Genomic DNA, 60948 nt, shown 5'->3' on the forward strand with positions numbered 1-60948 from the left:
TCCATAGAGTAGTAGTAATAAGTAATAATAACTATAAATAATAATATGGTGCGCACATGGCACACTGTAGTACAACAAAACCCCGCTCCAATTCTCAGTTAGGTTTACCTCTCACGCTATGAGTTGAAGACAACAAAGTGTTGAAGATAGCACGATTGTAGTCATGAATCTATAAATTTCCAGTAAAGCAGCGGAAATGTACATTATGCTTAACCGGCACACTGTACAGATGCTGTGTTACAGGCACTGGTAGTTCATCCTTGGATTTTCCCCTCACCCTGGTCTTAATCTCAGGTAGGGCTTAGGCCTTTATTTGTTTGTGTTAACCCCACCCCAGGCATTTATTAGAGGCCCAGTTTTTATTTGAGTAACCGTTTATATTTGAGGAAATATGGTAACTAAATATATTAATTACCTAATCTTCTATACCAGCAATTCCCAACCTACGGGGTCAACTGGTGGGTTATAAGGGTATGGCAAGTGGGCCGCGAAATCATGGGCAAAACACATCTATTTTATTGAAAAAATAAATACAAAATTATTAGTTACAAATTTTTATTTAGTCATGGTATTTTTTCTTTAAAACCTTAAAAAATGCATTATCACTGATAGATAGGAACTTATGGTAGGCCGTACTATGTCCAAGCCGGAGCACGATTGACGTGCACCTGTACATTTTTGAACTTGAGGTGATAATAAAAATGGATAGTTGGCTAGCATCAGGCACACTGAAATGGAAAGAGGCCATTGGTACATCATCCAGCGGGACATCCGACAGGCGGGACAGTCCTGCCTGTCAAACTAAAAAGAAAGGTTTGGAGAAAGGATAGCACTGAATATTTATCATTGGGATTTTTTTGGACAGGCACAGAAGAAAAACCATTACTGCTGTGTGGTGTGTTCCAAGATTTTATCAAACGGAGCTCTGAAGCCATGTAAACTGCGGCATCGCCGCGAGACAAAACAAGATACTCAATAATAAACTCAAGGAGTATCAGGGCAAGAAGAAAGTCATCAAAACATCATATATGGGCACTGAGAATGCAAAGGCAGCAGAAGCATCCTATCGAGTCGCCTGATTCATAGCCAAGCATGGTAAGCCGCATACAATCGGGGAGAACTTAATTCGTCCAGCCACAAAAGTGATCGTAGGGGTGATGTTGGGAGAGAAGCCGTGCAAGCCAATCGACCTCATCTCATTGTCTAATAAACGCAGTGACACGCAGGATTGACGAGATGTCAGAACAGCTGAAAACAAGCCTACGAGAGAGTCGTTTTTATGCCCTCCAACTGGATTAATCAATAGACATCACAAATCTGTCAAACCTGCTTTCCTATGTAAGGTATGAAAACAATGGAGAGATAAAAGAAAAAGTGTTCCTGTTTTGCAAATCTTTACCGACAAGTTCAACTGCTGAGGCCATTTTTGACATTCTGAATGTGTTCAAAGTTTAAAACGGGATTGGTCTAAATGTGTGGGAGTGAGCACTGATGGGGCCTGTGCGATGTTGGGCCAGCACAGTGGAATCATCACCCAGGTGAAAGCTGTGGCTCCACTTGTAGCATCCGTCTACTGCAGTATACACAGAGCAGCTCTGGCTATAAAGAAAATGGTGCAGATCTAAAGACTGTTCTAGATGAGGGTTAGAGTCAACTTCATCAAAAGCCGGCCATTGCAATCACCTTTATTTCCCATTTTATGTGACGAGATTGGGCAGTGACCATAAGCAGCTTACACACTGAAGTCCAGTGGCTCTCAAGGGGGAAGCTACTGATGCAACTTTTTGAATTGCCTGATGAGGTGAGGGTGGTTTTTTTTCGACACAAAGTTTGAACTCGCACATCACTTCATTGATTTTGAGTGGCTGGCTTAATTGGGATACCTGGCCGACATTTTCAGCCATTTAAATGCACCCAACCTCATTCTCCAAGGAAAAGCAGTGACCATGCTCAATGTCCAGAATAAAATAGAAGTGACCATAAGAAAAATGTATATGTGGGCCAGGCGAGTTGACCAGTCAAATTTTGACTCGTTTTAGAATCTGTCCGATTTTTTGACAAAGGAAGAAATCCGGCTTCCCGTCACCGTGATCAATCATGTCAAAGAGCACCTGCATGGTTTGAGGACCAAGACCAATACTTCGCCATCCCAGAAGTGCAGTGCAGCTAGAGAACCCCTTCGCCAGCCACATTGACGAGACCCTCGCAGGCCTGAGCGCAAAAGAGAAGGACAATCTTGTGGATCTCTCCTGCGACAGCGCATTGAAACTGGCTTTCTCACAGAAGTACCTAACATTTTTTAGCTTCATGTTGCTTCTGAGTATCCTGATCTGTCCGACAGAGCTGTGCAATTTCTGATGCCTTTCCCGACGACGTATCTCTGTGAAACTGGCTTTTCAGCGCTTGTGCCACTGAAGACGAAATTCAGGAATAAATTGACTGTTGAGCCATAGACTGTTGTCCCTTAAGCCAGACATCAGGCATTTGGTGTCTGCCATGCAACATCAGTCTTCTCATTAGGTGAGTTAATATTAATGTGCTCCTGTTATTAGTTTTATCAGCGCTGGCGTGAGTCGTTAGGCTACATTCAAAACCCTTCAGACAGCACTTACTAGATACCGTTACTAACGTTACATGAAAGTTCCATTGATATATGGTTATTTTTAACCCATCTCTTTTTTTGTTTTACCACGACTGCACTGTATGTATAAGAATGCATATAATTGTTAACATATACGTGCTCTGAGAATGCACTGTTTGGCTCCCGTATTACTTTTGGTCGGATGTGGGCCGCACTTTTGAGATTTTCAAGTGGGCCGTGAGTCCGAAAAGGTTGGAAACCGCTGTTCTAAACCTTACACTGCTATTATGTACATTATTACCTCAATGCTTACAATGCTCTCAAGCTCATTCAATCGTCACAGAGAACACAGAGGAATGTTTTTTGGAAAGTTTTGTGTTTATTTTATTCAAGCACGGTATGGAACCAGATGAGAATGGCACACTATTATTTTATATATATATATATATATATATATATATATATATATATATATATATATATATATATATATATATATATATATAGTGTGTGTGTCTGTGTGTCTGTGTGTCTGTGTGTGTGTGTGTGTGTGTGTGTGTATAGGAGTGGGAATATATATAATCTGGGACCTCACAATACGACACAACGTGTTTTTCGCACATGAGGGGACTCCCTGAGAGGCACTAGGACCCAGGGGAGCTCCCTGAGAACCTGACACTGGCACTGGCGACGCTGATGTGACGTCATCCAACAGGGTTTAGGAACGAGTTCTGTGTTGTATTTACTCCGTAACTTTCACTGATTTCACCTTCTTATCAATCCACAAAAATATGTTTCTGAACAAATTTGAGGCGAGACATAATCAACCCAGTTGCTGAATTTTCACCCATATTAGATCTACAAGATATCATTTAAAAGTTTGTTCCCACTTTCGTAAAGCATGGGCTCGCTCGCTCTGGGATTTTCGGTTTAATTCAATTAATATTGTAAAATTAAAGAAATACATAGACGATAAAAATACTATTTTATTTTATTATTTGTCGTGTTATTCTTTTTTTATTACCACTGAGTGAACGTGGGCTGGTCTCCACCCGGAGCGATGTGACTCGACCGGGCGGACCCAGCCCGAGGGACCGTGGTCTTCCATCGGGTCCAATCACCGGCACTTCAATCACTGATGGTTTAGTCTCTGTCCTGGAGTAGGAGCTAAATAAGTTGCTCTAAACTGAGTTTTAAGAATGATGATCTTTCCTACAGTAGTTCCTGCAGACACACTAAAAGGGACGGTTCCTCCAAAAAGTCCTTAGAATGATGAAAAAGTTCCTGCTGTGCAGAAATGCAAGATCGATCTCGATCATGGGCATCGATCAAGAGGACGTCACGCATCTGCCTATGTGGACGTGCTAAGGAAAGATGCTGGTGCGGAAAGCACAAAGGAGCTGGCCAGATGTATGGAGAACAGGGATGACTGGAGACGCCGTGGAAGGCTCGTCTGAGGACGACGTAGAGAGAGAGAGGGAGATGTATATAAATCCTGATAAAAGGTCCTGAAGACATTATTCATTTATTTTTTGTCTGTCTGTTATCTATCTAGTATAAATTAAAGGTATGATGTTTTTATTTCTTAACTGCTATTTGCTAACATTTTACTAACCTTCTCCTCCTGTACTTAATATTTTTGTTTGTAACAATGTAAATTTGGCTTTCTTTTGTAATATATTGTCCATCTAGTACTTGTACTATGTATTTAACTTATTCCATATTTCTGGGTCTGGTTGATGACTATGTTTCTCAAGCATTTTAATATCCTGATCTAACCCTATGCTATGCCTATGCTCTTAGGACGATATAACCAACTCAACTGGTGCAACCCTAACACTACTAACACAAACACTAACCCTTACACAATGTTACCTATCATACTATCAGTTATTTGGTCTCATGAACGCCAGCGTACCAAAAAAATAATCTGTTATATTAAAAAAACATTCCTTTTTCTGATTGTCCAGATATCAATAAGACCCAGCTTGTCCGACAAAACATCTACCACTGTATTTGTTTTGTTATTGATATTCATAGGCTGAAAGGATTTATCCAGCAGTGTGCCTCTAACTTGGTTAAAGTCCCCCCCAATTATTTATATGTTACTATTCTCTATTTTCCTCATCACATCACAAACTTCATGTGAGGGATGTTATATTTGATGCATAAATATTAGCAATGTTGATTCTAACCCTAACCCTCCATACTACAGCAGCATCTTTGCTCATGATGAGAACATTTTGCATGCACTTGGACGTCTATGTCATAAATATGTCAAGATTTGTTTTCCTTTTAATAACACAATGGCAGCCATCTATATTCAAAGGTTGTATATTAAACAAACCCATTTATGGTTCCTTTATATCTAAATGCTCTACGTACACAAATCAATAGCCAAAGCTTCTCTCCCAATGGGATCCATCCATTATGGTCTTATGTATAGAACCATACACTGTAATTGGTACTGTCTGAATTATGTCAAGTTATAAAAAAAATTCTGTTATACAGTGGGGAGAACAAGTATTTGATACTCTACCGATTTTGCAGGTTTTCCCACTTACAAAGCATGTAGAGGTCTGTCATTTTTATCAGAGGTACACTTCAACTGTGAGTGACTGAATCTAAAAATAAAAAAAAAATCTAGAAAATCACATCGTATGATTTTTAAGTAATTAATTTGCATTTTATTGCATGAAATAAGTATTTGATACATAAGAAAAACAGAACCTAATATTTGGTACAGAAACCTTTGTTTGCAATTACAGAGATCAGACGTTTCCTGTAGTTCTTAACCAGGTTTGCACACACTGCAGAAGGGATTTTGGCCCACTCCTCTATACAGATCTTCTCCAGATCCTTCAGGTTTTGGGGCTGTCGCTGGGCAACACAGACTTTCAGCTCCCTCCAAAGATTTTCTATTGGGTTCAGGTCTGGAGACTGGCTAGGCCACTCCAGGACCTTGAGATGCTTCTTACGGAGCCACTCCTTCGTTGCCCTGGCTGTGTGTTTTGGGTCGTTGTCATGCTGGAAGACCCAGCCACGCCCCATCTTCAATGCTCTTATTGAGGTAAGGAGGTTGTTGACCAAGATCTCGCGATACATTTTTTTTTATTACCACTGAGTGTACGTGGGCTGGTCTCCACCCGGAGCGATCTGACTCGACCGGGCGGACCCAGCCCGAGGGACCGTGGTCTTACATCGGGTCCAATCACCGGCACTTCAATCACTGATGGTTTAGTCTCTGTCCTGGAGTAGGAGCTAAATAAGTTGCTTTCCTACAGTAGTTCCTGCAGACACACTAAAAGGGACGGTTCCTCCAAAAAGTCCTTAGAATGATGAAAAAGTTCCTGCTGTGCAGAAATGCAAGATCGATCTCGATCATGGGCATCGATCAAGAGGACGTCACGCATCTGCCTATGTGGACGTGCTAAGGAAAGATGCTGGTGCGGAAAGCACAAAGGAGCTGGCCAGATGTATGGAGAACAGGGATGACTGGAGACGCCAATGGAAGGCTTGTCTGAGGACGACGTAGAGAGAGAGGGAGATGTATGTAAATCCTGATAAAAGGTCCTGAAGACATTATTCATTTATTTTTTTCTGTCTGTTATCTATCTAGTATAAATTGAAGGTATGATGTTTTTATTTCTTCACTGCTATTTGCTATACATCGCCCCATCCATCCTCCCCTTAATACGGTGCAGTCGTCCTGTTCCCTTTGCAGAAAAGCATCCCCAAAGAATGATGTTTCCACCTCCATGCTTCACGGTTGGGATGGTGTTCTTGGGGTTGTACTCATCTTCTTCTTCCTCCAAACATGGCGAGTGGAGTTTAAACCAAAAAGCTCTATTTTGGTCTCATCAGACCACATGACCTTCTCCCATTCCTCCTCTGGATCATCCAGATGGTCATTGGCAAACTTCAGACTGGCCTGGACATGCGCTGGCTTGAGCAGAGGGACCCTGCGTAGTGTGTTACTTGTGGTTTTCTTTGATACTGTGGTCCCAGCTCTCTTCAGGTCATTGTCCAGGTCCTGCCGTGTAGTTCTGGGCTGATCCCTCACCTTTTTTATGATCATTGAGGCTCCACCAGGTGAGATCTTGCATGGAGCCCCAGACCAGGGGAGATTGACTGTCATCTTGAACTTCTTCCATTTTCTAATAATTGCTTAATAACAGTTGTTGCCTTTTCACCAAGCTGCTTGCCTATTGTCCTGTAGCCCATCTCAGCCTTGTGCAGGTCTACAATTTTGTCCTTGATGTCCTTAGAGAGCTATCTGGTCTTGCCCATTGTGGAAAAGTTGGAGTCTGATTGATTGAGTGTGGACAGGTGTCTTTTATACAGGTAACAAGTTCAAAGAGGTACAGTTAATACAGGTAATGAGTGGAGAATGGGAGGGCTTCTTAGAGAAAAACAAACAGGTCTGTGAGAGCTGGAATTTTTACTGGTTGGTAGGTGATCAAATACTTATTTCATGCAATAAAATGGAAATTAATTATTTATAAATCATAAAATGTGATTTTCTGGATTTCTGTTTTAGATTCCGTCTTTCACAGTTGAAGTGTACCTATGATTAAAATGACAGACCTCTACATGCTTTGTAAGTAGGAAAACCTGCAAAATCGGCAGTGTACAGTGAGATATTTTTTTGTGTTTACAGTTGTCGGGTTTTTTTTTTGGGGGGGGGGGGGGGGTTGAGTCACTCTCCAGCTCCCACTCCCACTTTTCAGTAATTTTTGCACAGCCACACCCGATGACTCGATGTTTGGACATGGTGGCCTTGCCCCTCCCCACCCCCTAACTACTATTGTATTCATCCGACATTAATCAAATATTTTCTGGATCATGTTTGGACACTGGGCAATAATATTGTTGAACATTTATTACAAAACCAGCCCAAAATGTATTTATCTTTAGCTTTGTATCCACCCAAAGCTATTTTTTGGGCGGACGTGGAAAACAACAGCGATCGTTGATGTTAATAAAGGAACACACTCTAGACACTCAAAACTGCACACTAGAAACACACACGTTGACATCTAAGGGAATTTATTTAAACATAGACTTGTATAACAAAGCAGAGCAGAGCACATGGCCAGGGAATCCACAGTATACAAAATGGCTGTCCTACCTGAGCCAGGTGGTTTTATCATGTCCTGTGGACTAATTTGCTCGTGTTCAATTCTATGTCAGGTGGGTGTCAGGTAAAACCTGACCTGTAATATTTTCCCCACACTCAACAAGTAGTCAAAACAATACTCACACTATGGTCGATAAACATGACGTCAAAGATAACTACTTGCCCTTTTTGACTCACTGTTCTATAAGTTACTGAGGCATGTGAGAGCTGCTTGTGCCCAGTCTAAATCGAGCCTCCTCTGCTCTAAGCCAACTTCCCCAAAAGCTTGCTGATGTTACTTTTGTTTCTGCTAGCCTGGTTAACTCCTGGGATAAACTGTTCCTTAGATCCAGCTAGAAAAGATGGCAGCTCTATATATATATATATATATATATATATGTATGTATTTATTATATATTATTATATTTACTATATTTTATTATGAAAAGTCAAATATCTGGTAATAAAATGTCTATGTTTCATGATGCAAGTCTGGCTTGGAGGAATCCAGTTTAATTATCAGCACACCTATTGACCTATTGACCCCCCCCCCATTTCTCCCCATCATCTCTGTTTCCCAACAATTTCCATCCTCTCACTCCAGCTTTGATAACCATGGCAGGTGCTGGTGTTTACATGGCCTACTCCGCCTCTGAGTCTTTGGAGGGTCTGCACGTCCAGTTTGGGTGGTCCCTGGCAGTGACATGGGTCTCTGGAGCTGCTGAGCTGCTGGCATCCCTTGCCTTCCTGGTGGCCTGTCATGTTGTCACATGGCGAGGAGAGGAGCATGTATTTTGAGGGGAAGGCGGGGATATGGGAAGTTTGCTGGCAGAGGGTTGGTAGGTTGGTCAAAATTTGATTTGACCGTTGCGCTAAGTGTGCACACCCGGACAGGCACAGGGGGAATGGGTTCAGGTAGAACGTAGAATTTGAAGAACAAAGAGGGCATTGTGAAGGCTGAAACACCCTTTAAGTAAGTCCGTGAACGCCGTCCTAGGCACTGCAAAAGCAAGGTCCGATTGTTTATGCTATATGTGGGCCCTCATATTGCTGTGGATCTCCACCAGGGGGCAGTAAAGGACAAAACTGATCTGGTTAGTGTCAACCGTTGAGCAATGTGTCGTCTTGTACTTATTGTACTGGAGAAAAAGGAAGGAATAAATAGACTGAAGAAAAAGCACTAAATCGCTAAAAATCACTCTCGGAGAGACTGGGAGTTCCTACATTTTTTTTACGTATAACATGTTACATCCATTAACGCCTCTCGCTATTGACAAATCAAATTCAGCTGTCATGACGAGAGGAAGAGATTTTTTTATCTATCTCTTTCTATCTTATTAATCATTTTAAAAAAATGAAAGAAAATATGAGGGATATAAGATGAGATTTTTTTAAAAATCTTGTCATAGTGCCCCCCTCACTTGCGTACTGTTAATAATTTCCAGACAACACATTTCAGAAAGCAACCGCATGCAAATCTGCCTTGTGTAGCTCCAAACGTCCATGTTCGCCCACTTATGTAGGGTATGTTTCAACCCTAATGGTGTGGGTTTAAAGACTAAAGTTGCAATAGAGTTGGAGTTGTAATGGAGACATTGTAAAGACACAGTCTTCTACAATTTCAGGGGTTTTTCGAGCTATGGTCAGGGTTTTAGTACTCAAGACTGGCCTCGCGCCCATATTTTCAAGATTTATAAAAAGAGTCTTGTCTTGGATTTTTGTGACTCAGAATAGGGCCAATAGGGATTATTTGAGGACCGATCAATCCCAAAACTCAACTTTTAAATGAGTATTGCGTGCAAGACATAAATGGCTAATTTCTAGTTTATTTATTGGCTATGGAGTACGCACAATTACAATATATTTTCACTGGTGCTGTTCTGCTGTCCATTTTTACTAAATTTTGACTTCTGGTGTCCATTTTTGCTTGCCATCTTCTCATCCAGTCCTGGAAATGACTCGTGCTCACTAGAGTTTAAACGCGACTCAGTAAGCTTTAGTTCTCGGGCTCGACTCGGACTCGCTCCCCCAAAGACTTGGTTTTGACTTTGTCAGATGTACAGCGTAAAGAAATTATGGAAAGCATTCTGCTTCATGAGAATGAAGCTCCGCCGCGTTTGAATATTGGTGCTACTGACGTAAATAAATGTAATTGCTACTGTGTGGATGTCCAACATGAACTGTTGAGCGCGGAGTGAAACCAGCGATGCACCAATGGTGCAAAAAAGTAATTGGTAACATTACTCATGAGATGAAAGCGCACTGCCATTCTGGGGTAATTGCTATAGCTTTAGTGTTGAAGGTCTACGTATTAAAAATGAATGTGAATTCACTGTTTCGAGGACATCTCGGTGAATAAGATGCTTTTAAAGGTCAAAGTTGACAGTTTCAAGTGAATGTTCTAATATATATGTATTCCAGTGATAAAGCTCCAATGAAAGTAGTACTGAGGCACTGAAAGAAGTTGAGTTGGTGTGTGTTATTCTTAATGGAGTCAACTCAATATCTGGATTCAACAACATTTTTATAGTGTCAGATCTGTTAGTAAACTATAAGAACAGTAAAAATGTTGAGACTGGCTCGAGAATCAAACTTGGATTGATTCTTCAGTCATGAAATAACTTGCCCAATTATTCAATAATATGTTGATATGATAAAAAAAAAAAGACTTACTGATGGTACGTTTGAATTTTGCCCCAATCTTAATAAGCAATATTTTTGAATAGTAAGGCAAGTAACAGTCTTATTAATTTTATGCAAGAATTCTGCATTTTTTGTGTCAAATTCTGTGAATATATTATTCATTATTAATTTAACCAAACTATAAATCTAGCAATCTCTGTACAGTATAGTATGTATATCTGTCTGTATGTCTATCTGTATGTACAGTATATCCTCTGATTATCTCGACAACCATTCATTCGATCTACTTCACACTTGGCGGGTGTATTGCCAAGGACCCAATGACGTGCAGTGTAAAATTTGGAGCAATTTTGACACATAAAATATGTAATATAAATAAACAACAAGTGGAACAGCGAGCCACTCAGGCGCTCAGCTCTGTGCAGCAGAGAAGCGAAGATACCGGGGGTGGTGGAGTGGGGCACTTTGTGACATCATCATCCATTATGTGAAGCACGAGCTACACGCCTGGCAAGCAACACGCATCGCTAACATGAGGGTGGAGTAGAGGAAGCAATGGGGATGTAAGCCGTGCCGAGCCAAGTGCTGGGTGCATGACCTTCAACATCACACATACATGCGAGAGGAGGCCCCTGCAATATAAGTACATTACATCCGGTTCTAAACTGGCTCATATTAAAAAACATTATACATTATAATGCAGTGATAGCCAAGTCCAACCCAACACTGTGGGGTAGTGTACATATGTGATCAACTGTGTATATATTGAACTGTGATCCAAAATGCTTTGTAAAGCAATATCAAATACCAAATAGCAAGTTTGGCAAGTGTTGCAAAAGTACATATCTAGAGCTGATATATTTCTCTTCAATAAGTCACTACAATATTATTAGGACTGCCAAACTATAAATGCCTTGCGAGTGATGGCAATGTGGAAATTGCAAATTGAAAACATTTTCAACCCACCTTATCATACATTCAAAATCCACCATGAAACAACAAGGATATACAGTGTCCGTGTTGCGGAAGATTGGGTGTCTCTTGTTTGGCGTAGCATGGATGCGTGCTTGGACTTGGCCTTTTAACCGCATCGCAGAGAATTTGGGGTCTCTCAAACCCTGGCCGGGGAACTAATTGAATGTTAAAATTATTAAATAAAACAGGTTACGAAGGTGGCTGTTAAAATTATTAAATAAAACAGGAAACGAAGGCGACTGTTAAAATTGAAATTAATTAAATTTCATATTAAAATTTAACAGGGAACGAAGGTGGCTGTTAAAAATTTGGATTAATTAAATTTTAGATTAACTAAAGGAGATCCCGGGTTTTCTGCGGCGTAGATCGAGGGGTTGGGTTTTGGCCGTGTGTTGGGTGAAACTGTGTGCGTGCGGGTGGAGGACCCCTAGTTTTCAGTGGCGTGGACAGAGGTGAAGTTTAACAATATGGGCGACGGGAGGATATAAACCGATTAGTGTACAATTAGAGTTGTTGTTGACGGCTCTGGAAGGGGAATGGACGGAATGGGGTCCTAGGAAGGACATGAAAGGCGAGTTAAATATTGAATTGAGGCGGCAGGGAGTAAGCCAAATGGACGAATTGCCGTTGGGGCCAATGTTGTGGAAGAGGGAAAGAGAGTATAAGAAAGCGGTAGAAGAAGCGGAAGAGGCAGGCAAGGGCAAGTTGTGGTTGTCACAAAGGAAGTTGCAGGAGGTCAGAGACGAGACACAGATGCAAGTGGTTTTCGTGGGCCATGTTTTGGCAGGAAATGGATCATCAGATGAAGAATAAGAAACAGAGGAAAATGGAGGAAGAGGACTCTTTGCCGCATGAGGCTGAAGCGGCGCCGACCGCACCTCCGTTGCCCAGTAGGATGTATCCGATATTGGAAATAGACTCGGGCAGATTCCAAATTGAGGTAGAGAATGGGCCCGAAAGGGGGTCTGACGGGTGTGGGACAGGGTCTCCGCCGATGAGGGCCAAGGACTGTCCACCGTGCGGGCCAAGGCCAGCAAACGGGCTGGGCCCTGAAATGGAGGCGCCGCCCGGGGAAGTTTTTCCCCAGGGGCCCCTGCCATGCACTGTGACGTGGGAACAAACGATGTTGTATAGACTTAGGAATGAGACACGGGAACGGGAAGTTGCGGACCGCGAGGGGGCGCGTCGCGAATATCAACCGATAGGAGGGATTACAACAGGAGGCCGACCAGCACGGTTCGAGGGGTTTTGACGGGCATTTATGACGACACAAAGGACACTGACGACGGGGAACCGAGAAGGCAAAAAAGGGGAGGGACGTTCGGAGCCCACGAAGGGGCGGTGACAGTGCCCTCCTCCTCGGAGGGCAGTTCCGATGAAGACGCAGAGGAGGAGGAAAATAAGGTGTTAAGGGAAATAGCGGACTTAGAAAAAAAGCTGGTGACGTTGCGCAAGCTAATGCCCCGCGACACAACGATACTGATACTACCCGACGACAGGCCGAACTCACGGCTTGTACCCGACATCGGACTACCCTACGGGCCCGAAGGCCCACAGTCCTGCTTAATGTTGCCCCTAATGCAGGAAAGTAGAGGTCTCCCGGTGTACCGACCGTATGGGCTGAGTGACCTCCAGGCCCTAGCGGACAAATTACCGGCCATATACGAGGGTGTGGTTGGAAAAATTAAGCGGCCTAACGGCAGGCCACACCCTAGCCCTGGGCGATTACTGCGGGGTGGCGTCACGGTGCATGACTCCGGGGGAGGCGCGAGAGATCGAACATGACGCCAAAACCACGCACACGGCCGATCAGGTACCGTTACACATGATTGCCCTACCACTTAATGACGCCATACGCAAACGGTTTCCCCCTACTGTGGCCCCCACCATCCCTAAGTTTCCCTTAGGGGAAGGTAGGATGGTCCCCCCGAGAGCACCTGATGGCATGTAAGGATGAATGGACTCGTTTGACCGGTACTCACCCTGAAAAGGACCTCGCACCTCGATCGAATGGTATCGGAGGGCGGTGCTAGAGGGGGCCCCGGAGACAGTAAGGGACGCCATGATGACCGATGCCGACATCCCGGGATGCCCCTCCACGACCTGGGAAAGACATTTTGTACACCACATGCAGAGAGCGCTCGCCTCCAAGGAGGAGGAGGCCTCTGCGGTCAAGGACCTGCAGCTGCAACTACTAAAATTAGAACTAGACAAGGCCCGACGGGAAGCGACCGATAAAAAGAAGGCGAGGGCCACCAAGCAAATGTCCGCGCAGGCCGGCCCACCAGGTCCAGCCACTCCTGATTTGTACCCGACCCCACTATGGGAGGAACAGGGCCCCTACCCTCGAGGGGGTCGAGTGGCCCCCAACCTACATCGCGCACCTGGCCCTGCAGAAGCCTTCCCGCTCCGGGATTACGGATGGGAAGACCCTGAGAACCAGCAGTGACACACCGCACAGAGAAAGCCGGTGGCAGGGGGCCAGGCAGACCCCATGCTCCCGATGGAAGTACTAGGCGAATCACTGCCTTTTTTGGTAGATACAGGGGCCACCCATTCAACTCTTAATCAGCCTCTGTCGTCTCACTATATGTCGTGCAACACGTGAACGTTGTGGGTTTCTCTGGGGTAGGACAACAACTGCCCGTTACCAAGCCATTAGCGACAAGACTGGGGAATCAAAAACTACTTCATCCGTACGTCATGTCTCCCCAAGTGCCCGTTAACCTCTTGGGCTGTGACCTACTAATACGATTGGGGGCCAGCGTGTTGTGCTCTCCAGATGGATTAATTGTGACTCTCCCTGATGGAACTGAACTGGCCTGCGGCCATGCCCTGACAGAAGGGGGCCAGTGGCTATTGGCCTCCCCCGAACCCCCGATGGCAGATATCTACTGGGGTTTAATTGTTACCCCCGGCAAACCACATCCTGAAGGAATCCTCGCCCAGTTCGCCCGGTGGAAACCCTGGATTTCTCTGCTTGCCCCCTACCTCGTTCCCCCCGACCCACCCCATGTCCCACACCCACATTATTTTACGATTGAGACCAAACCGAAGTATTCGCGGATTTGTTCAGAGAAATTGAGGATACTGGTTGGGAAATTGTCACTCACAATATTTACTTCGGTCCCCTAGGTGTCGCAACCGCGGTGGACCTCACGCCCGAACGGGCGGTCTGGTATCAAATGGCTCCCACCACGGTTCCCCATGTCTCTTTGGCCATACACCCCGACCATGACGCTAAGGACCTAGGGCCCATGACAAAGACCACCATGTCACTGACCGACTGGACTCAAACACAGATCCCCCAGGTGTGTTACTCCCCCTCGATCAAGATATTCCGAATCTCACTAACAGGTCACGATGCTGTCCATCTAGAACACGACCAAGTAGCTCTTGACCACGGCTGTGACCGGCCGGACCGACGGACGTCGGCCTGGCTCCTTGCCCCCCTGTGACCTTTGAGGTGACCCCAGGGGGCCCCATTTGGCTCCCTCAGTACTCCAGGAAACCGGAGGCTGAAGCAGGGATAGCCGAGACGATAAAAGAACTGAAAGCCTCCGGGGTTTTAGAACCCTCCACCTCTCCATGTAATACACCTATTCTCCCGGTGGAGAAAGCTGGAACCGGCAAATACCGCATGGCACATGATCTCCGCGCAATCAATAGCATTCTGAAAACCCCGATCATACCGGTTCCGAACCCATACACCGCACTAAATAGTCTTAGTCCCACGCATAAGTATTTCACCTGCGTCGACTTGGCCAACGCGTTTTTCTGCCTACCACTAGTGCAGGAATGCCGGGATTTTTTCTCGTTCACCTACAAAGGGGAGCAATTACGCGACACCAGGATGCCTCAGGGGTTCGCGGTGTCCCCGGGCCTCTTTAATCAGGCTCTGTGCGAGGTTCTGGACGAGTGCCCCCTCCCGGAGGGCTGCACGCTGATCCAGTAAGTTGATGACCTCCTACTGGCTGCCCCCGACGTCAACTCCTGCTTAACCGCCACGTTCACGGTTCTCCACCGATTGGCAACACGGGGTTCAAAGTGAGCAAAACCAAATTACAAGGTGTCCGCCAAACAACGTCACCTTTCTGGGCCGCGTGGTTTCCAAAACAGGCGCGGACCTCACCACGAGTCATCGAGACTCCATATTACATCATGCGCGCCCTGAGACGGTGAAACAAATGCTATCAATTTTAGGATTGACAGGATATAGTCGTGCTTATGTCCCAGACTACGCAGGCCGCACGCGCCCGCTGCCAACACACAAGGCATGCGCAATTTACACCCAGCCATTTTTCCTCTATGTTTCTGAAACACCAGGCGTTGCTAACGGGGTGTTGTTTCAGAAAAAAAGGGGGAAGGAGGAAAGTGCCAAGGTACGCCAGCAGCATGCTCGACGAAACCGAGAAACGCCATCCACCGTACACAAGACATGCCGCAGGTGTCGCTAAGATATTACAGAAAACCGCTCACCTGGTAATGGGCCACCCGCTAACAGTGTTAACCAGGCACAGCGTTGTGGCCTACGTGAATTCGGTAAAATTCACCCTCACTCCGCTAAGACAACACCGATTGAGCCGTTTTTTGACCGAACCAAACTTACTGTTCACACACGAGGGCATCAATATGGCAGACCACAAGAATGTAGAGGGAGGAAAGCCCCACCATTGTGAGGCGCTGGTACAGACAGAGCTTAAAATAAGACCCGACCTCGAGACCGACCCGATCCCCGACTCCGAACAACTGTTCACAGACGGCTGCTGTTACAAACACGACACCTACGGAGTACAGGCGGGATACGTGGTAGTAGAGACGATACGATCGGTTAAAATGGAAGGGAAGAAATCGGCCCAGAGGGCAGAAGTCATGGGACTCATTGCAGCCCTGGAGTGGGCAGAGGGGAAATCTGTGACCATTTATACCGATTCGGCCTACGCAGTAGGGGCAGCCCGGGTGGAGTTGACATTATGGAAACGGGGAGACTACCGCACAGCAGGTGGAAAACCAATCAAACATGCTTGCGAGATGCAGGACTTAGAAAAGGCGCCTCCCGCGAAAGGTGGCAGTGGTGAAATGCAGAGGGCATGAGGTAGGGAACAGTGAGGTAGCGAGAGGGAACAGACAGGCAGACACCACGGCAAAGGCTGCGGCCGGCTACCACGTGGAGTTTCAGACGGTGTGTGAGGATGGCCTCATGGGAGAAGAGTTAGACGAAGACACGGTCAGTGAGGCCCAAAAGGGGGTGACGGACCAGGAAAAGGCATTGTGGGCCCAAAGGGGAGCGACATTTGGGGGAGAATTGTGGAGAAGCCCGGATGGTGGGGTAGTGTTACCACCAGGACTCCAACAGAGTGTGGTGGGAGAAGCCCACGGGTTGGGACATGTGGGAGTGGCTCAGGTGAAACGGAACCTTTGCCACTGGTGGCACCCCTATTTGGACGACATAATCAAGGAATATGTGCGGTCCTGCCCGGGGTACACCATGTACAACCCCCGGCCGAGGATCCGGCCGGAAATTGGAAAGTTCCCGCTTCCCGAGTGCCCAGGGGGAGAAATCGTAATTGACTACACCGACATGACGGTCCCGGTGAGGGGACAGCGGTACCTCCTTGTGTGTGTGTGGATGCTCTGACCGGCTGGCCAGAAGCATGCCCCACCAAGAGGGAGGACAGCGCCACGGTGGCCAAATTTATCAGTACATCCCCTGGCACGGATTCCCGCGAAAAGTCCAGAGTGACAACGGGACCCATTTTAAGAATAAAGACCTCCAGAAATTTGTTCAAAACAAAGACAATAACAGAATTACAATTTGTTATAAACAAAAGAAACCCCTAGACAACATCCAGACCTGTCCAGACACCGAGAGCGCGCTCATAAAAACAAGGTGGGCACAAACCTTTTTAACAGAACTGTGCATATTGACTATGTCAAATTATCGATGTCTGGATAAGGAACAGATGTTTTAAAAAAAAGACAGAATAAAAAAAATCGGCATAAAATTATGGGACATGCATGCATTTTAGGAATAACACTTGGCATTAAATTTTAGCCATTAAATTTTAGGTAAAGGATTCAATCCAAAATGTAGGTTTTTTTTCTAGGTAAACCGACCCCTAGATGAGCAGGTAGAAAAGGCAAATAGAACGTTTAAGGCCAAATTGGCTGGGATTTGCGCGGACTCAAAGCTAACTTGGGTAGAGGCCTTTCCGATAGCTCTCATGTCAATAAGGGCATCCACTAATTTAACCTCCATTTAACTTATGCACAGGAAGGAGGTTCGAGAGTCTGTCCACTGTGGGTCTGAGGATGCCCTTGGACCTCACCTGCTGGATCTCACCTGCGTGGAGCAGGTGAGATCCTGCTCCACGAGGGAGGGGGGGCTAACATCAGGGTGCCCCGCACTGAGCACACTCTGCTACGTGGATGGGCACTCGGGGCTCGCAGCCGGGTGGGGGCGTTTGGTCATCTGCGGTGGGGCGGGCCTCGCTCTTGCGCAGGGAGTGGGTGGGCATGGGGGTCCCGCCGGCTCGGGCGGGGTGTCGGTCTGTTGGCGCTGGGCCTGGCTCTGGGCCTACGGTCTGTGCCTGGTGCCCGGTGCCCATGGCACATGTTCTGCGCCTGGGGCTGCATCTTGTGCCTGCACTTGGGGGTGGGTTGTATGTGTGCCGCTTTCAAAGCAGCTCGGGTCGCACCACTGCTCAAAAAACCCTCACTCGATCCCAATCAAGTAGAAAACTATCGGCCGGTCTCTCTCCTCCCATTCCTTGCCAAAACCTTAGAGAGGGCGGTCTCCAGACAGGTTTCAGGATACCTGTCAAGAAACAACCTTCTTGATACACTTCAATCTGGCTTCAAAAGTGGTCACTCCACCGAAACAGCCCTGTTGTCTGTGACGGAGGCCTTTAAAACTGCTAGAGCTGCTGCCAAATCCTCGGTTCTCATTCTGCTAGACTTATCAGCTGCTTTTGACACTGTCAATCACAGCATACTCCTGTCCATACTCTCAAGTATGGGCATAACGGGCAGTGCACTTTCCTGGTTCGAATCTTACCTTACTGGGCGCTCGTTCAGTGTGACATGGCGAGGCCAGCTGTCTGTGCCTCACAACCTCACCACAGGGGTACCCCTCACCACAGGGGTGCTAGGACCCCTCCTCTTTGCCATATACACCACCTCACTGGGCCCGATCATCCGCTCACATGGCTTTTCATATCACTGCTATGCGGATGATACTCAACTCTATCTCGGATCTCGGATTGTCTCGCTGACATATCCACATGGATGAAGGATTATCATCTTCAACTAAATCTGGCGAAAACGGAACTGCTGGTCTTCCCGGCCAAACAAGGTATTTATCACAACATTGATATTAAAATCGACTCTCTATCTCTTGTTCCTACCAAGGCTGCAAGGAATCTTGGTGTCATTATTGATGACCAACTGACATTCTCGGACCATGTTGCCGCCGTCTCCCGGTCCTGCCGCTTCGCACTACTCAACATCCGAAAAGTCAGGCCGTACCTGACCCAATATGCCACTCAACTGCTGGTACAAACCTTGGTGATGTCCCGTCTCGACTACTGCAATGCCCTCTTAACAGGCTTGCCGGCCTGTGCGGTGAAGTCACTACAGATGATACAGAATGCGGCGGCGCGACTGGTGTTCAACCAGCCAAAGAGGGCACATGTCACTCCGCTGCTCATCGAGCTCCACTGGTTACCTGTAGCCGCCCGCATCAAGTTCAAGTCTCTTCTGCTGGCCTACAGAGTGATTGCTGGGAATGCTCCCGCCTACTTAAATGCTCTTGTAAGAGCACATGTTGCCCCCCGGATGCTGCGCTCGTCAAATGAGCGTCGCCTGGCTCTGCCGGCCATACAGCCACGGCAATCCAGGCTATTCTCATTTGTAGTTCCACGTTGGTGGAACGAGCTGCCAAAAATGACCAGAGCGGGGACCTCCCTCTCTGTCTTTAAGAAGCACCTGAAGACCCAGCTCTTCAGTGAGTACCTCCTGTCCTAATCTACAATTACTTTGCACCACCTTGCAGTATTTATTGTTACACCAATGTTGTTGTTACACTAATCTCTGTCGCAATGTAGCTTGAATGTTATTCTCCCTTGTAAGTCGCTTTGGATAAAAGCGTCTGCTAAATGACTAAATGTAATGTAATGTAATGTGTGCGCCCCTGGGGTCCGGGCTCTCCTCTTGCTCCCTGGGACTGGGTTATTGATGGGAATTGTATTAATTACTTTGCTATGTTATGTAACAATGACCATATAAACTTGTGTGTGTAACAATATATCTAAATCTATGTATTCACATATCAGCACACAGTGTTAATTCCCATAAGCACGCACTGTGAACTATCTAAAGAGATAAACTGTACATTCATTCATTCATTCCTTTGGCTGTCACAGAGTTGGCCTTGTCTTGAACATGTACGAATCTGTGACGCCAAACTGACAATATATTCTCTGACTCCCCAAAATAAACTGTTGATCCCAGAGAGCTGCTCTTAAGCACACCTCTGGTCCAACCCTTGTACAACCGGCTCTTGTACAAGATAATAAATTCACTTTGAGACCAAAAACCTTTTCCTCTTCATTGTTAATAAGAAAACAGGGCATTATGCAAAATGATTTTTCTAACAACTTGGCACCCAACGTGGGGCTGCAACATCCTTGATTTTCTTCCAGGAAGACCAAACAGTGCAAAAAAACCTTCAACTCTTTTTTTCTCAATAAAAGGGATTTGGAAATAGGGAGGCAAACTCTCACTGGAGGAGAACCAGGTGACAGAGTCCTGCGCAAACCAACCCAGAGGAAAAGGTAAGGTCCCATCTAAAATAATTCTCATCTAAAATAATTCTCACTATAAAACAATTAATTGAAATAGTTAACTAGGCTGTTGTACTGACGAACAAAACTGTCCGCTCGTCCAGGTCAGGGACCTGAGGAAAAGTACCTGAATATAAAGGTGATCATAGCCTTGGAGACTTAGCCTTAACTTAAAGAAAATCAGTCTGGGACTGAGGCAGTTTGGAACTGTTTAAAGACACGAGGGACAGCAAAGATAGTCAGGATAAATAACCATGGGTAACAACAACAGAAAAATCACGAGAAGCAATTTCAAAGGAGATCTTAAATGTATGCATGAGAAAGACAAAAGAAATTCAAAATACGATTATAGGTGGAGTAAGAAATAAGGGTTCAGAGGGAAGTTGAAAGTGGATGAATGTAACCAGCTAGTGGCTGATACTGCAAAGGAGGCGAGAGAAAAAAAAAAAAAAAAGGTTTTGAGGAATCAAGACGATGGCTGGAAGAGGCTAGTAAGAGAAGGGACACAAATGAAAAACATGGAAAAACAGAAAGTAACGCTTTTATACATACTGGAGACAATGAGGTATTTCACAGACGGTGACAACAACTCGGACCACAGCCCGATCCTACTCCACGGCCAGATCCGTCACCACTAACTCCCTCAGCACCCTCCTGCTCCCCTCCTCGCCAGGAACCAGACCCTCCAACTCCATCAATATACCCGGACTTACGAGACTACACGGCCGAGATCCCGATGGCCACGTCAACACCCAACCCACCCCAAACGCGATCAGTTAAAACATTCTTTAATCCTTTGAGTCTAACACCAAGATTAGTCAACTGGACTATAAACGGTGCAGATCAGTATCCTATGATAGCAATGACAAATCCAAATGCTGGAGAAGATAACCAGCTACAGGGCATTCTGCAAAATAATGGTTATGCTTCTCGGGGCCGGGTGTGGGTGTTTCTCTGCGGGCTTCCAGCTTCTCTGGGGACCTGGGGGTCTTTTGTCGCTGCAGGACGGGGTTCTGAGGGCTTTCCTGCAGTCATGGGGTGTCTGTGCAGCTGCGGACCTCAGGGGGGGGGGGTGGGGGCTTTCGGGCCCTTTCCACTGCTTGGAGGCGCCACAACATAATACGGACCTCATACACAATTGGGATAAGTCCTGTACACTCACCAATGGACACCTTACACACACACACACACACACAGATACAGGCGGTCCCATCACACACACACACACACACACACACACACACACACACACACACGCACACACACACACACACACACACACACACACACACACACGCACACCACCAAAACCTGCTTTGAATGCACCCCAGCACCTTCCTGGTTGACAGGAAGAGGCCACATGACCAGTTGTAGTTCCAGTTTTCCTGGACCTGATTAACTCTGCTTTTCAATACATGTCGTCGCATGTTTATGTTTCTGTGTAAATGTTCTGTGTTTAATTGTCTCACCCTTGGGGATTCTCCCTCTCTTGGAGTAGTGATTAGTTGTTTATAGACCCAAACATGGGAAATAGTTCTCCAAAGAGGGGGGGTTGGTGGCGGCTCTGTATAAAAAATAACTGTGCTCTTGTCATTCAACAGGTCATCCACAGGACAGAGTTATTTCAGCAGTTCTTGATGATTTAAGAATTAATAAAGAGTTGCATTGCAGGTTGCGAACTTGAACTCCACTTGCAGACTAACTCTGTCCTAAATGCAATGGCATACAAATACTCTGTGTTGTATGCCCAGCAACCTGACAGCACAGGTTAAAAATAAAATAAAATTAAAAAAATTAAATGTGTTTTATATGAGTCATACAGAACAAACATACTGTATACAGTATGGAATACTTAGAAGTAATGCAATACATTACAAACATATCCCACTGACCAATTTCAACAATTACAGTTGTAGCTCACATTTCAATTATAATTTATTTATGACAGACTACTATCAAAACATTGTTATACCTTTTAACTGGATAACTTCAAGACCTTGTTTAACTTAAAGTGTTTGCAGAGATTATAGGACATATTGTGAGACAGTCTAAACAAGATCAACATGTCATTTTTAAATAAGTAATGAGCAGAAATCCCAGTTTTATATCTTCACACAATAACTAATACAAGCATTGGTGGTATTTCAAACAAAAAAGTTGTTATCAAACTGTTTAGAAACATTTAAATCACTGTTGTTTTCAATACTCTCTATGACGACATTGACGCGTCTGGGACGCTTCATGTCACCTTACTGTTTTCTGGGGTGCCCCTTTGGGAACAACATTCAAGTCTCCAATGATGGGAGGAAATGAAAGGGGATCTTTTTTCAAACATTTATTCTTGGGTTCAAACTAAATATCTGTCTGGCAGTGTTTGCAACTTTTTTTTGCAACTTACAACTCTTTGCAAGTAATCTACACATTCTCAAACCAAATTTGCCACTATTTACACATTCTTAACACTATATGCATATCTGACAAACCCATGTATTTATACATAATTTGCTCAACCAAATAATCCACACTGTCAAGAGGCAATCCTGCACTCTCCCACACAGTACATCCTATTATTTACATGTTACCTCTTCAACACTCAGTTATAAATATTTTGCGTTGGAATGAGAAAACTTTCAGGTACACAATACTATTTACAGTTATCCATACCTAATTTCCACTCACATCACTATATTGCATGTTGAGTCAGTTCATCAATTGATCTTCGATATAAAGACATCTATTTCTGTGCTTGTATTCGGACATATCACTGAAAGATATTTAAAATGCACTTGGAGGGCTAGAGGTTTGTTTTGCAGTAAGGGATACACGACATTGAAGAAGTTAGCAGATTTATTCAGGATAAACTACAATAATCTGGCCAGCTCCATGGATACAGAGCAAATGCATAGAAAATGGCTTGCATGTTTGAAAAGAAAAAATGTTTTCCCAAAGAGCCTAATTACATCTGGCACTGCAATTCTTATGATAAACTGAAGCCATTTGTAATTCCTAAATGTATACTATATGTATATTTACAGCATTTCCAGAAAGATACAGTAGTTTGGCTGAATGCATATACAACAAGCAGTGGCCCTGAGGTTGTTGGAGGGTACTACATGGAGACAATGGAAGATTTAGGTGGCTGTCCAAGAACTGTGAGGGCCGATCGTGTAACCGAGAGTAGAGACGTCAGAGATGAGAAAATTCCAATGTTGCCTCCGACACAACATCCAAGATATATCCACCACCGACAGCTACCTAGAAGCAACGTAGAGTTGGTCAGGTATTCCTCGACAGTCAAGGACATCCTGTGGAAGTGCTTGAGGATGGGTGTTGAGGTAAAGTGTTGCTTCAGTTCCCCGAATGCCTAATTAATATGTGGCCTAGGCTTGGCTAGACATGGAAAGCTGATTGTGGACCTCAGTTTGTTTCTTGTTTTTAGCTTTTTTCTTTCCTTGGTGCATCTGCTGCTAGTCTCTTCAGTTCTAGTTTCTGTTTTTGTTATTCTTCCTTAAGTTTTTATTAAACTCCCTTTTTGACTCATCCATCCGCTTCTGTCTGCTTCCTGCACCTGGGTCCTGGAGTCTGCCACGTTTCAATAGTAGGCACTCCATGGCGTATTATAGGCATAAAAGAAAAATATGAAAAGGATTCGACTCACAGAAGTTAAAATAACTTCAGACACAAGCACCATAACTGGCAAAGAAAGGTTTAATAGCTCATATGTCAAGGACAAATCAATTTCCAATACAAAATTTTGAAATTCTAATTAAAAGAAAAGGTATTGATTCTCAAATAATTATTATTTTACAACTACGTTAAGTTACTATTCAGGTCTGACCTTTGACATTTACAACTACTACAATTAATATTACTATTACAATTAATCAAGCAGTGATTTAGATCAAGTTCACCTCAAGTTACAGCATAAATTACCATGGTATTAATGGTTTAACCTTATTTACCCTTTTAACACATATGAGACCTGTGTTATCACCTTTTCTGAGTAGAGCAGACAAAGCAATTGCGACTCAAGACGTATAAACTAAAACTTTATATTTAAATGGCGATGTGCTTCTATTACTAACCGTCCCTCTACAGAAGTAACTGCACTTGTGCGTGTGTGTGTGTGTGTGGGTGTGTGGGTGGGTGTGTGCGTGCGTGAGATCAGACAGACTTCTGAAAGGCCATGGGGGGCGAGCCCATGCTGCCTGGGCTGCAGATGTGGGAGTCGTATGAGCCGGGGGTCATCCCGATCGCCCTCTCTGCCTCCCCACACAGGAAGTCATCCTCGTCATCAGCCGCGTGCTGTGAAAGAGAGGTCAGAGGTCATAGGGGTATTTTGAATGTGCTTAATTTATCAAGCAGATTTATCAATCAATCAATTGAATCAATTTAACAAACAGTTGGTGAACTTTACATACACACAGGCTATACATTTTCATATTAATCTCCAGGCAGGTATAACAATCGCATATTTAGCTTCATGGATATTGATGCATATAGAATCAGGATTCTCACCTGTTGGCCCCTGGTCGTGGTGCCCATCTCTGTGTCGTCTGGCTCCTCCCAAACCTGATAAAGTGGCTTGATCAGCTGACCTGACCTGCAGTGAGCCAGAGGCACATGAATGAACATATGAATGGAAAATAGGGCTGAATGATTTGGGAAAATAATTGCGATTCTAATCTAACTGTGATTTTTTTAGATCAATATTGTGATTTAGTATGCAATTATTTTAAATTGTATATTATTCACTAAACACAAGCAATACATCATTCTATAGTATAACCAACACAACATTAGATACAGTCATCTACTAAACTAAACAAAACTACTCTTTCCTGTAGGACAAGGCCTACATGTTACGATTAAATGAGATGAATTGATATGAATAACTTATCCAGATGTACCTCTTGAGCAGGTAGGGGTCGAAAGGGAAGAAGCTGTCTAGGGGGTTCATGTTGGTGGCCACATGGTCTCCGCTTGTGGCATTCCGCACCACAGGCAACATGTATCGGTTATTCCTCTCGATCACAGTGTAGCAGAATGCCACCTGGTACTTCCTGTGACATGGGAAACACCCTGTGGGATTCAATATCCAGTCATGCAACACCGACAACATTTCTGTCAGCCCTGTGTTGTACTACCAAATGCATTTCTAAGCATTGATACAAATTGATGTTAAAGAATAATTGGCAGGTAAGGTTTTGAAGAGGACATTGGTTTTAATTTGCAAACCTTGCTGAAGACCTTATATGAGAGAAACCTACCGTTCTACAGCAGCTTCTCACTGTGCTTAAATGCAGTACAATGGGGCAATTGTTTAAGCCTGTATTTGTTGAACATTTAAACGACAGTAATATCACATTTTATTCAATACTCTTCGCAATCACCGCAGTACATCCAACATGTAATATTGGTCGCAGTAGGTTGCCAGAACAAAGTAGCAGAATTTTTCTGTTTCTCGTCTCTTACGTTAGGGCCGATGTAGCCAAAGAGCTGACCTGCGTAAGTGTAAAAGAGTTGATAAAACCCTGGGAAAAGTTTTCCCTATAGAACATATAAAGACTATTAAGCCCCTTTCCCACTTGCACTGAAAGCCGTAAATCTACTGGCAATATGTCATATTGGCGTCATGTGGGAATGGGAGACAATGTCGATGTTCTGAAAAAGTCGCTCCATAATTTTCCTCACTCTTGAAGAAGTATAATTTCAGGCAAATTGCCGGACCAGATGTTAATGGAAGCGTGTGGGAATGGAAGCAGTCACATGTACGTAAACTAGGGGTAAAGCCGAATCCAAATAAAGCACAAATAGTGGGTTTTTACGAATATTTATTCCGTAAAAGTATTTTAAATATGATTTGTTTTCGGGAATAAAAAGAAAACCTGGAAAACAGAAAAATGGCGAGTCAGATCAGAACCGTGGCGCTCGGCTGCAAAGACGAGAAACCAAAACACGTCCAGTCTCTGAGACAGGTCTTTATATTCTTAAATGTTATTATTTTTCTTCTTAAAAATGCTAGTCAGACAGTAGACGTGTAGTTTACAGTTAGGGGTGCTGTGAGACCGTGCGGGGACATCAGGCACAAGCGATTCGCATGCCTGCTGGCTGCACTGCAGCATGGAGCTGGGGAAGGAGGGAGCGGGAGAATGGTTGGAGAACGTTCATTCTCCAGAGGCAAAGTGTGTAGCACAGATTGAAAATGATCAAACTGATTTAGTAACTTTGGGTTTAAGGTTATTGCGTCCGGGACAGGGGCTCTGTCCTCTCTCAGTCCTTGGAGGGAAGAGTCCGTGGTGCGGGGAGCCAGGGCGTGAAGGGATGGTCTAAAATACGATTCTGGTCTAGTCCTGCCTGATATTAGACACCTCTCGCGCGAGCATTACATAATGTATCTGGAACTATGTATCTATTGTATCTGCTGTACGTTAATGACAAATACATCACGTGATCTGATCAAGCTCATGTGATAGGACAGCTGCACATACAGACTACACCGCAGTTTTAATTTACCACAACAGTGAGATTTCTGATTTTGATACTGTGTGTTTATTATTGTTCATTATTCACGACAGAATAATAAGAGAACATGAAACTGTCCTTGAGTTCCAATAAAATACAAAATGGAACGGTCACTGGTTTTCAATAAAACAGAATATGGGACTGTCACCAAGTTTCGGTATAAAGCAACCTGTAACTGGACACGACATATAACCAACATGGAAATGTCCAGTTTAAACTTCAAATAAAAGTCTCTTTCACTTTTGAGTGCAAATATACCTTTCTATTATTTTTATATGGTACTATGGTATCATTCCAAAATAAATGGCACTCATTGCAAATTTGTTTTAATAATAAATGGTGACTTCTCACTCTGGTTCACTGGAAGTCCTCCACTGAATCCAATCGAACGACTCATTTTACTGAGTGATTCATTAAGTGCCGAGTCTCAGAAAAGAGTCCAACCTTTCATCATGAGCAGAGCTCGTGCACTATGAACAACCAGAGCAGACCCTTGCTGTAGTGACAGCAATAGATAAATAACTAATCTAATCTTCTTTGTTTACCTTTAAGTACCTTCAAACAGCCAACCTTTTCTTTCTTTTGCTCTCTTTTTTTGAGCATCAACTACGCTACACTACGTTACATTACGTTGGTATCAGGTTTGAGTATTGGAGCATTTTTACAAGTACAGTATATGAGCACCGTATTGGGTGTGTAAATTTGACAGCCACAGAATCTGATATCTGATCTGACACTGATCGGCTGGTCACCGGTCATGCCTAATTAAGCTGAAAACCGGCCGACTCTGGTCACTTGCAGATCGGTGCATCTCACGTTTTATATGTAACATTACAGTCACATTTTTGTGCTTGATTATTACAGGTCATAGCATCTGGTCCAATCTGAGGGATGTACTTTAAATACCCAATAGTATGGTACTGTTTTGTATTGAGTGATTCTTTTGCTTAATTAAATTACAAATATATATATATTATTTTTTTGTTGTTGTGTAGTTTCAGCTGGCATTTCGTACCTGCGTATTTAAGATGTCAATTTTGACTAAGAATTGCGTGGTTGGTACACAAAATGTGTGCAGGTTGTCAGATCTGCTACCTACTGCCTTTGCCCGATATTTTTTATCCAGCAATGTTACGGATTTCATGTAGGAAAGGTGCTTGAGACTATAATGCGAGTTGTACAAATGGTTTAAGGCTTAAAGATTTGCACCATTGCACGTTATTTAAGCAAATTGAGAAACTGGAGCAGAACAGCAAGATTCTACATAGTAAAGCCTTCCACGAGGTAATGCTATGAACAGTTATAAATTAAGGGGAACCCAAGGGGCTTTTTACCTGGTAATGGCAGCGAAGAGGTTTGTGACAGCTGGCAGGCAGACATTAAGTGGGTTGAGCTGGCACATTACCACATGCTCTAGGTTCAGGCTATGTAGGTAGGCCAGACCTAAAAGACACACGGTATGTGAAGGTTAAACTCGGACACTTGTTGGCATTTGCATGAGCAAAACACCCCCTCCCCCAACTATTACGCATAATAAAAACATACACAAGTACAACAGATAATGAATCTTTGACATTGCCCAAGCCTTGTAGCTTTTCAAGCTGTCTACTGATTATTAAATAGGATTAAATTCATGAGTTTAAAAGCAACTGGCATTGGACTAATAGTAAAGCAGCTTCTTTGGAACAAAATGGAACGTTAAGATAGATAGAATATAAGATAATTAATAAAATCCACCTCCTCACCCAGAGAGAGATATACATACATATATAAAATGTGGAAACACAAACTGTGCTTTTTTTTTTAATGTCAATTTGAATTACCTCATTACATCACATCAAATAATACCAAAATAACAATGAAATGCAATCGCTTATTTGCAAATTACATAGAAATCAGACCTTATTTACTCTTCCCTAAAAGCCTGCAGAAATACGTCACATGTACCATTCTTCATGTTGCCCTCCAGGATGGCCCTGTGCCTAAAGACCAGGGTGTAGAAGAGGGCCTGGCACGCTGCAAAGAATGGCCCATGGAGGCTGACGTCACAGCAGGCCTGGAGCCCGCTGCTGTCCTGGCTGTCAATGTAGCTGTGGATCAACTGCACCAACAGGTCCATGCATGCACGGACTGTGCTGTGGGCAATAAGTAGTCACATGCTCTGAGTGAGATGTACTTAAGTTATCTTTTCTGTGTAATTTCAAGCAATTCACTTTTCACTCAGCTCATCTGACTTTTCTCGCTACATATATAAAACATGTTTAAAAATAAATGCTATTTATGGAACTACTTTGACCTATGCCAGAGTTAGTCGTGACTGGAAAGGAAGGGCAGAGGCTTACGCTATGGGGAGGAAGTTGGCCCGTGCCAGAAAGCTTCCGATGTAGCCAGCGGCGGCCTGGCGGAGGACAGCCGGGTGAGACGGAGTTTGGAGGATCTTCCACAGATGCTCCAGGAAGGCCTCCGCTAGGGCCTGGGCGAGGGGGCAGAAATGGAAAAAAGGAGTCCAAATGGGGTCTGAGTCATTAGTGCTGAAGTCCAAGTAGAGTAACAAATCATGAAAATGAGGACTTGTAAAGTAAAATAAAAAATACAATAACATAGGGAACACAGGTGAAATGGAAACAGTTATATCTGGTAGTATTATTTACATGACAGTATCTGTGGCACTGTCATGTATTGAGACAGGAAGAGACATTTTGAAATTTTACCAGTACACCACCCTATGTCTCACATACACATACCAGTCTGAAGCTGGTGAGGTAGAAGAATATGTACTGGACATGGCAGCAGGCGTGTGTGGGGAGGATGAGCTTGTCGAAGACACTCAACATGTCTCGGTACAGCTCCTTGGTCCTCTCCACATCCAGCGCTCCTAATGGAATCGGCAGTGAGAACACAGAAACAAAGAACAGACTAAAAAGGGACTTAGCCCCTGTGGCCCACTTATATTACCGTAAAAATTCAATTTCAACACACACACACACACACACACCTCACTTAACGACCTACCTGTTTAACAACCGTTCTGACTTACAACCAGCTCTCTGACAAGTCGGGATTGTGCGCTGCGTACAATTCAATTTACTACACTAGCTTGTAGACATATATACACGTATACACACACACATACACCTGTTTGGGGCCTCTTTTCATTTTCTTTTGGCCCCTGGCTGCATTTCCAGGTAAGCTTGAAAATCTTGTGCATAACTACTTGTTCATAATCTGCATCACCAACCTCAACGGACTTCATCACGTCATCAAGTTCTTCCGTTGTAACAATGACAAAGGGCGTATCACGGAAAATGAAGTCCAGTACGCGCTGTTTACAAACTTGGATCTATCGCACTGGTTAGATTAAGGTCCGCGATATTATTTAGATCTTCCTCCACCCGCTTCTCGTAATCCATAACTACACGGAGATTAAAGTTTTCACAGACAAGTGAAACCGAAGGAGCCTCGTCTTGTTTACAGAAGATGTCAGCATTTCTTCTTCGATGGTATACGTTGGTACACGCCCCCTCCACAATGTCATCTCCGTGTGTGTGTAAAAGTAGTATAATTTAAAGGTTTAACTCTATCAAAACGGTTTCACATTGTAACTTCACATCACATGGAATATGGAGGAATGATTTTCACCTGGACGGTCACTTTAAAGGAAACGATTGATCGGCGTTGTTCAGCGTCTCGGTAAGTGAACTGTGTTTCCCCATGTAATCTAATGGGAATATTTAAGTCCACGGTCTAACATTTTTCTACTATTTATAAATCAAACTTGGTTTTGAAAATTCATGAGAGACAAAAAAAACACTAAGGAACACAAATCTAGAAAAATCGAAATTTCCTCCAAGAAAAGTTTTTTCAACTTATTTGGCTGTTCCTGGCGATTTTAGAAATGCGCAAGATAATAACTGGGTAATGCTCCTCAGGGCTGGGCGTGGGGGCGCCGCAACATAATACCGACCTTATACAGCAGTACCAATGGGGAAAAGTCATGTACACTCACCGGTGGACATCTCACACACACACAAACACATACAGGTGGTCCCATCACACACGCACACACCACCACACCTGCTTCCAGTGCACCTCAGCACCCTCCTGGTTGCATTCCTCTCCTTTACTCCCTCATTTACTGCCATAACTATGACAGGAAGAGGCCACGTGACCAGTTGTAGTTCCAGTTTGCCTGGACCTAATTAACTGTTTTTAAATACATGTTGTCGTCCAGTGTTTATGTTTTTGTGTAAATGTTGTTTGTTTCTATGTAAATTTGTCTCACCCGTGGTGATTCTCCCCCTCTTGGAGTAGTGATCAGTTGTTTATAGAGCCAAACATGATAAATAGTTCTCCAAAGAGGGGGTGGTTGGTGGTGGTTCTCTATCACCAAAAACTGCTCTTGTCATTGTACAGGTCATCCACAGGACAGAGTTATTGCAGCAGTTCTTGATGATTCAAGAATTAATAAAGAGTTGCATTGCAGGTTTAGAACTTTAACTCCAGTTGCAGAAAAACACTGTCCTAGATGCAATGGCATACAAATACTCTGTGTTGTATGCCCAGCATGCTGACAACACAGGTAAAAATAATAATAATAAAAAAATAATAATAATAAAAAGAAATGCGCGGGACACATACACGCACACACCTGCACCTTGTGTCGATTATGCACATTTTAGTATTTTTAGAGCTTATTGTGCGTAATAACCGGGTGTCATGACATTTCACTGCATATCTGTGTGACCGTCTGAATATGTAGGAGACAAATATTCTATTGAACTTGAACATATATATACACACACACACACACATATATACACACATCTATATACTGTACACACACACGCATATATATACATATATAAACACACACACACATATACACACACACACATCCATATACTGTACACACACGCATATATATACATACATAAACACACACACATATATACACACACACACATACATAAACACACACACATATACACATACAGTATATACATATATACAGTTTATATACAGTATATATATACACACACATATACATACACACGTACATACATACACACACACACACACACATACAGTGGGGCAAAAAAGTATTTAGTCAGCCACCAATTGTGCAAGTTCTCCCACTTAAAAAGATGAGAGGCCTGTTATTTTCATCATAGGTTCACCTCAACTATGAGAGACAAAATGAGAAAAACAAATCCAGAAAATCAAATTGTCTGATTTTTAAAGAATTTATTTGCAAATTATGGTGGAAAATAAGTATTTGGTCAAGAACAAAAGTTCATCTCAATACTTTGTTATATACAATTTGTTTGCAATGACAGAGGTCAAATGTTTTCTGTAAGTCTTCACAAGGTTTTCACACACTGTTGCTGGTATTTTGGCCAATTCCTCCATGCAGATCTCCTCTAGAGCAGTGATGTTTTGGGGCTGTCCCTGGGCAACACGGACTTACAACTCCCTCCAAAGATTTTCTATGGGGTTGAGATCTGGAGACTGGCTAGGCCACTCCAGGACCTTGAAATGCTTCTTACGAAGCCACTCCTTCGTTGCCCGGGCGGTGTGTTTGGGATCATTGTTATGCTGAAAGACCCAGCCACGTTTCATCTTCAATGCCCTTGCTGATGGAAGGAGGTTTTCACTCAAAATCTCACGATACATGGCCCCATCCATTCTTCGCTTTACACGGATCAGTCGTCCTGGTCCCTTTGCAGAAAAACAGCCCCAAAGATTCAAGATTCAAGATTTTTTATTTGTCACATACATATACATACTTCCATATATATATGCAGTGAAATGTAATGCAACGCACCCGGTGATAGCACACAATATGTCCTAGGAAAAAATAGAAAATAAAATAAAAAGTAGAAAGTTCCTTCCTAATAGACCGACTAACTGACTCCTAAAACGTAATACAGTAAGTGGAATTCTTATAGAATAAGATAAAAATATATAGTATAAAATACAATAAAAATGAATTGAAATAAAATGGAATAGATGGAATAGATAGAAGGAATATGCCTATGTATATACAGATATGTGCATTTAAAGTGGCATGTGAATTCAAGTGGCATGTGAATGTGAATAGAGGGAGGTAGTGTTTGGGATAATACAGCACAGTATACAACAGTACGGCGCAGCAATACGGCATCACGAACAACCCTGAACAGTGATACAGTATGCGGTACAGTATGCTACATACAGTACAGTAGGTAGTGGAGCCTAGTGTATGGCTCAGTTAGGACCCCTGGTGAGGTCAGCGTTGACAGTTCTAATGGCTTGCGGGAAAAAACTCCGTCTCAGTCTCTCTGTTCTCGCTGTGTGACTGCGGAGGCGCTTGCCTGACCGCAGCAGCTGAAACAGTCCGTTGTTGGGGTGATGAGGATCCTTCATGATCCTGCGGGCTCTGCTACTACACCTCCTGGTGTATAGCTCCTGCAAGGGGGGGAGGGTAGTTCCAGTGGTACGTTCAGCTGAACGCACCACCCTCTGCAGAGCCCGCCTGTCCTGAGCAGTACAGTTCCCAAACCAGGCAGTGATGTTGCCTGTCAGGATGCTCTCCACTGCTCCAGAGTAGAAGGACTTGAGGATCCTCACCGAGACCCGGAATTTCCTCAGCTGCCTGAGGTGGTAAAGACGCTGCCTCGCCTTTCTCACCAGAGTGTCTGTGTGAACAGTCCATGTTAAGTCCTCTGTGATGTGGACTCCCAGATATCTGAAGCTGCTCACCCTATCAACAGAAGTCCCATTAATCCACAAGGGCGCGTGCGTCCTCGATTGTGATCCACGCCTAAAGTCCACAATCAGCTCCTTGGTTTTGCCGACGTTCAGGTGTAGGCTGTTGTCCTGGCACCAGAGTGACAGGTCAGCCACCTCCTCGCGGTAGGCCTTCTCATCGCAGTCGGTGATCAGGCCCACGACCACGGTGTCGTCAGCAAACTTGATGATGGTGTTGGAGCTGGAGGAGGGAGATAAAATGGACGGCATAGTATGGTCAGCTGTTCCAGGTTCGGTGAGCAGGAGTGGGAGAGGAATTTGGTGTTGTTGGCGTTACACCAGCGGTTGTTTACCATTAGGCAGACGCCTCCACCTTTGGATTTCCCCGACTCTCCCGTTCTGTCGCCGCGGAACACGGAGAAGGCCTCGGCTGGACGTATGGCTTCATCCGGCACCAGTGGGGTCAGCCATGTTTCCGTCAGGCAGAGGACGCAACAGTTCCTCGTGTCTCGCTGGAATTGAATCCTCGTTCGAAGTTCATCCATCTTGTTCTCCAGGGACTGGACGTTGGCAAGAAGGATGCTTGGCAGAGGTGGACGGTAAGGTTGCGTCCTCATTCTGACCCGAATGCCGCCTCGTTTACCTCGGTGCTTCCTCCGTGGGCCCGCTCGTGGAACAGCGGCTCCATTTCTGTTGTTGTTGCAAGTGTTCCCGCGTAGGATTTCCGCCGGCCACTCTGCTCCCACGGATAAAAAGTCCCAAAGTTGTTCGTTTAGGGAAATTTTTATATCCATGAGTGCATCGCGGTCGTATGAGTTAATTGTTGTTGTTTTTCTGGCGAACATTGTGATAAAAAAAGGAAAAAAATACTAAAGAGTAAGAAAGTAACCGGAGCGCCGGCGCAGGCGACCGCTTGGGGCGGCGCCACTATCGCCACTCAAGCATGATGTTTCCACCCCCATGCTTCACAGTAGGTCTGGTGTTCTTTGGCTGCAACTCAGCTTTCTTTCTCCTCCAAACACGACAAGTTGAGTTTTTACCAAAAAGTTGTATTTTGGTTTCATCTGACCATATGACATTCTCCCAATCCTCTTCTGGATCATCCAAATGCTCTCTAGCAAACTTCAGACGGGCCTGGACATGTACTGGCTTAAGCAGTTAGTTTAAGTTAGTTAAGCACCAGTTTCTGGTGTCCTTTGACAGCTCTTTGGTCTTGGCCATAGTGGAGTGTGACTGTTTGAGGTTGTGGACAGGTGTCTTTTATACTGATAACGAGTTCAAACCGGTGCCATTAATACAGGTAACGAGTGGAGGACAGAGGAGCCTCTCAAAGAAAAAGTTACAGGTCTGTGAAAGCCAGAAATCTTGCTTGTTTGTAGGTGACCAAATACTTATTTTACCGAGGAATTTACCAATTAATTTATAAAAAATCCTACAATGTGATTTCCTGGATTCTTTCCCCCCATTCTGTCTCTCATAGTCGAAGTGTACCTATGATGAAAATAACAGGCCTCTCTCATCTTTTTAAGTGGGAGAACTTGCACAATTGGTGGCTGGCTAAATACCTTTTTGCCCCACTGTACATACATAAACAGACACACGCATATACACACAGATATATACATACTCATACAGTATATATATACATACATATACACACACACACACACACACAAAACTCATATTGAAGAGCTTTTCTGTTTGCATCCAATAAAGAATGAGGTCATATTGGTTAGTTCACTACACATATCCAGTACTACATCTGGAATACCATACATACTACATTCGTACTATCGTCAAGCATACTTCAGTTCTCACCATTGATGTGGCAGACGTCTTTGATGTAAGCCAGCAGCACAACGATGAGACTGTCCAGCTTTTCAGCGACAGGGTGCGCCATCACAGTGCCGCTGCAGCTGTGCTCTTCAGGCTCATCCTCATCCTGGAGGGAGGGGACAAAGAAAGGGAGAAGAAAACAGAGACATTGTTGTGTGTTGGGGGGATAAAAGAGACTTGGACGTTAGTGTACTGTGGAATTGCAGCCTAGAATCTGATCAATGTTATATTATCATACACTCTGGTTTGCCATTTATATTTTTCCATTGTTGTAACGGGTCCAACCTGCAGGGCTATAACCCTATTGTTTTTGCTCAGATTTTTATTTGTATTAATCTTCTTGTGTTGTATGAAATTACTCGCGCGATTGGAGCATTTGCGCACGGTACTGACGGTACGCACCAGCGATGGGGTGCCCACGATCGGCACACTAAAACAGTGTTTTTATTGTAAATGTAGGTAATTTTAATTTACGTCTCCTTATGGAACATAACAAGTGAGTATGGAATGATACCATGCGTAATGGGGACACTTTCTCCGTGACTCACTCCCCGATCACCCCCTCTTCATGTGTTATGCATAGAAAATAATCTTAATGACTCTACGAGTCGTGCCCCATTCCTCCGTGCCCTGTCCCCACAGTTTTTAATTGTTTTTAGGAAGGGGGCACAGCATTGGGGGAGCACGGAGAGCAGTGTTTGATTCACACATGTAAAAATATATTTATATTTCCCCTTATTAAAATTCCTCATTGAATTGGTATCCTTGTGCATTTGTAAGCTTCCATCTGTTTATTCTGTTATTGGAATAGACACCGACTGACAAAAAATAAAAAACTGACTACTTGACTTGAAGGATCTCACTCAACTGACGCGTTTCCGACTGATGATTAGACTTGCGACCTTCAGGGGGCAGCCCTATAGACAACCCCAGCCAATGCTGCGTGTCATGGAAAAAAAACTGCAACAATTTGTTACAGGAGTCACCTACACGAATAACAATATGGTGACTAATATTACTAAAGTTGAAAAAGTCATAAAAACAGAAAAGGAAGGTGAATAACTGATTTATTTATGTTCCTGAAGATCGCCTTATTTTTGTACTAAAAGAGCAGCTATATTTTCTATTTATTTTACTCATTTTATTTTGGAGCTTACTGGTAGTCCATCTTTGGGATTTTATATTGAGTTCATTTAGTTTGGTAAAGTTCTATACAGTTGAGAAAAGTAGCAGAATCTGACAGGCTAAATTAAGAATTTAACTTGTTGACTGATTGTTTAATGTTAATGCCTTCCATCGCTGTCTTAGTTTCTTCACGTTTACATTAGTTTAACATAATTTTCCTAGTAAACATTTCTTTAGTATCTTAGGATCTTAGGTAGCCAACTGCTCCTAGATACGCAAGATACTACGATGGGTCAAATGCAAAGAACTCATTTCTTATGTAAATGTATAATGATTATGTACATTTCTCTGTCTATATGGGTTTCTACATTATTTGATTATCATTATTTATTTATCCATGATTCAGGATTTGCTATAATTACATAATTGATTCATTTTCAAGATTTTGATTATATTTAATATTTGACATACTTTCTAGTGATTTTGGACTGGACTGTTCAACGGTTGTTAAGGCTGGAAACATACCCCCGCACTTTGGGCTACTAGTGTCAATAATGCGAGAGGAGACATGCCCACCTTGCTCAAATATACCTTTTAACACCTCTTTATAAAACACTAAAATCCAAAATCATAGCTTCCATTAGCAGAAGTAAGCTTAGCTATTAAGAGCCTAAAGCATTTCTCGCAAGAAGTACCAGTTTTCCATTCCATTTAGTAATGTCGTAAACATAGACGTAATGGTTGGGCAAAACTTGGTCTTAAGGGGGCAATTGACAACTTTTTTGCTTTTATTTATCATTATAAAGTTGATGTTGATTGTACAGTGTAATAGCTATAGAATAATGACCCCATCGGCGTTTAAAGGCATATGATTGCATGTTGATTTTGTGACCCACGAAATGACGGCATCCTGCCGCTAGATTGCAGTGTTTCCATATCGGCGTTTAACTAAAGCGGTTTTCTAACAAGTGATGGAGTGAAAAAGTTCAACAAATAATCCCAAAATGTCCAAAAGAGATAAATTGATGCAGAAGGAAGGCAATTTAATGAAAGATGGGAAAGCAACTACATGTTTGTGCTTCAAGGAGCAACCGGTATGTGTTCTGTGTTACCAGGCAGTGTTGGTGATGAAGGAATACAATTTACATCGGCATTTCGACACCAAACACGGAGCTAAGTATGCTGAATTTTGCCTCCAAGAAAAACATCAAATTGTCCAAGAAGTAAAAGGCAGACTGCAATGGCAGCAGAATATGTTTACAAAAGCTACAGCCAAAAATGATGCAGCAGTGAAAGCTAGCTTTATTGTGGCTGAAGAAATCGCCAGAGGTTCCAAGTGTTTTTCAGATGGTGCATTTTTGAAGCGGTGCATGCTAAAGGTATGTGAGCAGGTGTGCCCCGACCAGATACACTTTGAAAAATGTCAGTTTGTTAAGAAACACCATCGCAGAGAGTTAAGGAACTAGCAGGCAATCTGACAACACAGCTGGCCGAAGAGACAGGCAGTTACCTGGCTTTATCATTAGCTGTGGATGAAAGCAGAGACAACACAGATACACACACCTCTGATAACTTAGTATAGCCTTATCCACCAAGAAGCTCTGTGTGAAAAGGTTGTGGAACTGGATTTTATAATGATCACAGTCATGAAAACAGTAAACTTCATTCGGCGTGTGGCCTGAATCACCACCAGTTCCAGCTGTTTTTGAAGGAGGTGGGCTCGGAACATGGAGATGTACCATACAATAAAAAAGTAAGGTGGCTGAGTAGGAGCGCGGTGTTCAAGCGATTTTTTTGAGCTTAAGGAAGAAATTGCTCTTCAAGATTCAAGATTTTTATTTGTCACATACATATACATACTTTCATACATACAGTGAAATGTAATGCAACACACCAGGTGATAACACACAATATGTCCTAGGAAAAAAAAAAAAAAATCTTTCTAATAGACCGACTAACTGACTCCTAAAACGTAATACAGGAGGTTGAATACTTATAGAATAAAATAAAAATATATAGAATAAAATAAAATACAATAAAAATAAAATGAAATAAAATGGAATGGATAGAGGGAATATGCTTATGTATATACAGATATGTGCATTAAAGTGTCTTGTGAATTCAAGTGGCATGTGAATGTGAATAAAGTGAGGTAGTGTTTGGGATAATACAGCACAGTATACAACAGTACGGCCGACAATACGGCATCACGAACAACCCTGAACAGTGATACAGTATGCGGTACAGTATGCTACATACAGTACAGTAGGTAGTGGAGCCTAGTGCATGGCTCAGTTAGGACCCCTGGTGAGGTCAGCGTTGACAGTTCTAATGGCTTGAGGGAAGAAACTCCGTCTCAGTCTCTCTGTTCTCGCTGTGTGACTGTGGAGGTGCTTGCCTGACCACAGTAGCTGGAACAGTCTGTTGTTGGGGTGATGAGGATCCTTCATGATCCTGCGGACTCTGCTACTACTCCTCCTGGTGTATAACTCTTGCAGGGAGGGGAAGGTAGTTCCAGTGGTACGTTCAGCTGAACCCACCACCCTCTGCAGGGCCCGCCTGTCCTGGGCAGTACAGTTCCCAAACCAGGCAGTGATGTTGCCTGTCAGGATGCTCTCCAACGCTCCAGAGTAGAAGGACTTGAGGATCCTCACCGAGACCCGGAATTTCTTCAGCTGCCTGAGATGGTAAAGACGCTGCCTCGCCTTTCTCACCAGAGTGTCTGTGTGAACAGTCCATGTTAAGTCCTCTGTGACGTGGACTCCCAGATATCTGAAGCTGCTCACCCTATCGACAGAAGTCCCATTAATCAAAAAGGGCGCGTGCGTCCTCGATTGTGATCCTCGCCTAAAGTCCACAATCAGCTCCTTGGTTTTGCTGACGTTCAGGTGGAGGCTGTTGTCCTGGCACCAGAGTGACAGGTCAGCCACCTCCTCGCGGTAGGCCTTCTCATCGCAGTCGGTGATCAGGCCCACAACCACGGTGTCGTCAGCAAACTTGATGATGGTGTTGGAGCTGGACCTGGCCACAGTCATGTGTGTACAGGGAGTACAGTAGGGGGCTGAGGACGCTTTTCATGCAAAGTAAAGGAAAACCCTTGTCTGAACTATCAGATTCAAGAGGTTGATTCGTCACATACATACGTTCATACATACTGTATATGCAGTGAAATGTCTTTGCAATGCCCCCAGAGATTATGCACAATAGTTACTAAAGCGAACATAATAGCTAATCTAATTCCTACCAAGCTAACTAACTGAAAGTATCTGATTCCTAAAACGTAACGCAGTTAGTGAATAGAATAATATAAATCAAATAAAATAAAAATAAGGCTCAAAAAGATAACACAAAGTGGGGATACAAAATAGAAGGGAATAAGAGTTATATATATGGGATAGGCTATTTGTATATACAGATATGCGCAGTAAAGTGCATGTGAATATAGTGAGTATGGAGATATACATTACAGTATACAACAGTACGACACAGAAAAAGTTCCAGTGGTACTTTCGGCTGAACGCACCACCTTCTGCAGGGCCCGCCTGTCCTGAGCGGTACAGTTCCCAAACCAGGCAGTGATGTTGCCTGTCAGGATGCTCTCCACCGCTCCAGAGTAGAAGGACTTGAGGATCCTCACTGAGACCCTGAATTTCTTAAGCTGCCTCAGGTGGTAAAGACACTGCCTCGCCTTTCTCACCAGAATGTCTGTAGGTAAAGTCCATGTTAAAAAATGTGGACTCCTAGGTACTTGAAGCTGCTCACCCTGTCGACATAAGTCCCATTAATCACCAACGGCGCGTGTGTCCTCAGTTGTAATCCCCTCCACAATCAACTCCTTAGTTTTGCTGACGTTCGGGAGGAGGCTGTTGTCCTGGCACCAGAGTGTCAGGTCAGCCACCTCCTCACAGTAGGCCTTCTCATCGTCGTCGGTGATCAGGCCCACCACGATGGTGTCATCAGCAAACTTGATGATGGTGTTGGAGCTGGACCTGGGCACACAGTCATGTGTGTACAGGGAGTACAGTAGGGGGCTGAGGACGCAGCCCTGGGGGGATTCTGTGTTCAGGGTGAGGGAGCTGGACATGTGCCTCCCCACCCTAACCACCTGCAGCCGGGGTGAGAAGAAGTCTAGGGTCCAGGCACACAGCAGAGGGCTCAGTGCTAGCTCCTGCAGCTTGACAGCCAGTCTGGTGGGGACTATGGTATTTAAAGCTGAACTATAGTTGATGAACAGCAATCTCACATAGGCCCACTCCCGGCCATCCAGGTGCGTGAGCGTAGTGTGCAGTACCTGGGAGACCGCATCGACTGTGGATCTGTTCGGCCGGTACGCAAACTGCAGCGGGTCCAAGGTGCAGGAGAAGGAGGCGCAGATGTAATCCTTAATCAGCCTCTCAAAGCACTTCATGACCACCAGGGTGAGGGCCACCGGACGGAAGTCACTCATGCAGGCTGGAGAGGCGATCTTCGGGACAGGAATGACGATGGACATCTTCAGTACTTGCCAAGATATGCCATGGGCCCGCAGCTTTCCTGGTGTTCACCTGCATTAGAGCCCTCCTGACATCATGGTTGGACAAAGAGTGCACACTCATCCCCAGCGGTGTAACTCCAATTAGCTGGCGAGCTAGCGGTGTTGTTGCCAGATGCAAACCGTGCGAAAAAGGAGTTAAGTTCGTTGGCTAGGGAGGCGTCCACACTCGTCTCTGGGGAGAAGCTGCTGTTGTAGTTCGTAATAGTCTGTAGCCCCTGCCACAAGCGTCTGGTGTCCCGTTGCTCCATCTGCCACCCTAAGCAGATTGTTCAACACCGCTTTCTAACTGTCCATATTTGCGGATACAAGACCCATGTTGTAAGCGGGCGTGCAAGCATTCAGAGTGCCACGGACGGATTTATCAACCCACGGTCCCTGGTTCGGAAATATCCGAACTTTCACCATGGGAACGATGCTATCCGCTAACATAGCTATAAAGCACGTAGCTACTTCCGTAAACTCACTGACATCACTGGAACTTGATTGGAACATGCCCCAGTCTATGTCAGTAAGCGTGGCCTCTGATTGGTCTGACCGACGCTTTACATCCTTCGACGCTACAGTTTCACACGCGGTGCACGGCTTATAAACAGGAAGTAGTGGACTGATACAATTTCCTGAAAGCAGGGAGCAAGACGGTCTTGTATTTATGTAGCAGTGGTCCAAAGTTCTATCCCCCCTGGTAGCACACGTGATGTGTTGATGGAAATTAGGCCAAACTTTTTTAAAGGTTCGCCTTGTTATAGGCGAACCTTAGTTGATGTGAATAACAACTAAACAATTGATGTGAATAACTAAAACAACTAAAAAAACAAACGAACAAGGCTTCCATACAAAGGTAAATAAATAAACAACACGTCTTAGTAGGCACAGTGTAATCAACGCGGTGATAAGGACTTTTCAGAGTTGTAACCTCCGACGTCCAAACCACCACAGTCCTCGTTGCTGTCTGGATCAACAAGTCTCTCCACAGCTCCTCTTCTCACAATACTCTCACCACAACAGCCACATCGGGATGTTTGTTCTGAAGTCCGCACAACACATCATGCTGGTGGTCCGATAGTGCTGTGTCGGTTGTTGTTGCGGTGGAATATAAACTGCTGTAATGATGACCGAGTTGAAATCCCGGGGGAGGTAGAATGGACGGCATGAGATGGTCAGCTGGTCCAGGTTTGGCGAGCAGGAGCGGAAGAGAGTCTTGATATTGTTACACCAGCGGCTGTTTATCATGAGGCAGACGCCTCCACCCTTCCACTTCTCAGACTCTTCCGACCTGTCGGCGCGGAACACGGAGAAGGACTCGGCTGGACGAATGGCTTCATTGGCACCAGTGGGTTCAGCCATGTCTCTGTCAGGCAGAGGAGAAAACAGTTTCTCGTATCCCGTTGGAATGTAATCCTCACTCGAAGGTCATCCATCTTGTTCTCCAAGGACTGGACATTAGCAAGAATGATGCTTGGCAGAGATGGACGGTAAGGTTGCGTCCTCATTCTGACCCGAATGCCGCCACGTTTAACGTGGTGCCGTGGAACAGCAGCTACATTGTTGTTGTTGAGACCGTTGGTGCGTAAGATCTCCGGGGACCACTCTGGATCCGCAGATAAAAAGTCCCAAAGTTGATCTTCCAGGGAAATTTTTATATCCACGAGTGAATCGCTGCCGTAGGAGATCACTGCTGATGAGTTTTTGATAGACATAGTGACATAAGAGGGATAAAAATACTAAAAATGTGCATAATCAACTGGCGCGCCTGTGCAGGCTGCCGCTAATGGGTGGCGCCACGTCACAATGATAAACTGGCTGTGTAATTTTGTTATTTTGTGTGACATAACGGAGCATCTCAACCAACTGAATCAGAGGCTGCAGGGACACAAACAAGTCATCACGCAGAGGTCCGACATGATGACAGCTTTCCAGCGTAAACTGCACCTATGAAAGTCACAACTGGAACAGGACAATCTTGCCCACTTCCCTGTCAGTCAGATCGCAGCCTCAGTTCCCGGTGCTTTTTCATGCGCTCGGTGGGCTACCAAAGTGAACTGGTTAATTAATGAATTTGATCAGCACTTCTCTGACTTTAGAACACAGCACTCAGGCTTTGCCATCTTTCACAATCCTTTCACCACCGATGTCAACAGTGCACCCCATCTCCTTCAGATGGAGTTAATAGAAGTTCACAGCAATAGTGGCCTGAGAGCAAAGTTCCAGGATGCGGCAATGGAGGACTTTTACCCTCTACTGCCCCCTACTTTGATGCCACAGCTCCGAATTCCTGCTGCCTGTGTTCTGTCCATGTTTGGAGCACCTACCTGTGTGAACAGATGTTTTCAATAATGAATCTAAACAAGACCGAGCACAGATCACGCATCACCGATGACAACCTCCATGCTGCTAGGACCTAAAGCCAGACATTGACAGACTAACCACGGGAAAACTGTGTCAGACATCTGGCCAGAAAACAAATAGGTAAGCATTTAAAAAAAAAAAAAAAAAAAAAATTAAAAATATAATAAAATGTAATTCAACCAAAAATAAGTACAGTGTAATATTTGTGCAATTAAATGGTTGTGCTTGCATTTTGTTTTGTGTTTGTTGTTATTTTCAGAACATGATCAATGGATGAGGATGGTGTGTGATATGGTGAGGAAGGATGAACTTTGTGTGTTCAAGGCCAGGCAGCATCACCTCATCAACTTCACCCAGAACCTGACCAATATAGTTGTGAACTGAGACAACCCTTATTGTTATTTTGAGTTAATTACATATACTACTTTGTATGTGTAGCAATGTATTCAGTGTGTTTACAGGTGTATGTGTTCATGCAGCCAAATGTTTACTGTAATCAAAACCATCTCTCATTAGTTGGATGTATGCCCTCTGCAGCCATTTGATTTTGTAAAATGCCACATCTGCCACACATGTTCTTGGCAGCTCACAATTATTTGTTGTAGCATAGTTCTGCCCTCTCGTTTTGAACAAAGGTGATGTAATAACTTGTGTTTGATGACATTTGCCTTTGTTATTAACTTGAAAAGTTTGATCTTTGATTGATGGAGTAATGTGGATTACTTAACCTGATAAATTAAAGGGAATTATATTATAATAACACACAGCAATGTGCTTACATATATTTTTACATGGATTGCTGGCCTGAGAGAAATGCATGTACAATATTTGTACACTTGAATAAATAATCAAATGCAGAGACAGTTATTTAATCATATATTAAGGAGTAGTTACATTTATACAGTCTTACAGTTATGACAATAATGATGTGTGTGAAAATGAGTTTGACACTCCCGATGTAGATCCTTGAATATAACATTTCATTTAACATAATGTTTAATATAATAGTTCCATTAGTTTAATATAATATTTAGTTTATTATATAGCAATATAATATAACCTTTCAAGTACCTGGGTGTCCACATCACAGAGGACTTAACATGGACTACACACACACAGACACTCTGGTGAGACAGCTGAAGAAATTCACGGTCTCAGTGAGGATGCTTAAGTCCTTCTACTCTGGAGCAGTGAAGGGCATCCTGACAGGCAATATCGTTGCCTGGTTTGTGAACTGTACTGCTCAGGATAGGCGGGCCCTGCAGAGGGTGGTGCGTTCAGCCGAACGCACAACTGGAAGTACCCTCCCCTCCCTGCAGGACTTATACACCAGGAGGTGTAGTAGTAGAGCCCACAGGATCATAAAGGATCCTCACCACCCCAACACAGACTGTTCCAGCTACTGCGGTCGGGGAAGCGCCTCCACAGTCTCACAGCGAGGACAGAGAGACTGAAAGGGAAGACAGAGTTTCTTCCCACAAGCCATAAGGTCTGGTAACACTGAACTCACCAGGGGTGCTCACTGAGACATAGGCCCCATTGCCTTACTTTACTGTATGTTGCATACTGTACTGCATTCTGTATCACTGTACTGGGTTATAGCATACTGCGCTGTATTGCTGTTCTGTTTGCTGTGTTGTACTGTTGTATACTGTACTGTATATCTCCACACTACCTCACTTTATTCACATGCCACTTTACTGCACATATCTGTATCTACAAATAGCCTATCCCATATACATAAGTCTATTCCCTTCATTTTTATTTTGTTTCAGTATTACCTTTTTGAGTCTTTTTTTTTTAATTAATTCTAATTACTAACTGCATTACGTTTTAGGAATCGGTAAGTTGTTAGTTATTTAGGTAGTAATTAGGTTAACTATTGTGTTCAAATTAGAACTTATTTCACTGCACATACACTACTCACAAAAAGTTAGGGATATTGGGCTTTCGGGTCAAATTTCAGGATGAACCTAAAATGCACCATAACCTTTACAGGTGAACTTTAATTTGACCTTCTCTAAACTTTTGAATGCACATATCCAACTGTTCAATGTTTCAGTACTTTTTGCACAACTTGCTGTTCTCTAACAAGGAGCTGAATGGCAAAATTCACAACAGGTGTTTGATCCATACATCGACCAATACATTTCCTGGTTCAATTAGAATTGGTATTTAAACAGTCCTCGTCATCATGCTGTTCACATTTTGACATCATGAAACCAAGACGACACCTAACAACTGATCAACAGTACCTTGCCATTGCGAGGCTTCAAACAGGATGTTCTCAGAGGGAAGTGGCCACTGAGCTTAGAGTGTCACAGAGTGTCATCAGCAGGTTCCAACTGAGATACAGAGAGACTGGAAGAGTCAGAAAAAGGCATAGAAGTGGACGTCCTTCAGCCACATCCCACACTGATGAGCGCTTCATTGTGAACAATGCCCTGCGGAACCGGATGATGAATGCCACTCAACTCCAGGCACATTTAAGGGAGGTGAGAGGCACCCAAGTGTCACGTCAGACCATTCAAAACCGTTTACATCAGCGTGGTCTGCGTGCTAGACGACCTGCAAGGGTCCGTGACCACGCCACCAGGCACAGGCATCATCGTCTTGCATGGGCCAGGGAGCATTTACGCTGAATGAGGGACCAGTGGGCCTCAGTGCTGTTCTCTGATGAAAGTCCATTCACGTTGAGCAGAAATGATGGCCGCCAACGATGTTAGAGACGTCAAGGAGAGCGCTATGCATCAGCCACTGTTGTCACCAGACGAGCCTTGGGTGGTGGTGGTGTTACAGTGTGGACAGGTGTTTCTAGTCAATGCAGAACTGCCCTAAACTTTGTGAATGGTACAGTGACAAGCGCATACTACCTGAATAACATCATTAATCCAGTCATTGTGCCCATGCATGAACAACACAGGCCTAATTTCATCTTCATGGACGACAATGCTCCAGCTCATTGAGGTCGCATCATTAGGGAACGGCTGTTGGTGACTGGAGCACCTCAAATGGAGTGGCCTGCACTTTCTCCAGACCTGAATCCCATAGAAAACCTATGGGATCAGCTGAGTGGCCGTGTAGAGGCTCGTAACTCTGTACCCCCGAACCTCATTGACCTAAGGGCCACCCTTCAAGAAGAGTGGGGTGCCATGCCTCAGCAGACAGTAAGTCGACTTGTGAACAGCATGAGACGTCGTTGTCAAGCTGTAATTGATGCTCAAGGGCACATGACAAGTTATTGAGACTGACATTTTTTGTTGTGGTGTACCCACCACTGTTGTTGGCTTTTGTTTCAATAAATTGTTTGAGATGAGGAAATCACCATTGCATGCTTCTACTTAAATGCCCTACTTTCATGATATAATATCACTGTAGCGTGAACTTTTTACATTTTTCATAAATTTCACCCGAAAGCCAAATATCCCTAACTTTTTGTTAGTAGTGTATGTAGGAACGTGTGTATACTGTATGTATGTGACAAATAAACCTCTTGAATCTTGAATAAAAACTACACATTGAAATCAGTTGAGAAATTTAAACGTAGGAAGGAGGAAGGAATAGGAATAGGAAGATGGAGCAGCTATCAACAACCAGGAGCAGATCTCCAACCTTCTTGGGCAGTGCCTTGGGATCCACAACCATGAGTTCAGTTTTGTTATTGCTGAGTTTGAACAGGTTTGATGACATCCAGACTTCGATATCGTGGAGGCAGTTGAGAAGAGACTGAGAGGGAGCCGCGTGGATGGTTTTGTGCTGAGGTATAACTGGGTGTCATCTACGTAGGTGTGGAAGCATAGGAAGCACTTGCGTATGATCTGACCAAAAGGGAGCATGTAAATGGTGAGAGGAGGGACCCAAGCACGGAGCCTTGAGGCGCGCCTTGGTCTACTGGGCCAGGGAGGAGCAGGAGTCTCTGATAGTGACAAATTGTTTCCTGTTGGTGAGGTAGGATTGGAACCAGGAGAGTGCTGTACCGGAGAGGCCAAGGTAGCCGGATAGACGGTTGAGGAGGATAGTGTGAGAGACTGTGTCGAGGATGAGGATACTGACGTAGCCTGCATCAGCAGCAATGAGGAGGTTGTTAGTGATTTTAATGAGGGCGGTCTCTGTGCTGTGCTGAGTTCTGAATCTAGATTGAAGGTGTTCGTGACGCTCATGGTTGTAAATGTGCTGTTGAAGTTGGGCGGCAACTGCTAGTTCCATGATTTTGCTTAGGAACAGAAGGTTAGAGATCAGGCTGTAGTGGTTGGGGTTGTCAGATGCTGTTTGAAGGCCTCAAAGGTGGACAGTGAGGCGTTATCTTCTGTAGAGCCTCTCCAGCTGACAGTCGCTGGCCTTCATGGTGTGGAGTACAGAGGTGTACCAGGGGACAGGGTGAGTGAAGGAGACCGTCCGGGTTTTGAAGGGGGCAAGAGAACTGAGGCTGAGGGACAGGGCAGAGTTGTAATGGGCAACCAGGCCATCCACCCTGGTGTCAGGGGGATGTCGGAGGGTGTTGATCATGGCTGGTGTACTCAATGACTTGAGGTTCCTGAATGTGATGGTGCGTTTAACGCATTGCCTGGGCGGGGGGACAGGAACAGTGAACAGGACAGCATGGTGGTCAGAAGCAGCCAGGTCCAGGTCCAGGCACTGAAGATAGAAGGGAGAGGTGCCAGTGGTGCACACCAGATCAAGCGTGTGGCCTTTGGCTTGGCTGGGACCTTGAACGTGCTGTGTAATGTTAAAACAGTCCAACAGTGACAGGATATCTGTGGCAAACGTACAGCTGGTGGAGTCCATGTGGATGTTGAAGTCCCCCAGCAGAAGGGTCGATTGGGACATGGAACAGATTGAGGTAAGCAGTTCAGACAGCTCAGACATGAAGGTGGTGGAGACTTTAAGGGGGGCGATAGATGAGGACAACCTGTGGGTGTGCAGTTAGAGAGAATGCAACACATTCAAAAGAGGTGATGTTTGGTCTGGTGTATTACAGCCAGCCCACCACAAGGACCTATGGAGCGGGACTTCTGCATGTAGACATATCCAGGGAGGTGGCTTGGTTGAGTGTAATAAAGTCCTGTTGAACTTGCCAAGTTTCTGTTAAACAGAGAAAGTTAATTTTCCGTTGATAAATGAGTAGTGATTTGTTGCTGAGAGATCTTGCATTCTGTAGCATAAATGTTGCAGTTTTAACTATGGAAGGCGAGGCAGGCCAGTTGGGAGGAACGAGCCTGTCAACACAGACCAGCGACTGCAGACAGAGTGAACAGGGGATTTGTTATGATGACGTTGCCTCTGCCGATTCCACATTATGGATGGAATTGTGCGATCTGAGTAAACAGATTTACAGCGAGCAGCCCTGTGGAAATACTAAGGGGAGCGCAGGAGTTCGATGGATTTAATGTCGGCAAGGCAGTTTAGAGTGGAGTGATAGGAGAGATTCATGAGTTCCAATGCGGAGTATTTTAGGAGCACCATCTCAGCAACAGGAGAGCACCATCTCAGCAACAGGTGAGCGCCTATCTCAGCTTGCGGCGCTAGCGGTGGTAGCGACGCTAGCTAGCAGGAAGGGCTAGCAGTGAGATGACAGGGCTGGGAGCTCACAAGACGGCAAGCCGTTGATCCAATTTCAGCAGAAAAACAAAAATAAATAGCCTCAGGTAGTTGCAGCAGTGGGTCAAAACTGAAGTAGTGATAGCCAAAAGTTCGGGGAGATGAGAAACAAACTAAAACAGACACGCAAACACGCAGGTGAGAAGCGGCAACAAAACATGCCAGCGTCCTCTCGACACAATGCGACCGTCACTAATCTGACTTTTTCAGGACTACGAAACATACGTTACCTTCAAACGTTGAAGCCTTCAAATTGGGGAAAACGAGGCTGTATTTCAAAATTACATTTGAAGGAGCCTCCGGAATGGGACAGCACTTTGTCATCTCAGTATCACGCATTCGGTCTTAAAATGCAGGCTGCAGCCCCTGAAATGGGACACAGCTTGTATGTCCATGTCCAAGCCCTCGTTGTTTATCTTGAAGGCAGGTGACAGCATTTTGAGAGATCTACATACAGATGGATTGAAGCCCCCCCCCCCAAATATTTTCTTCATCCGATCTCAACGAATAATGTAGGTGGCCAATTTTTGTTTCAAAACGGCAAATTTCCCCAAAAAGTGACAAGTTTGCCTGAGGGGGGAAAGTTGACTATTGCTCATTTAAGAGGCATCACGCTTCCACCCAAATCATGACCTTGCAGGTCAATGTGTTAGAGTAGGCGGTAGAGCTGGTGGTCTAGTGATCTAAAGGTTGCTGGTTCGATCCCAGGCTCCTCCTGCTAGCATGCTGTAGTGTCCTTGAGCAAGACACTTAACCCCTAATTGCTCCTGATGGCTGCGTCCGTCGGTGTTTGAACAATTGTAAGTCGCTTTGGATAAAAGTGTCTAATGTAATAGTTGTTACCATGTTGAAGAGTCGCTCCTCTGTGCGATCATGATCTCCTCGTTGCTTTAGGGTATTCTCCTCTGCCACCTCGATTGCTTCTCGCGGCGCGCTCACCTTAAATGAAAAACAAAACAAAAATGAATTGCAGACAAGATCTGATATGCCGATTTTCTTACAAAACAATTGCAAACATGTTGAAATGACAGCAATAATTGGTCATTGCACATGAAAACTGCTCATAAATAAATAAAAATTGGATTTCAACTCCACTTCACCAAAAGCATGCACACATCATCGTGTGACCAGTGATGGACATTTGGAACCAGATCCCCGGGCGCGTCGTTGAATGCTGCCCACTGCTCCTGGCTGCCCCACCGGAGGAAGGACAAGCCAGGATGGGTCAAATGCAGAGGCCTCATTTCACCGGCCACCATCCAAGGTGTGTGTGTGTGTATGCATGTGTTGTAGTGAGTCATGTGATCAGTAAAGATTCTTCTTCTTCTACATCATATCCATTAGATAACAGACACAATCTTTTGCCAAGTAACAAATAGGCCATACAGCCACGGCAATCCAGGCTATTCTCATTTGTAGTTCCACGTTGGTGGAACGAGCTGCCAAAAATGACCAGAGCAGGGACCTCCCTCTCTCTCTTTAAGAAGCACTTGAAGACCCAGCTCTTCAGTGAGTACCTCCTCTCCTAACCTACAAATACTTAGCACTACTTAGCAGTATTTATTGTTAGACTTATCTCTGTCGCAATGTAGCTTGAATGTTATTCTCCCTTGTAAGTCGCTTTGGATAAAAGCGTCTGCTAAATGACTAAATGTAAATGTAATGTAAACCAACATAGGTCGCAGGAAAGGGAGGGGGCTGGTGTGGTCGACCGTTAATAGCAGGGATACACCAAATACTTACAAATGATGTCCAATGTCAAACCAACCTGATTCTTAGATTAGTCTGAACCGATCACAAGAGTTTCTGAACAGGTGAAGTCAAATGACTGGCATGCACTTAACGACCCTTAAGACAAGAGATCTCTTCATGATTCTCCCAGGATCTGGAAAATGTCTTGGGACTCCTGGATACCTCCTTGAGCTTGTTTCAGTGATTTTAGCTCTGTAGGTGTGTCTGCAGGTCGGCACACATTTTTTACATAAAAGCGTTGACCACTTACGTCCAGTTTGAGCATCTTTCCAATGATGACCTCTAATACGTCTCGTCGAATGGATGGCATGTACACAGTCACCCTAAGGAGGTTATGGACGTAGCACTCCTGTAAAGAATAATAAACCAGTTAATAATAAATAAGGTTTTTTTCAATATTAAGCTACTAAGAAATCTCAGCCTCTCACCAAAGTTTTGGAGGACTTCTGCACAAAAGGGAATTTGTCGTTGAGAATGGGCATCAGGAAACGACTGGTACTAAGTGGAGAGAGGCAGAGCCATAATTAGGAAAAGTCGTATTTTGTCTGTGTTTAAAATAAACAAACAAACAAAAAAGGAAGCAGGATGGATATTTCGCATATTAAACATACACTTATCAATGAATGCGTTTGCCGTACATTTTGTGTGAAACGTTACCACATACTAAAGCTAATGTACTCTTGGAAGCAAAACTAAAAGCAAACTAAAAGGCTGCCGCTGTGTCCAAAATGGCATAATAGCTTACTATTTAGTAGTGTTCAGTATATCTGAAACCACAGTATGCTCAAATAGTGGCGCACACAGTACCAGGATGACCTACTACATCCGGTGAAATATCATCATATGCAATCAATGAACCTTCTGGTTCATAAGTGAGTTTCATGATCCGATAAGTGACTTACGATGGGACATATCTGCTGATGAGCTGTAGTGCCTGATGGCACCGATCAAAATGTATCAGAAGGTCTATTAAAAGGCAAGGCAAAAAAACAACTATTTAGTGAACACAATGGACAATATCATAACTTCAAACTCTGGTCTTATAATAAACACAATGCCCTAAAGAATAGGGATGTAACGATACACCAAGCGAACGGTTCGATGCGAAATACTGTTCGATACAGTCAAACACACACACACACACACACACACACACACACACACACACACACACACACACACACACACACACACACACACACACACACACACACACACACACACACACACACACACACACACACACACACACACACACACACCCCCACCCACCCACCCACCCACCCCTCTCTAACGGAAAAAAATAGTATTCGATTCCTTCTTATTTTCCTTTGGCATTAAATGTGCAAAAACATTTAAAGAGCAACTATCGGGTTACATTTTTGAATGAATTTACAATTTTGGGCTTATGGAGAAAATGGTTTGAAAAAAATTATATATATTTTTACAGGCAGCAGGGGCAGGAGCAAATACAGCGAAAATGCAGGTATTTTAATTTAGTCTTTTTTCTAACATCTTGTCAGTGATGTCACAGGTGTGAGTCTCACTGCCACAGCGCAGTAGCAGGGTGGTTGTCGGCAGGTCAGTCAGTTTCACAGCTAGTTAGTATGGTGAAGTAATGTGTTTACAATTCATCATTTAGAAGTAAAGAGTATTCGAGTGGTTCTGCAGCGGAACCTCCGGAACAGGAGCAGCAGCACCGCTCCCTGTGGGATTAAGCGGAACGGTCTATTAGTCATGTTCCTGCTTTTTTTTACTTTAATACAAGTAGGAATAAATATAAATATTTAAAAAAAACACACTGAGCATCTCTCCGCTTCTCTTGTACTTACTATTCACTGTAACACTAGCTCTGTCCAGTCTCACCCATGTGACGTCACATTTCAGTTTGCAATGTCCGATTTTTAGGCTGGTGTGGATAATCGTATTACAAAAATGACTCTATCAGCTGTATAGTAAAAAATACCTGAAAAATTCTTAAATTGAATTGCTACATTATCTCCCCATACATTAATTCACTGGGTATGCCAACCTGCAAGTTGCCCTTTAATTAAAGTACAACAGTGAGTGCAAATGTTTATGTGAAATCACTTTTATGAAATAAATAACCTTTTAAAATGTTGATGATGTTTGACTAAATTAATGAATTTCAAACAATTACAAGAATTTTAACTCCAATGCTCTGCGGGATATTTTTTTCCTCTTACTAGTTGCAGGAAACAGAGCTGCAAATGCATATCGTGATCAATTTTCAGCTGCATGTTGCATATCGTCAAGTTTTGTACCACAAGATTCCGTGCCACAATATATTGTTACACCCCGACTGAATACTATTTGAGATATCCTGAAAGCAAAGCGGTGGTTATCTCTGCCATTTCTAAAGTCACAGGACTTACTTTCGTCTTCGTTGTCCGAATCCGAGACGTCAACTCCTCCTTCGCAAAATGTCACTCTCTCTAGTTGTAAAAAGGAAGAGATTAAGAATGCCAAAACTAATAATAATAATAATAATAATAATACAAGTATAGATAACTGTATTGTATACTGTAGTCTGATACCAGGCTAAAATAGCCCTAATCAATCTGATACCAACAACCACAACAAACATGTCCGATATTTCAGCATAGATAAAGCAAGTTGTCCAGCAAGGATGTCTCCTATAAAGAAAAATGACCAAATGCTCATCAATAGAGTTTTATCAGAATGCATTTGGATTTTTAAATCCCAAATTAAAACAAATATTTAACCTCCTCTAGAGTGCAAATACACCTTTACATTTTGGACTGAGTCTTGCTCTTGGGTAAATGCCTCCACAAAATATTGATACAGGTACTGAAATTCTCAGTGAGATCATTTTGAAGACCGTGTGTGTTTGTTATTTTTAGCAATTGATTTACTCGTTGCTTTGTCAGATTAAACATAAAACTTTCCAGAGTAGCAAAATTAAAGATTAAATGGCAACTGATTACAACTACAGTATGTTGTGCTGGTATCATGTATGTGTTGCTTTAGTTATGCAAGCATTTTTTTATGAGAATGAGCAGCATTACACTGAGCAGCCCTAACCTCAAGATTTACATCAAAAGCTATGTCAACAATGCAGTAAGAATGATGTAGAGACGGCAGGAAACCCGCCATCTGTAATTGGAACAGACACGGTGCTCTTTCCGCTGGACAGCCTTACTGGGGGTGAAGTGGGAGATCAGCATCTTGAGGCAGGGACATAGGAAGACAGTCTGAGCCGAGACCAGGTTTCCGAGGAAGGCAAGGTACTCCTCTGCCACTCCTGGGCTGCGGTTCGGCCATGAAAGACTCTGAGAACGCACGCACGCAGGCACGCACACACACAAAACTCAACACAAAGCAGTGACTTATACACATATATGCTTCACTGTTGGCTACGTTGATAGCTTTGGCTCTTCTGTTGATTTAACAGAGCCTTGGCTAGCTGGTTATTGTGGTATGTAATGTGTTAGTTGTGGCTTGGTCTTGTGAGATTATCTGTTCGCCATCCCTACCGTGAGCCAAGCTAAGCGATTTTTTTGTTATAATTTGTTGTTGAAGTTGTTAAAAGTAATATGAGTAATTAAAAATATGATTCAAAACAGAATTGTTTTAATTGTTAATAATGAGTTAAGTACATAACTTTTACATAGATGAGGAAATCTTAGAGGCCTCGTCCACAGGCCGTGTGCCAGCGCAGTAGGGGCTGTATAACCAATTCTCAACCATTGGATACATTTAGACTGTCTCACAGCACCTCCAAACCCTGAATGATGCTTAAAAGTACCAAGATTCAGAAGCAATGGATGTGGAAAAGGGGGCCTTGGTCCAACCCTACTTTCCGTACTCCTAGCAGTAATTGATATCAAGTGAACTTCCCTACTCACCAGAATTGTGTGAATAAGGGATTCATGTTCTTTGCTGATCTGAGTCACACAGTTCCGTAACTCTTGTAGCCAATTGATGATCTGAGCATCCTGCAAGGCAAAGAGGAGCGAGTATTGGAACGGACGTGATGAGTGACCTCTCTAATGGTACAGATAGGAGACATGGTGAAAGTAAAGGATAGTTAATTTTTGATGGTTTAATGCTGCATGCCCATTTAAGGGGTTCTCAAACTTTTTTAAACCAAGGACCCCTTATGAGAGAAAATAAACTGAGGACCACATTATGTATGTAATAGTTATGAGGCCTATTTCTCACAATTTCAACAAACCAAACTTATGAACTGAAGTGACTGACATTATTACAGTAAATCACACTCTGTTCATTTTCTTTAAATTTCCACAGAAGACAATCATTTTCACAGAACTATATCAGGGTGCAGTATCTCATGCAGCATTTTAAGCGGGGTTACCCTGGCATCTTTTAGCTTTCACAAGTGCATCTATATCAGGCGTCACATCCTGAATGGTAGCCAATTCAGGATGTTATTCAAGTGCTTGTTTGTGAGCCTGTTTTATTGATGCTCATTACAGAGAAAACTTGCTCACAAAGATATGTGGTTCCAAACATGCACAACACTTTTGCAGCAAGGGCTGTCAAGTTGGGGTAACGTGGCAAGAGATACTGATAAAATGTGTCCAAGCCAGCTGCGGCAAACTTGCCCTTCAAATCTGAGTCACACTGCAAGTCTATTATTTCAAGTTGGATGTTGACGGGCAGATCAAGCGCATTTGCGGTGAATGGTCAAGCAAAAAACGTTGAAGTCTTTCTCCAGTTCACCAAAAATCTGAAAGCGTGTCTCAAACTCCCACAATAGTCCCGTTATTTTATCTTTGAGGGCCATTGAGACCATTGAGGGCGCACCATCTGTAGCCAGGCTGACAGCGCGGGACCAGTCCACTTCGAGCTGTCCTGTCCAACACACAGCTTTCCCATTCACTTCTGTGAATAAATAGGAGGATGACCATTTTTCTTGGAAAACTCTGCACTCTGCATCCACTTTTCTCTTTTTTGACAGAGACATTTTGGGGCAATGAGGGTGCCAAAGCACGTAATGTTCAAATTGGTCAGGCTCTGGACTGGCTGTAGCCTACTTGTTCAGCCCCAGTATAAACAGTTTGCTTGCTTAACAGAATTGCTATTGTGACACCCACTGGACACATTTAGAAAAGCAGTTTCATTCATTGAAAAATTGCAGCTCAATTTTATGCTTTGCAAAATCATTTCGCGGGCCGGATTAAACCTGTTCGCGGGCCTGATTCGGCCCGCGGGCCGTATGTTTGACACCCCTGGTCTAGGGCTGGTCTGTTTTAGTAGAAGGTCTAGGCTCTAGACTTTCTACTAAAACTACAAATTGTGGAACCAAAAGCAGCATTCTCTAGACCAGGGGTGTCAAACATACGGTCCGCGGGCTGGATCAGGCCCGCAAACAGGTTTAATCCGGCCCGCGAGATGATTTTGCAAAGCATAAAATTGAGCTGCAATACTGGGGCTGAACAAGTAGGCTACAGCCAGTCCAGAGCTAGCCTGTCTTTCTGCCCGACCCATTTGAACATTACATGTTCAGGATGTGACGCCTGATATAGATGCACTTGTGAAAGCTAAAAGATGCCAGGGTAACCCCACTTAAAATGCTGCATGAGATACTGCACCCTGATATAGTTCTGTGAAAATGATTGTCTTCTGTGGAAATTTAAAGAAAATGAACAGAGTGTGATTTACTATAATAATGTCAGTCACTTCAGTTCATAAGTTTGGTTTGTTGAAATTGTTCATGCATTGCACAGCTTTTATTTTTCTATCAAGAAATAGTGTAGCCTACAAGGCAGGGAGTAAATCAACCCTCTTGAATAGTTTCTACCTCGGTTTGTATGGTTTGTTGAGTTAGCACAGGATTAATATGTGGAAATGACAAATGAGGTATTTGATACATAAGAGAGTTGTTTTATTTATTTATTTTGTATTTTTTTTCAATCCCAGATAGGCTCTGACTTAAAGTTTAATGGCTTTCTAGATACACTGAGACGAAGTCTAAGTTCTTTTTGGAGTAAAACAAAGAAAACAATCTGAAGTTGTCATTATTTTTAAGTTTTTATGCCTTGACTTTACTGGTCCGGCCCGCTTGAGAACAGATTTTCCTCCAGGTGGCCCCTGAGCTAAAATGAGTTTGACACCCCTGGTCTAGACCTTCTACTAAAACTACAAATTGTGGAATGTATCAACCTTTAAGGGGTTAAAGTGAATATTTGGTTTCTTTTTTAACCCTTCGCTTTTAATACCATTTGCATTTGAAGTTTTTTCATTATCATAGTTGGATTAATTTGTGAGTTTAGCATTCATTGTTTGTATTTCACACAGCAGCTTCTGGCTTGCATGCATTTTATTGCTGGAATGAGTAACAATCTATAAATTCATTGCGGCTTTTAACAGGAGGAATGCGGTGCCGGTTCTTCTCCGTGGGTCCGAAGGAGAGCACAGGGAAGGCAGCGGTGGGTTGGTCCCATTAACCAGAGGAGGAGGATGCAGAGAGATTTTCACAATGTATAAATGTGTATTTATTGATCTGTTTCTGTAATAAAGTGTTTTATGGTTCTTTTTTGTTATCAGTTATTAGTGGTTCAATTATTAAATTAAGAAAAAGATGCAATGGATATATCCTTGTACATTTGTTAAAAAAACATTAATAGCTTAAAAATACCTTATAAATAAATGTACAGATTTCTCTACTACAAAAATCTATTGCTTGACAAGTCAGTTTGACTAGAGACCCCACATAGTTGACTCCAAGCAGCAAGGAGACCGTCCCCCCCTTCCACTGTCCTCCATGTTGCCGACATGTATGGTATACCAGACCAATAAAGTCTATAAAACTACTTCCCAAGTATGAAGTAAAATCTAAAGTCTATTCCTGGCCCTGATATTTTTTTTCCTGCTGGAATAATTCTATTTTTTTACTTAGAGGTTTTATTTGTTGTGGGGGAAAATGTATTAGCTTGTTAATTGAACCCAGTAATCCACCGCATATCAGTGATTTTATATATGTGGTTGATGCATACCAGGCTTGGTGATTAAATATTTTCACTAAATACGTCTTTGAATGGACCTCTACGCGGATTTAGGCTCCAGTTTATGCATGCAGCACGGAAAAATAGGGCCAAGGCGTCTAGGAACCTCGCGGCATGACACGAGGCACCTGATGCGTAGATGCACGCCTGACGGAGCTGGTGTGAATTGCAACATTGATTAATATGGCAGCGTATCTGAAGCTTTGACACACCACTGACATGACTTTCTTGGTTTCAATTGGGGGTTACTCCACCCTCTAGATCTATGAAATATTGACTCGATCAACTATCATTATATTTGCTGAACTTGATAAAGATAATTTGATAATTTTGTTATTATATCGATATATGGCTGAGTCATCCCAGAGATGATAGTACGCTCTAAGGGAGACAGTGAAATTCAGTTTTATTTCTTGTTTTCATCTTGTTCCAATCCTTTTCCCTGCCACAATTTAGTGATGCTGCCATAACATGTATGCCTTCAGATTTGACAATATAAAGAGAAAGCCCTATTGTAAAAACATGGGGTTTTTTTGTAAAAGTCCAACTAGTATACCCATTGAATAAAACACACACCGCCAAATCTTCGACACAAATGCCAACAAAATGTAAGACGTTTAGTGGGTACCTTAATGTCCGGATCTGACAACTGCCGTTTCATTAGGTCGTAGTCACCCGAGTCCCCCTTCAAAAAGACAAAGTTTAACCATGACTATGACACTTCTTGGCATATCTTACTACCAACACTGCTTAGGTCAGAGCTCAGAGGATTCTGTTCTAGTCAGGTGCAAGAAAATGAACCAAATAGGGCTGCCCCCCGAAGGTCAACGAGACGAGTTGAATCCTCAGTCGGAAACCAGTCAGTCGACTGAGATTCTTCAAGTCAAGTAGTCTTTTTTTCTGCGCATAACGCATGGCGAGGGGTGCTCGGGAGTGAATCACGGAGAACGTATCCCCAGTACGCACGGTTTCATTCCATTACGCACTTGTTTCGTTGCAAGGAGACGTAAAATTAAATAACTACATCTACAATAAAAACTGTTTTGGCATCGTCTGTACCGTCGGAGAGAGACAGGTGCACAAAATGCCTCGATAATAGAATAGTCGCATTGAACAGCCAAATCGGATTCGACTCACAAACTTCTGAGTCGGATACATCTTTAGAAACAAAGGACAAAAATCCTTCACAAGATAAGAACAATGTGCAAACAACACAATGTACTAACAGTAGGTAGGTATGTAGGTAGGTAGATATAATAAAGTAGTAAAAAGTACTTTTTTTAAAAACTTAAATTGGCAATTTAAAATAAATCTAAAAATAAATTAAAAATATGATAGGAAACTGTGTATTGTAGCAATATTGTATCATTGTCACAATATCATACTATAAAACAATATAAAGTTATACTACATCGGGTACGGGTCTGACCTCTCTCTGTTTGGCTAGCGTGGCCACGACACTGCCTCCGAACCGTACGGTCTTCACGGGAGGGGTGTTCATGAAGTCCCGACCTTCGATCTCCATATCTTTTCAATTGACCAAAAACTGACAAACTGTATTTATATATATATATATATATATATATATATATATATATATATATATAATTTTTTTTTTCACACCAACGAAAATCCGCTGCTGTCCGGACCAGCTGGCAGCGAAAGATAGTACACAAAGTGTTGCGTAAAATGATCACCCTAACAAACTCCAGGAATGGTGGCAAAGTGACGCTGGAAAGGCATCTTGTCTCATGCCAGCGTGCTCCCCCCTTGCGTCACACATGACTCCTTCCCAGATTCGAGCCAAGCACCAAACACGCAGAACGTTTCCAAAACAGGAAGCAAACCATCGTCCTGTTTAATGTTTTTCAATCGGCTGGTTGGTGCATTATCGCTCCCTACTGGACTGGAGTATAAGGGTACGTGGGGGTATCAGCTGATGTGACCAAAAACAAAGAAATATTAGAAATAGATATACATATTATATATTTATATATTAAGAGAAATATTGAAAATACAATTTAAAGAAAAGTGTGCTGTGTTTGCATAATTACAATATGTCATGAGATCTATCAACATCATCTCAGTAATTTTCACATACGATTTGATATATCCTGTGGTTTCAGACATACTATACATGTGGCCATAACAATCGGCTTAATTGAAGTGTTCCAAGAACTCAGAGCAGCTGTTATTCCAATATTATAGTTTCAAAGAGATTTATTTTGTTTAATTTACAAAATAAATGGAAGAAGATATGATCAAAATCAAGTATAAAGGGTAACAATATAAGTGAACATGTGTTGAATGTCAATTTTATATATAAAATCAACTAATCTGACTCTTGGCAGTCACAAAACATCTCTGGTCAGTAAGAGTAGGCCTACAGGAGCTCGTTTCCCCTTTCAATTGTATTCAAATCCACTTTACCAGCCTCTTAACCACATCATGAATATTACTTCATCTGTGGTGTGCTACAAATCTGCTTCTTTGACTTTTGGCTGCTCCCATTAGGGGTCGCCACAGCAGATCATCTGCCTCCAATACCTTCTGTTCTGCATGTCTTCCTCCCTTACACCAACCGCCTGCATGTCCTCCCTCGCCACATCTATAAACCTTCTCTTTAGCCTTCCTCTTTTCCTCTTGCCTGACAGCTCCATCCTCAGCATCCTTCTCCCAATGTCACTCTTATCTCTCCTCCACACGTGTCCAAACCATCTCAATCTCACCTCTCTCACTTTTCCACCAAACTGTCCAACCTGAGCTGTCCCTCTAATGTACTCATTCTTAATCCTGTCCATCCTTGTCACTCCCACTGAAAATCTCAACATCCTTAACTCTGCCTCCTCCAGTTCAGCCACCTGCCTTTTGTCAGAGCCACCGCCTCTAAACTGTACAACATGGCTGGTCTCACGACCGTCCTGAAGACCTTCCCCTTCACTCTTGCTGGAACCCTTCCGTCAACGATCACCCCGGACACTCTTCTCCACCCACTCCACCCTGCCTGTACTCTGTTATTCACCTCTCTCCCACACTCTCCGCTGCTTTGGATGGTCGACCCCAAGTACTTGAACTCATCCGCCTTCTCCACCTCCACTCCTTGCATTCTCAGCTTTTCGCCGTCCTCCCTCCTATTTCCTGCCTGGAGAAGTGATTTCCCACTTCTCCAGGCTCTCCTCAACCTGCTCCCTACTCTCGCTACAGACCACAATGTCATTCGCGAACATCATAGTCCACGGAGACTCCTGCCTGATTTCATCTGTTAACCTGTCCATCACCATTGCAAACAAGAAAGGGCTCAGAGCTGATCCTTGATGAAATCCCACCTC

At 43.7% G+C, this 60948-nt stretch overlaps 1 protein-coding gene across 2 annotated transcripts; it reads right to left on the bottom strand.

Moving 5' to 3' along the window:
• Positions 1-23857: 23857 nt before the first annotated feature.
• rrn3 (RRN3 homolog, RNA polymerase I transcription factor) lies at positions 23858-59399 on the bottom strand. Of its 2 annotated transcripts, XM_080009951.1 has the most exons (17): positions 59049-59399; positions 58248-58304; positions 54497-54586; positions 53791-53920; positions 53003-53062; positions 51509-51572; positions 51035-51104; positions 50857-50955; positions 49698-49793; positions 35234-35357; positions 29431-29561; positions 29029-29159; positions 28634-28821; positions 28021-28129; positions 25072-25224; positions 24680-24764; positions 23858-24466 (listed from the first exon to the last, which is right to left on the bottom strand). In XM_080009951.1, exons 1-17 carry the CDS (start codon positions 59142-59144, stop codon positions 24326-24328), a joined length of 1824 nt encoding a protein of 607 aa, XP_079866077.1. In that variant the 5' UTR covers positions 59145-59399; the 3' UTR covers positions 23858-24325. The 2 variants fall into 2 exon arrangements, with proteins under 2 accessions (XP_079866077.1, XP_079866078.1); XM_080009952.1 differs by lacking the exon at positions 54497-54586.
• Positions 59400-60948: the final 1549 nt, after the last annotated feature.

The sequence above is a fragment of the Zeus faber genome (assembly GCF_960531495.2).
Source record: "Zeus faber genome assembly, chromosome: 11".
Taxonomy (NCBI): Eukaryota; Metazoa; Chordata; class Actinopteri; order Zeiformes; family Zeidae; genus Zeus; species Zeus faber.

What these genes read in the sequence shown, in the direction of transcription:
- rrn3 (XM_080009951.1), bottom strand. Translation starts at nt 59,144, where the DNA reads ATGGAGATCGAAGGTCGGGACTTCATGAACACCCCTCCCGTGAAGACC. An exon ending in CGCTAGCCAAACAGAGAGAG is followed by an intron (nt 58,305 to 59,048) that starts GTCAGACCCGTA and finishes GTCTTTTTGAAG; the next exon opens with GGGGACTCGGGTGACTACGA. An exon ending in AGGAGCGACTCTTCAACATG is followed by an intron (nt 35,358 to 49,697) that starts GTAACAACTATT and finishes CCCTCCCTCCAG; the next exon opens with GATGAGGATGAGCCTGAAGA.